The 72,089-nt window shown below is 44.2% G+C and overlaps 4 protein-coding genes across 4 annotated transcripts; 2 read left to right on the forward strand and 2 right to left on the reverse strand.

Annotated features, from left to right (window-relative positions):
- Nucleotides 1-22,013: 22,013 nt before the first annotated feature.
- chrm5a (cholinergic receptor, muscarinic 5a) lies at nucleotides 22,014-23,570 on the forward strand (the record flags this gene model as incomplete). Its single annotated transcript, XM_083632557.1, has 1 exon — nucleotides 22,014-23,570. The coding sequence occupies one exon, from the start codon at nucleotides 22,014-22,016 to the stop codon at nucleotides 23,568-23,570; it is 1,557 nt and encodes a 518-aa protein (XP_083488683.1).
- Nucleotides 23,571-25,290: 1,720 nt separating this feature from the next.
- On the reverse strand, nucleotides 25,291-27,003 carry LOC310773105 (fibrinogen-like protein 1-like protein; the record flags this gene model as incomplete). Its single annotated transcript, XM_083633022.1, has 3 exons — nucleotides 26,874-27,003; nucleotides 26,587-26,738; nucleotides 25,291-26,006 (listed from the first exon to the last, which is right to left on the reverse strand). The coding sequence occupies exons 2-3, from the start codon at nucleotides 26,729-26,731 to the stop codon at nucleotides 25,291-25,293; spliced, it is 861 nt and encodes a 286-aa protein (XP_083489148.1). The 5' UTR covers nucleotides 26,732-26,738; nucleotides 26,874-27,003.
- Nucleotides 27,004-27,750: 747 nt separating this feature from the next.
- LOC310772701 (KATNB1-like protein 1) lies at nucleotides 27,751-31,292 on the reverse strand. The gene is made up of 10 exons (XM_083632575.1): nucleotides 31,162-31,292; nucleotides 29,851-29,965; nucleotides 29,690-29,727; nucleotides 29,449-29,599; nucleotides 29,115-29,230; nucleotides 28,967-29,017; nucleotides 28,797-28,886; nucleotides 28,396-28,494; nucleotides 27,988-28,081; nucleotides 27,751-27,886 (listed from the first exon to the last, which is right to left on the reverse strand). The coding sequence occupies exons 2-10, from the start codon at nucleotides 29,956-29,958 to the stop codon at nucleotides 27,854-27,856; spliced, it is 780 nt and encodes a 259-aa protein (XP_083488701.1). The 5' UTR covers nucleotides 29,959-29,965; nucleotides 31,162-31,292; the 3' UTR covers nucleotides 27,751-27,853.
- acp7 (acid phosphatase 7, tartrate resistant (putative)) lies at nucleotides 30,777-50,748 on the forward strand. The gene is made up of 14 exons (XM_083632562.1): nucleotides 30,777-30,803; nucleotides 34,648-34,781; nucleotides 35,455-35,655; nucleotides 35,769-35,951; nucleotides 37,406-37,431; nucleotides 38,857-38,954; nucleotides 45,404-45,466; nucleotides 46,651-46,765; nucleotides 47,190-47,303; nucleotides 48,953-49,019; nucleotides 49,440-49,507; nucleotides 49,602-49,673; nucleotides 50,049-50,186; nucleotides 50,299-50,748. The coding sequence occupies exons 2-14, from the start codon at nucleotides 34,676-34,678 to the stop codon at nucleotides 50,362-50,364; spliced, it is 1,317 nt and encodes a 438-aa protein (XP_083488688.1). The 5' UTR covers nucleotides 30,777-30,803; nucleotides 34,648-34,675; the 3' UTR covers nucleotides 50,365-50,748.
- Nucleotides 50,749-72,089: the final 21,341 nt, after the last annotated feature.

Genomic DNA, 72,089 nt, shown 5'->3' on the forward strand with positions numbered 1-72,089 from the left:
TGCAGGGCGAGGTTTTCCTCTGTACACACACCAACACATGCAGGGCGAGGTTTTCCTCTATACGCACACCAACACATGCAGGGCGAGGTTTTCCTCTGTACACACACCAACACATGCAGGGCGAGGTTTTCCTCTGTACACACACCAACACATGCAGGGCGAGGTTTTCCTCTATACGCACACCAACACATGCTGGGCGAGGTTTTCCTCTGTATGCACACCAACACATGCAGGGCGAGGTTTTCCTCTGTACGCACACCAACACATGCAGGGCAAGGTTTTCCTCTATACGCACACCAACACATGCAGGGCAAGGTTTTCCTCTGTACGCACACCAACACATGCAGGGCAAGGTTTTCCTCTGTACACACACCAACACATGCAGGGCAAGGTTTTCCTCTATACGCACACCAACACATGCAGGGCAAGGTTTTCCTCTGTACACACACCAACACATGCAGGGCGAGGTTTTCCTCTATACGCACACCAACACATGCTGGGCGAGGTTTTCCTCTGTATGCACACCAACACATGCAGGGCGAGGTTTTCCTCTGTACGCACACCAACACATGCAGGGCAAGGTTTTCCTCTATACGCACACCAACACATGCAGGGCGAGGTTTTCCTCTGTACACACACCAACACATGCAGGGCGAGGTTTTCCTCTATACGCACACCAACACATGCTGGGCGAGGTTTTCCTCTGTATGCACACCAACACATGCAGGGCGAGGTTTTCCTCTGTACGCACACCAACACATGCAGGGCAAGGTTTTCCTCTATACGCACACCAACACATGCAGGGCAAGGTTTTCCTCTGTACACACACCAACACATGCAGGGCGAGGTTTTCCTCTGTACACACACCAACACATGCAGGGCAAGGTTTTCCTCTGTACACACACCAACACATGCAGGGCGAGGTTTTCCTCTGTACACACACCAACACATGCAGGGCAAGGTTTTCCTCTGTATGCACACCAACACATGCAGGGCGAGGTTTTCCTCTGTACGCACACCAACACATGCAGGGCGAGGTTTTCCTCTGTATGCACACCAACACATGCTGGGCGAGGTTTTCCTCTGTATGCACACCAACACATGCAGGGCGAGGTTTTCCTCTGTACGCACACCAACACATGCAGGGGCGAGGTTTTCCTCTGTATGCACACCAACACATGCAGGGCGAGGTTTTCCTCTGTATGCACACCAACACATGCAGGGGCGAGGTTTTCCTCTGTACGCACACCAACACATGCAGGGCGAGGTTTTCCTCTGTATGCACACCAACACATGCAGGGCGAGGTTTTCCTCTGTACACACACCAACACATGCAGGGCGAGGTTTTCCTCTATACGCACACCAACACATGCAGGGCGAGGTTTTCCTCTGTACACACACCAACACATGCAGGGCGAGGTTTTCCTCTGTACACACACCAACACATGCAGGGCGAGGTTTTCCTCTATACGCACACCAACACATGCTGGGCGAGGTTTTCCTCTGTATGCACACCAACACATGCAGGGCGAGGTTTTCCTCTGTACGCACACCAACACATGCAGGGCAAGGTTTTCCTCTATACGCACACCAACACATGCAGGGCAAGGTTTTCCTCTGTACGCACACCAACACATGCAGGGCAAGGTTTTCCTCTGTACACACACCAACACATGCAGGGCAAGGTTTTCCTCTATACGCACACCAACACATGCAGGGCAAGGTTTTCCTCTGTACACACACCAACACATGCAGGGCGAGGTTTTCCTCTATACGCACACCAACACATGCTGGGCGAGGTTTTCCTCTGTATGCACACCAACACATGCAGGGCGAGGTTTTCCTCTGTACGCACACCAACACATGCAGGGCAAGGTTTTCCTCTATACGCACACCAACACATGCAGGGCGAGGTTTTCCTCTGTACACACACCAACACATGCAGGGCAAGGTTTTCCTCTGTACACACACCAACACATGCAGGGCGAGGTTTTCCTCTGTACACACACCAACACATGCAGGGCAAGGTTTTCCTCTGTACACACACCAACACATGCAGGGCGAGGTTTTCCTCTGTACACACACCAACACATGCAGGGCAAGGTTTTCCTCTCTACACACACCAACACATGCAGGGCGAGGTTTTCCTCTGTACACACACCAACACATGCAGGGCAAGGTTTTCCTCTGTACACACACCAACACATGCAGGGCAAGGTTTTCCTCTGTACACACACCAACACATGCAGGGCAAGGTTTTCCTCTGTACACACACCAACACATGCAGGGCAAGGTTTTCCTCTATACGCACACCAACACATGCAGGGCAAGGTTTTCCTCTGTACACACACCAACACATGCAGGGCGAGGTTTTCCTCTATACGCACACCAACACATGCAGGGCGAGGTTTTCCTCTGTACACACACCAACACATGCAGGGCGAGGTTTTCCTCTGTATGCACACCAACACATGCAGGGCGAGGTTTTCCTCTGTACACACACCAACACATGCAGGGCGAGGTTTTCCTCTGTATGCACACCAACACATGCAGGGCGAGGTTTTCCTCTGTACACACACCAACACATGCAGGGCGAGGTTTTCCTCTGTACACACACCAACACATGCAGGGCGAGGTTTTCCTCTGTACGCACACCAACACATGCAGGGCGAGGTTTTCCTCTATACGCACACCAACACATGCTGGGCGAGGTTTTCCTCTGTATGCACACCAACACATGCAGGGCGAGGTTTTCCTCTGTACGCACACCAACACATGCAAGGCAAGGTTTTCCTCTATACGCACACCAACACATGCAGGGCAAGGTTTTCCTCTGTACGCACACCAACACATGCAGGGCAAGGTTTTCCTCTGTACACACACCAACACATGCAGGGCAAGGTTTTCCTCTATACGCACACCAACACATGCAGGGCAAGGTTTTCCTCTGTACACACACCAACACATGCAGGGCAAGGTTTTCCTCTATACGCACACCAACACATGCTGGGCGAGGTTTTCCTCTGTATGCACACCAACACATGCAGGGCGAGGTTTTCCTCTGTACGCACACCAACACATGCAGGGCAAGGTTTTCCTCTATACGCACACCAACACATGCAGGGCGAGGTTTTCCTCTGTACACACACCAACACATGCAGGGCAAGGTTTTCCTCTGTACGCACACCAACACATGCAGGGCAAGGTTTTCCTCTGTACACACACCAACACATGCAGGGCAAGGTTTTCCTCTGTACACACACCAACACATGCAGGGCGAGGTTTTCCTCTATACGCACACCAACACATGCTGGGCGAGGTTTTCCTCTGTATGCACACCAACACATGCAGGGCGAGGTTTTCCTCTGTACGCACACCAACACATGCAGGGCAAGGTTTTCCTCTATACGCACACCAACACATGCAGGGCGAGGTTTTCCTCTGTACACACACCAACACATGCAGGGCGAGGTTTTCCTCTGTATGCACACCAACACATGCAGGGCGAGGTTTTCCTCTGTACACACACCAACACATGCAGGGCGAGGTTTTCCTCTGTATGCACACCAACACATGCAGGGCGAGGTTTTCCTCTGTATGCACACCAACACATGCAGGGCGAGGTTTTCCTCTGTACACACACCAACACATGCAGGGCGAGGTTTTCCTCTATACGCACACCAACACATGCAGGGCAAGGTTTTCCTCTGTACACACACCAACACATGCAGGGCGAGGTTTTCCTCTGTACACACACCAACACATGCTGGGCGAGGTTTTCCTCTATACGCACACCAACACATGCAGGGCAAGGTTTTCCTCTGTACACACACCAACACATGCAGGGCGAGGTTTTCCTCTGTACACACACCAACACATGCAGGGCGAGGTTTTCCTCTGTATGCACACCAACACATGCAGGGCGAGGTTTTCCTCTGTATGCACACCAACACATGCAGGGCGAGGTTTTCCTCTGTACACACACCAACACATGCAGGGCAAGGTTTTCCTCTGTACACACACCAACACATGCAGGGTGAGGTTTTCCTCTGTACACACACCAACACATGCAGGGCGAGGTTTTCCTCTGTATGCACACCAACACATGCAGGGCGAGGTTTTCCTCTGTACACACACCAACACATGCAGGGCAAGGTTTTCCTCTGTACACACACCAACACATGCAGGGCAAGGTTTTCCTCTGTACGCACACCAACACATGCAGGGCAAGGTTTTCCTCTGTACACACACCAACACATGCAGGGCAAGGTTTTCCTCTGTACACACACCAACACATGCAGGGCGAGGTTTTCCTCTGTACACACACCAACACATGCTGGGCGAGGTTTTCCTCTGTACACACACCAACACATGCTGGGCGAGGTTTTCCTCTGTACGCACACCAACACATGCAGGGCAAGGTTTTCCTCTGTACACACACCAACACATGCAGGGCAAGGTTTTCCTCTGTACACACACCAACACATGCAGGGCAAGGTTTTCCTCTGTACGCACACCAACACATGCAGGGCAAGGTTTTCCTCTGTACACACACCAACACATGCAGGGCAAGGTTTTCCTCTGTACACACACCAACACATGCAGGGCGAGGTTTTCCTCTGTACGCACACCAACACATGCATGCATCACATACGCTGTCATTGGCCTTCACTGTCTGAGAATGTAAGGGGAAATGTCATTGGCCTTCACTGACTGAGAATGTAAGGGGAAATGTCATTGGCCTTCACTGTGTGAGAATGTAAGGGGAAATGTCATTGGCCTTCACTGTCTGAGAATGTAAGGGGAAATGTCAAAGGATACTAGTCATGTAGATGGCTTTTGCTGTTTTTGCAAATATATTTTGAAGGACTACCTGCACTGTATGAAATAATTTGTTTCATCCCTTCCATTTCAATTACCCTTTCAATTACCCCTCACTGATTGAATCCTTCAGACCCAGATAAAAATGGGTCCCAGAGGTGGTGCTTATACCTGTCACAACACACACCCATACAGAGGAACATGAATGCACATGTCAACCTGGGACCGGGCCAGACGAGGTCATTGTGCGATGACGACAAAGTGTCTGAGCAGTTGGGTGTTGGGTGTCCTTAAAGGAGTGGGTCCACAATAACAGCTCAATCAAAGCTGCTAGCACCTAATCCCTCCTGTCAAGGCAACATTAAAGTTGCATTGTGGAGCGGCCAGGCTCATGTGCCACCCAGCTCTGACTGGTACAGATAGTAGGTGTGCATGAAACTAGTTCCACACTCATTTGCTGTTGCTGGGTCTCAGTGTCAGTCTCGACTTTCACAATTCTAATTTGGGCAAGCAATTGTGTATTCATGGCACTAGACTTTCCATTAGCAAATCACACACACAGTCATCCAAAAATTTGCAAAATTTGTATAGCCAATAGGAAAAGTTTGTGAGTCTTTTTAAGAGCTCCAAACAAATGAGTGGTCGCTGCTCAGGGATGAGAGCGAGCTGCTCTGCAGGGGAACCGAACTTGTAAGTCCACTGAAACAGGGAGAGGTATTGGCTAATCATCAGTATATAAAGAAACAGGCAGAGGTATTGGCTAATCATCAGTATATAAAGAAACAGGGAGAGGTATTATAGCAGATAAGACATTTGTTGTACATCAAAGCCCAGAAGAGCAGAGGACATCAGAAGAGTCAATTCTATTAGCCAATATGGAGGATATGCCTGCCATCAGCTAGGTTGCAAAGGGCTCCAAAGCATATTCAATTCATTCCAATGTATTCTGCTGGACCATGCATCATTGCGATGATGGAGGTCTCTGATTGGCTAATAACAAAGCAATGATAGAATGTGAGGGCACCATCAGCCTATAAGGACAGTTGGTTTCACCTGGCAATTCTGGTAACGAAACTATAACATTACAAGCACAAAGACTTTCTGACTTCAGTATGGTTAGAGAGAAGTGATCGATCTGCTGCGTTATGGCAAAGAAAAGGGAATGGTTATTGCTCCATGTGGCAGACCTTTTCATCAGCATATGGGGACACAATTGGGTCAGGAGATAAGCAAGCCCCTGTGGACAGATGCAATTCATCTCTGGCTGTGTTGATGACCCCCCCCACACACACACACACACACACACACACACCTGTCTCTCTCAGTGGGGTGCAGTGATCATCACACACAGTGACCTAGCTGTGGGACAACAGCCATGCCTTTAGGATGCGAGGAGAGGAGCATGCCTGATGATAGTGTGCCTCAGTAGTTCCCTGATATCTGCCATCATCAGCTATCGTTATGGAGCCTCGTGGACATTGTTTTACAGAGGATGGTCCTACTCAACAAGATGTCTGCAGAGAAAAAAGCACTGCAGGATGCAGCATGTATTGGGAAAAATGTAAATCTTTGGCTTTTAATGTTAAAGGTCACAGGCTCCATTTAACCTCCATCCTTCCATGAGCATTACCCAATTCAATCACTGATCTATTTTCAATTTTCAATTGCAAATCCCATTAGCAAAGTTAATAATGCACAAGGTTGTCAATGTTATAATCAATATGGAACACTCACTTGCAGTGTGCGTGAATGCACAGCATGTTTAGTGTACAAGTACATATGTGTGTGTGTGTGTGTGTGTGTGTGTGTGTGTGTGTGTGTGTGTGTGTGTGTGTGTGTGTGTGTGCGTGTGCGTGCGTGCGTGCGCGTCCGTGTGTGTGTTCGTTTTTGTGTGTGGATGAATCTCCTAAAAATATGACTATGCTGTAAACTTTGTGCAGGTCAGCGATTCAACGATAATGATGAGCTAGGTGTCTGTGGGCTGGCCGGCTGCCTGGAAAAGGCATTAGATTAGCCTGTGAGGCGGGGTGGAGGGGATACAGCGCTCGATTGGGACAGATGTGGCAGGATTTTCATGAAAAGCATCAATCACGTCATAGGCCTATAGCCCTGACCTAGTAACAAAATAATCTCCGTCTGAATGATGTCTAATGGCCATTTGAAGTATATGGAGGGATTGTCATCGATCTCTATTGTCCACTAAGCAGCTTCCACTGTTCCACAGGGGAAAGAGCAGTGTGGCTGGAAAAGGCAAAACCACAATGCCACCAGTGCCACAATGGAATGGCACTGGAGGTCATTCCAACCATTTTGACCATGGCATCTATATATCATTCCACCTCCAGATAATGATATATCCCAGCCTGTTTGAAAGCAAATCAATTTTAGTGGCTGTTCCTCATTTAATTTGATGGGGATGTACATTTTAATTACTGCATATCTACAGCTTATATAGAGCATGGCGTGATGATCCTCTGGAGTGAATGAATGAATGCCAGATCCACAGCTCCAGTTTTGCCCCTTGACCCAGTTAGTGTGAGCCAATGTCATAAATCAGATGAGGGAAAACACAGCACTATACGCAGCAAGTAGCCTAATGCACTGGCAGGCAGCAACAGGACCTATCTACACTGTATCAGGCAGCAACAGGACCTATCTACACTGTATCAGGCAGCAATGGGACCTATCTACACTGTATCAGGCAGCAACAGGACCTATCTACACTGTATCAGGCAGCAACAGGACCTATCTACACTGTATCAGGCAGCAACAGGACCTATCTACACTGTATCAGGCAGCAACATGACCTATCTACACTGTATCAGGCAGCAACAGGACCTATCTACACTGTATCAGGCAGCAACAGGACCTATCTACACTATATCAGGCAGCAACAGGACCTATCTACACTGTATCAGGCAGCAACAGGACCTATCTACACTGTATCAGGCAGCAACATGACCTATCTACACTATATCAGGCAGCAATGGGACCTATCTACACTGTATCAGGCAGCAACAGGACCTATCTACACTGTATCAGGCAGCAACAGGACCTATCTACACTATATCAGGCAGCAACAGGACCTATCTACACTGTATCAGGCAGCAACATGACCTATCTACACTGTATCAGGCAGCAACATGACCTATCTACACTGTATCAGGCAGCAATGGGACCTATCTACACTGTATCAGGCAGCAATGGGACCTATCTACACTGTATCAGGCAGCAATGGGACCTATCTACACTGTATCAGGCAGCAACATGACCTATCTACACTGTATCAGGCAGCAACATGACCTATCTACACTGTATCAGGCAGCAACAGGACCTATCTACACTGTATCAGGCAGCAACAGGACCTATCTACACTGTATCAGGCAGCAACAGGACCTATCTACACTGTATCAGGCAGCAACATGACCTATCTACACTGTATCAGGCAGCAACATGACCTATCTACACTGTATCAGGCAGCAACATGACCTATCTACACTGTATCAGGCAGCAACAGGACCTATCTACACTGTATTAGGATATCTATTCTGTGATTAGATGGGTCAGATCAGCACCCATCATCTAGATTAAGACATTAAGGACTTGACACTGATAAAGCCCTGGCCTCAGCCCAGGACGATCGCCTATGCCACATAATAACACATAATTCCCCAATCAGCACACACACACACACACACACACACACACACACACACACACACACACACACACACACACACACACACACACACACACACACACACACACACACACACACACACACACACACACACACACACACACACACACACACACACACACACACACACACACACACACACACACACACACACACAGATAGAGGTCCCAGGGCAAAACGTCCATCGTTTCAGCAGTCTGCTTATCTGGCCCGGCCAGGTCAGGTCAGCGCTCCCTTGTGAACCCCCCCCCCCCCCCCCCGCCCCGCCCCGCCCCGCCCCCTGCCAGTAATAACCTGGCATGCTGTCTCTCCTTGCTGCTCTTTGAGGACAAAAGCTGTAATTAATGAGCCGTGTGACACATGCACTCCCTCACACACATCCACACCAATTTAGGATTGCACTAGGATGTCTTGAGTAACAACACACTGAGCGCACGCATACGCACGCAAGCACGCACGCACGCGCGCACACACACACACACACACACACACACACACACACACACACACACACACACACACACACACACACACACACACACACACACACACACACACACACACACACACACACACACACACACACACACACACACACACACACACTTCTCCCCTCTGCCCACACCTTCCAAACAAAGCCCGGGAGCCACCCCTCCACCAGCACCTCCACCTCTCTCTCCTCTCTCCTCCCTCCTCTCTCTCTCCCTCTCTCTCTCTCACACACACACTCTCTCTCTCTCTCTCTCTCACACTCTCTCTGTCTCCCTCTCTCACACACACTCTCTCTCTCTCTCTCTCTCTCTCTCACTCACTCTCTGAGCCAAGCTGCATGCTCACTGTCCTGAAACATGATGAACCATTCAGTCCTATGGGAGTTTGTCCTCCCAGCTAGCTGGCGTCAGCCACATCTGTGTCTGCCCGCCAGAGCGGATGCACCGGCAGCAGCAGTGGCAGCCGTAGCTGTCGTGGTGACTTCAGCTCAGGGACCGGGCAGCCTCTCCCTGACACTCCACTGACGCTCCAACTTGAGAGACTGACTCAGAGGCAGCTCCGCTCATAGCGGGAAGGGACAGTTACACCCATTGCTGGGCTTGCTTTGTCTCTTGCATGACCCTGCAACTTGAGGAGACTTTTCTCATCTGCTCACACCATGGCAGTTTTGGATGTGTGAGGTGACGCGGATGCTGCGCTCTGTGCCTCTGAGTGGGGATGACCAACAAAAGCCTCCTGGGGTCCCTCTTCCTCCTCCGCCTCCTCCTCCTCTTCCTCTGGACCCCTCTGGCATGCAAGGGTCAAGTCAGCAGGATTTCTCAGCCACCTCTCAATCCCCTCTCTGTCTTCTGATTGGGTTCCTCAGCGACACACTTGACCCCAAGGCTTCCCGGGCAAAACAAAGGGATTAAGCATGAACTTTGTTCTCACCAGGAGACATTGCCATTACACAGAGGACTGCAGGATCTGATCCAATTCAACTGCTCTTACACAGAGGACTGTGGGATCTGATCCAAATCAACTGTAAGTATGTTTTTTCCTTCTGTGCATGTGTCACAGTCTCTAGAGAACCATAAGTGATTCAATAGGCAGTTTTTTTTTATTAACACACGAAAGCATGACCTGGATATAAAGGGAAACAGCGTCATGCATGCACAAGTGCATGTCTGAGAGGTCTCAGCCAACACAGTCTCACAGAAAATTGTAAAATAGCTATGTTACAATTTCGGCTCGAAAATTGTAAAATGGTAACGTTCTGAGATCTTAGGGTTAGGGTAGGGGGAGGGTTGTCTCAGCATGTATTTTTAATGTTGCCATTTACCTTAATGCAACAGAGAGGATGTGCTCCCAGAAAGCAGAGGGGTGTGTGTGTGTGTGTGTGTGTGTGTGTGTGTGTGTGTGTGTGTGTGTGTGTGTGTGTGTGTGTGTGTGTGTGTGTGTGTGTGACAGCTTGCATGTGCAGTCTCGATCTCTACCGTTGAGCCTCAGTCTTGTCTGACACACACAAAAAAACATAAAACCTATTGATGATCACAGGGCCTCTAACTATAGTATCTGAACCAGCTATTCTGGAAACATAATTAACTAGAAAAGTGCACTCGGTGGAGTGCAGATCTCCGCCAGGACTGCGTTTTCCCCCAAGCTGACCCATAGACCATGTGTCATGGTCTGAATGCAATGTGTTAGTGAGTGTTGTCATACTGAGATGCTATTGTAAATCATAAATTGTTATTGTCTGATTTTATTGTAATGTTTTGTTTATGTCTGCATGATGGGTTTACTGTATGTGTTGTAACCAACGTATTTATGTGTTTTTGTCAAGTTTTTTATTGTGCGTTTGTGTTAGAATAATTGTTGTTTGGTTTTTTTGATTAGGGGATGCGGTTACGTGTAGAAGAGTGGGATTGCGGTCTCTCAAGGGCAGTCTGACTGAGTGTATGCCTGTGTATATGTTTTCATAACACTGGGCCAAATAATGGTCTGTATTTACAGTATGTATTACTAGTGCAGTGCCCGTTCCCCCCAAAGCACCCCCCGCACACGCACATACACTGCACTCCGTCAGGTCCACCTGAAGCGCACTCCCCAAGTCGATCCAACAAACGGTTCTCGAGATACGCGAAGGACAGACATAGTGAAAGTCCTGGAATTATTGTATAAAGAAGATACATATAGTGCAGTGCCCCTTCCCTCTTTCAACACCCCATGGGCGTCTCCCCCCCCCCCCCCCCCCCCATTGCACTCCCGTCAGGTCATCGTAAGTGCATTTTGAAGTGAATTGGACAAATGTTTCTCAAGATAAACTGCTTTTTGTGTTGGCACTAGGTGGCGCTGTGAATTAGCAGAAAATTCAGCGCACCGTTTGAAATTGATCAGACGAACGGTTGTCAAGATAAACCACTTTTTGCGTTTCCAGTAGGTGGCGCTGTGCCGAATTGTACGAAATTCGGCACTGCACTGTGTCGAGTTGCCATCAGCGCACTCCCCAAATGTGAAGTTGATCGGACAAACGGTTGTTGAGATAAGCATTTTTTGTTGCAAGTAGGTGGTGCTAAGGCAAATTGCAAGATGTTTTATTTGTTGCCAGTAGGTGGCGCTATGCCGGATTGCCTGGAATTCAGCTCCAAGCACTCCGTTCGGTCCTCCTAAGCGCACTCCCCGAGTTTGAAGTTGATCGGATGAGCGGTTCTCAAGATAAACCACTTTTTGTGTTGCCAGTAGGTGGCGCTATGCCGAATTGCACAAAAACAGGTCACTGTTCTCCGTCACGTACTCCTTAGTACACTCCTAAAGTGTGAAGTAGATCCGACCAACGGTTCTGGAGATTCGGGAGGAACACACAAAGAACACACACACTGTGTTGCCAGTAGGTGGCGCTATGCCGAATTGCACGAAAACAGGTCACTGTACTCCGTCACGTACTCCTTAGTACACTCCTAAAGTTTGAAGTAGATCCGACCAACGTTTCTCAAGATCCGGGAGGAACACACAAGGAACACACGCACGCATAGGAACACACGCACGTTGCCAGTAGGTGGCGCTATGCCGAATTGAACGAAAACAAGTCACTGTACTCCGTCACGTCCTTAGTACACTCCCAAAGTTTGAAGTAGATCCGACCAACGGTTCTCGAGATCCGGGAGGAACACACAAGGAACACACAGAACACACAGACACACAGACGCACACACAGACAGACAGACACTGACAAAAACACTATCTCCTGGCGGAGATAACAAAAACACTATCTCCTGGCGGAGATAATTACTCTGATATTCAAACACAATATGTAATTATTAATAGTTGTATGAAATGCTTCTGTAGCACTTGTTAAGCCTATTTGTTAGGCCACACTTCTCTCTTCTACTACACTTCTACTTTTCTACTCATCTACTATGTAATTTTGTGGTGTTTTCATGTGCCAACATGCGATTTCTTATTCTCTCATCATCCAATACAGTATGTAGTTTCATTACTGTTAACTAGAAATATTGCACATTTTGCGTGCACATTTCTAGCATGCTTCACACACTCCTACAGCTCGCACGCTTCTGACCTCCCCAATATGTCTGCCTAGCAATGTCTAAGTCAAACCTACACCCTTGATTCTAACCCTCTGTCCCCTCTACTCTTTCACTCCCTCTTTGCCCCCAAAATATATTTGAGTAGAGAAGCTGATAATGATCTAAGGTGTTTTTTTACAGAATTGTTTTGACATTTTTTTAATTAATTTGATATTTTACTGAATATTTAATTTTTTAAACAACCTAATTTCTTTCCTAAAAAAAACCCCCAATCGATATTGTTGTTGAAAGGCTTATGTGGCCGCCTCCCACTTCCTTTCTCTCTGCCTTTAATCAAATGAAAAGGACACAAAGGGGAAGGATTAAGCACTGGAGCATGATTTTAACGAGTCCATCCAGTCTCCCCAGACCTTGTAAGGTGTTCAATCAAATGCAGAAAAGCACAGAAAGTACTGTCGGATATTCTGGAATAACGCCACAAAACAGGAAAAGTCTTCTCAGCTTTGGGAAGATGATAATGTAACAGCTGTGACCTGATAGTAGAGCTGGTTACCAGTGGAGCCTTATGTAACACATAGCAACATTACTGTAAAGCTCTCTGTTTGTAGACCTGGTTTACCAGTGGAGCCTTATGTAACACACAGCAGCATTACTGTAAAGCTCTCTGTTTGTAGACCTGGTTTACCAGTGGAGCCTTATGTAACACATAGCAACATTACTGTAAAGCACTCTGTTTGTAGACCTGGTTTACCAGTGGAGCCTTATGTAACACACAGCAACATTACTGTAAAGCACTCTGTTTGTAGACCTGGTTTACCAGTGGAGCCTTATGTAACACACAGCAGCATTACTGTAAGCACTCTGTTTGTAGACCTGGTTTACCAGTGGAGCCTTATGTAACACACAGCAACATTACTGTAAAGCACTCTGTTTGTAGACCTGGTTTACCAGTGGAGCCTTATGTAACACACAGCAACATTACTGTAAAGCACTCTGTTTGTAGACCTGGTTTACCAGTGGAGCCTTATGTAACACACAGCAACATTACTGTAAAGCACTCTGTTTGTAGACCTGGTTTACCAGTGGAGCCTTATGTAACACACAGCAACATTACTGTAAAGCACTCTGTTTGTAGACCTGGTTTACCAGTGGAGCCTTATGTAACACACAGCAGCATTACTGTAAAGCACTCTGTTTGTAGACCTGGTTTACCAGTGGAGCCTTATGTAACACACAGCAACATTACTGTAAAGCTCTCTGTTTGTAGACCTGGTTTACCAGTGGAGCCTTATGTAACACACAGCAGCATTACTGCAAAGCTCTCTGTTTGCAAATTGCAAATGGTGGGGAGTTGTCATGCTGGGATGTTACATTTTTCACCTCCTTCTTGATGCACATATTTTCTTCTTTGATTTCCTATCAAACTTTCTTTTGGTTCTCTTTGACTTTTTTCCATGGCATCAGACCTGCTTTAATTTGGCTCAAAAGTCATACATCAATATGATAATATAGCAGAGGAAAAAGGTGAGCATGTTGGCTTGAGCATGAGCATGTAAGCCCTACTCGGCTAGACTTGAATGCGCATGGTGAACTCTTAGCGTTTATCCAATTTTATCAATCCAAATTTTTTTTAATTCTTAATTTTAACTTCTTAACTTAGTATTGGTTCTTACTATATTTGACTGCACTATGTTTTTAACTTTTGACCGTATTATGTTGTCTTGTCTGTCTCTGCATGTGCACAGTCTTGGAGTGGCTGCGGCCCTAATTTCACTGCTCATTGCTTCTGTGATGCTGTATGTGACAATAAAAACCTTGAACCTTGAACCTTGAACCTTGAACCTTGAGAGGGAGAGACCGAGAGAGCAGAGTATAGAGTATTTACAGAGCTTCTATGTGTGTGTATGAATGTAGGTGTGTGACTGTTTTTCCTCATGTCCATCTGTTATTTTAACTGTCCAGTATGCCGATACATTTGGTTTGCACACAAATGTGATAGCAAGATGGATATTATGTGTCCAGGAGCAGGCCATAAAATATCAGGTCATGATCATATTCATATAGAATATCAGGTAATGATCACATTCATCATTCCTCATCTGAATAGAGATGCAATTAAAGGGTTTGCCCTTGCTCTGAAATGACATTTGAATGTTAGGCATGATTGAATACGCTCAATAGAAATAGGAGAGAATCTACATCCTGCTGTTATTTTTGGTCATTAAATGTAACATCTAACTTAAACCTGACTTATACTCCATGCTAAAGCCTCCTTGATTTTAATTGGTGAAATATAAAAAATTGCCCGCTGAGAGATAAGATTAGGATAAGATTTAGAATTGCTACATTTAGAATTGCATGTTTAGTTGCAATTCTGAGACAACCTCCTGTAAACGTGAACATTCATAGTCCTCTTCCTTCCTCCTCCACTATGGAGCCCCAGGAGGATCAGAGCCTCTCTTAGGTCCTCCTCCTCCAGAAGGCCACTAGGAGTGTTAACCATGGGTCACTGGGCTGACCGCAGAATGCAGCACCATCCACTGTGCCAAAGAGCTCCGGGCTGATCTACACACTCGCCTCTCCTCTGTCTCTTCTCCTTCCTCTGTTGGGCTCTCTCTTCCTCTCTTCCTCTCACAAATGCCACACACACATGTTATATTCACTCTAACATTACCGCCGTGCAGAGCGGTGTGTGGTGCAGCCAAAGTAGAGTAGAAGAAGGTTAAGTAGGACTAGGAGGCCTAGTGAGGGAGATTGTGTGGAGCAACAGCAGAGGAGCCTTGATGGCCAGGTGCCAGAGGACCTGCAGGAAGACACCCTCCAGCCCAGACCAGGGCAACTAGCAGCCCGCGGGCCACATGCGCTGGAATTGCTTTTTTTTGCTTTTTTTTTTTACAGTGCACCTGAAAGCAACATGCAAGATACCCACTGAATAAGTGTCCAAATGTTCATGTCATTCTGGCCAATACTCCACTTCTGTTATAACATTTCAGTCTGGAATATGGAATATCTTTCAATAATCTTTATGACTAAAAGGCTAAAACTAATCTCATGTGTAAGAAATGACTGTTCTACATTGAAGTAGAAATTAAAATAATTAATTGTTGGTTTTGGATTTATTTAGCTTCAAGAGTGCATTTTTGTTCATGTGACCCTCAACAAGCTTTGAGAATCCCGGACCACTTACTGATACTTATGCTTAAATTAACCCACTCATATTCTGGTTTATTTCAAGAAAAACATTTTGGCTAGTGGAAATTCTAATTGGCTGGTAATTTTAAAATCTAGCAGCCGTATTGGCAGGTGGTCAAAAAAGTAAATTTCAAGCCCTGCAGGGACAGCAGGTGGTGACATAGGAGTGAGTGAGAAAAGGATCAAATATTGGTGGTTAAGACTGAATAATGACATCACAACTGTTAATTTAAAAAGTGTTATTCCTCTAAACCTGGCTTCAAATGCCCCAAATTTTTCATGTCCGTGCCGTTCGACCCCCAGCCCTCAGCAAAATCTGGCCCTCTAGCGAGGACATTTTTTTGTGGCCCTCTCTATCATCAAAGTTGCCCATCCCTGGGTTTACGGCATGACAATATTTGTTCGCCCCCCGGCAACAATCTGGGTTTCTCATGTGGCCCCCCATGAAAAATAATTGCCCACCCCTGCTCCAGTCTCTGCACTCAGTATGGACATTTATGCCCTGTCTTAACTGATTTGGCAATGCTAATGACTGGATTGATTGACCATATGTACAGTACACTGAGTGGTAACCCTTTATTTTAGGTCCCTAGCAATGTATGTAAACTATTTTTTAATTAGACATGAACACCAATGTAATTACACAGTAATTGCATTGGTGTTCATGTCTAATTCTAATACAGGTCTGGTACCATGTAACTACATAATGAACTACAGTTGAATAGACTCACTCAGTTTTACAGGTCCGGTACCATGTAACTATGAACTACAGTTGAATAGACTCACTCAATTTTACAGGTCCGGTACCATGTAACTACATATGAACTACAGTTGAATAGACTCACTCAATTTTACAGTTCCGGTACCATGTAACTATGAACTACAGTTGAATAGACTCACTCAATTTTACAGGTCCGGTACCATGTAACTACATATGAACTACAGTTGAATAGACTCACTCAATTTTACAGGTCCGGTACCATGTAACTATGAACTACAGTTGAATAGACTCACTCCACTTTACAGGTCCGGTACCATGTAACTACATATGAACTACAGTTAAATAGACTCACTCAATTTTACAGGTCCGGTACCATGTAACTACATATGAACTACAGTTGAATTGACTCACTCAATTTTACAGGTCCGGTACCATGTAACTATGAACTACAGTTGAATAGACTCACTCAATTTTACAGGTCCGGTAGCCTACCATGTAACTACATATGAACTACAGTTGAATAGACTCACTCAATTTTACAGGTCCGGTACCATGTAACTATGAACTACAGTTGAATAGACTCACTCCATTTTACAGGTCCGGTACCATGTAACTACATATGAACTACAGTTGAATAGACTCACTCAATTTTACAGGTCCGGTACCATGTAACTACATATGAACTACAGTTGAATTGACTCACTCAATTTTACAGGTCCGGTACCATGTAACTACATATGAACTACAATTGAATAGACTCACTCAATTTTACAGGTCCGGTACCATGTAACTAGATATGAACTACAGTTGAATTGACTCACTCAATTTTACAGGTCCGGTACCATGTTAACTACATATGAACTACAGTTGAATAGACTCACTCCACTTTACAGGTCCGGTACCATGTAACTACATATGAACTACAGTTGAATTGACTCACTCAATTTTACAGGTCCGGTACCATGTAACTACATATGAACTACAGTTGAATAGACTCACTCAATTTTACAGGTCCGGTACCATGTAACTATGAACTACAGTTGAATAGACTCACTCCATTTTACAGGTCCAGTACCATGTAACTACATATGAACTACAGTTGAATAGACTCACTCAATTTTACAGGTCCAGTACCATGTAACTACAAATGAACTACAGTTGAATAGACTCACTCAATTTTACAGGTCCGGTACCATGTAACTACATATGAACTACAGTTGAATTGACTCACTCAATTTTACAGGTCCGGTACCATGTTAACTACATATGAACTACAGTTGAATAGACTCACTCCACTTTACAGGTCCGGTACCATGTTAACTACATATGAACTACAGTTGAATTGACTCACTCAATTTTACAGGTCCGGTACCATGTAACTACATATGAACTACAGTTGAATAGACTCACTCCACTTTACAGGTCCGGTACCATGTTAACTACATATGAACTACAGTTGAATTGACTCACTCAATTTTACAGGTCCGGTAACATGTAACTGTGTAATTACATTGGTGTTCATGTCTAATTGCAAATAATACGTTGTTAGGGATCTGTAAAATAACAGCTTACCCACTGGGCTAACGTGACGTTTCAGAATACAGACAGATACTGGCAGGCTGTGTGTAATGACATTTGCTTGGCAACTTGGCAAGAGCGAGAAATGCATCCTCTTTGCACCACTCGGGGGCAGTTTGGCAGTGATTCATAGCAATGACACCCTGGTGTAATGTTCTTATTCACGTCCGCTATGGGACCGAGTCTCTGACGGAAACAGATCCAAAATCTCAGTCAGATATCTGAGTTGAGCATGGCGAGGAGGCCATGCAGCAAAGCATTCTGCAGCTGCATCTGTGTTTTCTAAAAAAGCATTTTAGTTTCGGACCAGATAGCATCATGTAGCTATTCCCCCATGTGCATCACATCTGCTGCTACACTGCATCTACAGTACAGGCCAAAAAACAGGCCGTAACTATAATCACTATTTATAGTGATGCAGAGTTCATGTTTACCCCACACTGAGCACACTGTGTGTGTGTGCACACTGTGTGTGTGTGTGTGTGTGTGTGTGTGTGTGTGTGCGCGCGTGCGCGTGTGTGTGTGCGTGCGTGTGTGGGTCTGTGTGTGTCTGCGCGTGTGTGTAAGCATCATGACAGTCATCAGTGAGTCAGGAATATCCTTTCTCAGACACTGTACCTGTCATCATTAATTCATTCCTTTCCTGGCAATGAACAATGACTGACAGTTCAGCCTATCCTCACGGTGGAAATGGGCCACATGTGAGCTCAATTCCTACTACAGTGTCAATAGAAAATGATAAGTGCAAAAAAGTTGGGAATTAGATTGTTGAAAAAAGTTGTAAAAGCCTCCGCTTTGCAAGCATATTCTCCCCCATCTGAGACCATGAGTGAAGAAGGAAACAGAAGTAATTTAGGAGAAACCAAGGTGCCATTTTACATCATCATCATCATCATCATCATCAAATTGGTCGCAAGGTTCTGCTAAAGCAAGCAGTCCATGGGTGAAAAAGAGAAGAAAATTAAGTTAGATTTGTGCGTACAATGACAGCACAGAGTGGACAGATAGGCCCATGCATACGACGCTTACCAGTGGAGTGACATGGGGCTTTGAGTGATGTGATATGAAATGCCATTCAGTAATAAGCTGAGGGCCAATCTGAGGGCTGGAGGAGACCCCCCGCTGAGACTGGAATGTTATTTGCGTGGGCCTCAGGCTGCTGCGGGCACTCCTGCTATGGCACTGCCAAAAGAATACCAATGAGTAGAGACGTTATTCCCAAAGTACAAGTTAGGGATGAGGTCAAAAAACATTGCATAGTGGGTTGGAGAGAGACAGAGAGAGAGAGAGAGCGAGCGAGAGAGAGAGAGAGAGAGTCCCTATAGGTGTTGAGAGCTCTCCAGTTGAGTAGGCTACAGCCAGAGGTGACTGGAATGGCTGCATTGTAGCTGGATATAAATACATTTATGTAAATGCACCAAGAGGACCCAAATTATCTCCTTTACATCAGACAGTTCAGGACAATAAGCCGCCGTGCACATGTATCAAACAGTGTGGGTATGCAATGGGTTCAGGTAAAATGAGGTCATTGGGTAAAACTCGACACTATAGATCAGTGGTTCTCAAACAAAAAAAATCATGCCCCCCCCCAACAAAATGGTGACGAAATGGGCAAAGTGTAACTCTATTGGAATAACATCAAGAACATGAACATTGCTTTCACCTTTCAGTAATTTATGTTGTGCAAATGAAAAAGCAACTTCCACTTTATCAAACCACTTTTTTTTTTATGTAAATAAACTTGAAACTTGACATTTGTCACTAATTGCTCCATCAGTCTGTGTGCTTTTTCAAAAATAGAGAAACATCAAATAAAATGTGCAATCACTTTGTTGGAACAATTTGTGGAAAAAATAATATACTAATATAATAGGGTAGCGGGGAAGCGCGGCAGCGGCACAGCGACTCACACGAACACAATCCACCCTATTAGGGCGACAGCGTCCCACACGAACACAAGCCATCAACTGAGCATGCAAACACCACCGACTGATGATGTCATACCCACTGATGATGTCATGCCCCACAATCGTTGAGTGGTGGTCAGAGTGATGACGTCATCATCATCATCATTGTTGGATTGAAAACATGAGAATTTAAATCAGACCAAAATCTCATTGTTATTTTACACTACAAGTATAGGCACTACACTAATAATAATAATAAACAAGTGCAAATTCACTATGCAAGGCATAGTGAATTTGAAGTGGCTGCAAGTCACTGTATTAGTGGCTGCAATGAGGCTGTTTTGCACGGCACATATTTTCAAAACGGGGTTGCAGGCTCGATACTACCTGTTAAATTCCACTGGGCTCATTTCATAATCAATAAGCTATCATTGCATACACATAGTTATTGGTATTAGTTATTAATCATAAATGCAAATCACATAGACAAATGGAAGACAGATGCCATACTCAGGCACATTAGCAGCTTCTTTCTATCTCACACTGTGACCTGCCACAGTGCCCTGTACAGGGCTCAGAGTTGCCTTCAAAACGTGTATCAAGACAGATGTAATCTGACAGATACACATAGTTGTTGGTATTTATAATTGCATACACATAGGTCAATGCTGCATAACACACAGACAAGAACATTTGCAGACTATATGACTCCTGCAGTTTTCTCCCCCTCTCTGACCTTGCTCGGCTCCAGCCCTCCATCATAACCAAAACATGCTGTGTTCCTCCCGCCTATAAGATGTTTGAGCAACTGTTAAATCCTTACTGTGCTCCTGTACCTCTGATCTGTTACCTGTAATCATGTAAGCTTTCCAAGAAGGAGCCGGTCTATTTGCAATTCTCTTTGCAAATATGTGGCAATCCTTAGCAGACTACGGAAATTGTAAATTTAATCACAGTTACTACTGAATCACAGTTATGGGATAGAACATATTGCAGTTTTAACAGAAAGAATAAGATGTACTTTCTAATTTTACTTTCTAACATGAAATTATTTAAGTGCTTATCATAGAAAGATCAGTTATATGCTGCTTTGTATGTTCAATGAGTCAATGAAATAATATAACAAATTATGCATTTTAGCAGGGTTCAAGTGCCATTTCCCCCCCAAATAAATCAATATTCTTAGGTCAATTTGCAATTATTTTTGCAAATATGTGTAATGGCTGAATACATTTATGTGAGACAACTTCCTGACTCCTTGTCTTTATTATGATTTTGGAGTTTGATTGGTGGTTGAGAAATTAGTTGGCATTGAGTTTGAAATCTAGGCACAGATTTGTGCGTTTTCCCATCTTTGAAGCCAAAGCCTGGCATAGAGTGCATCTGTCATGATGCACTCTCCCGAAATTGCCCAGTTGAATGTGCCATCTGATCTCCCGTAGAGTGTACTTAGAGTTAGGTCACGATGATTGCCTTTCACTAACTTAGTGCATTCATCCATCTGTCATTAAAGATTTAAGTTTCTTCTAGCAATATTTCCTGTGCAATTTGAGGGAAAAAGGTGTTGTCATATTTGACTGACAGAGAGAGCACAGAAATTATAGTAATCTCAGTAATGGTCTAATTGGTGAACTGTTAGAAGGCAGCAACTTAATCATATTTTTATTAATAGATACACTGACCCCTTAAGAAATTAAAGCAATGTCCTCAATAGTAACTTTATGTATAATTCATTGAGATCAGATTTTTGCATGAGGTGAATGCTTGCAACTTTTACTGCTTCAGTGGTTTTACATTGAGGTAGGGCAATTTAAAAACATGAGATGAAGGCTGCATTATCACCCTCAAACCAGAGTGAAGTGTGAGCCTTGATACCGAAGTTGTACTGTCTCTGATTTTTACTGAAATGATGTCATCTAGTGGCTATTGAGGGAACTTTTTTTTGCTCAGGCATGCCTTGAGGTTACTTGTAAAGATGAAGAGTATGACGTTTTCTTTCTTTTCTTTCCAGGAAATCTTACTCAAAATGACAAACCCAAACACCGCTTTCTTGGCTATATGACAATAAACACACGACCATGGAAGGAGTGAACTCCACTGTAAATACCAGTACGTCGGATACCCACCTGGTCACACACAGTCTATGGGAGGTGATCACCATTGCCACTGTGTCGGCCATAGTCAGCCTCATTACCATTGTTGGGAATGTTCTGGTCATGCTGTCCTTCAAAGTCAACAGCCAGCTAAAGACAGTGAACAATTATTACCTGCTGAGTCTGGCAGCAGCAGACCTCATCATAGGTGTGTTCTCTATGAATCTGTATACCTCTTATATACTCATGGGCTACTGGGCCTTAGGAAACCTTGCCTGTGACCTGTGGTTGGCCGTGGACTACGTAGCCAGTAACGCCTCGGTCATGAACCTCCTGGTGATCAGTTTTGACAGATATTTCTCCATCACCAGGCCCCTGACCTACAGAGCCAAACGGACACCCAAACGGGCTGGGGTCATGATAGGTTTGGCCTGGCTGGTGTCACTTGTTCTGTGGGCCCCACCAATCCTCTGCTGGCAGTACTTTGTAGGGAAAAGAACCGTCCCCGAGAGGCAATGCCAGATCCAGTTTTTCTCTGAGCCTGTGATAACCTTTGGGACAGCCATTGCCGCATTTTATATCCCCGTATCAGTCATGACAATCCTATACTGTCGGATCTACAAGGAGACAGAGAAGAGGACCAAAGACTTGGCGGAGCTCCGGGGGATTAACTATCCCACAGACCCTGGGGTCACCCAGGCACAAAAGACCTGTTTTAACTGTAAACTAAGATCGGCTTCACATGACAGGAACCAAGCCTCCTGGTCCTCCTCCAGTAGAAGCAATGCTGCCAAGTCAGCAGCCACCACCAATGACGAGTGGTCCAAAGCTGACCAGCTGACCACCTTCAACAGTTACGCCTCCTCAGAGGATGAAGAGCGGCCCGTGTCTCCGGGGGGCTTACAGCCCTCCTTCAGGAACCAGGCTTGTGAGACCAGCAAGACTGCGGTCACGGTGGGCAGCGAAAATGAGCAACTCAGCAGCTATGAAGACGATAGCTTCTTCCCCACACAACCCAAAAGCAACTCGCAGAAGAGCAAGAAGTGTGTGTCCTACAAGTTCAAACCTATGGCCAAAGACACTGATGCTGAGCAGCAGAGCAAAAACGGAGACACCAAAATGGCACGATCTGCGTTCTCCTCGGCTGAGTCCATGAGCGTTCCATCCACCTCTAAGTCTATGGACGTGACGCTGAAGAACCAGATCACCAAGAGGAAAAGGATGGTGCTGATTAAGGAGAGGAAGGCAGCTCAGACTCTCAGCGCAATCTTGCTGGCCTTCATCTTAACATGGACGCCTTATAACATCATGGTGCTAATCTCCACCTTCTGCTCAGACTGCATCCCCCTCTCCCTCTGGCATCTGGGCTACTGGCTGTGCTATGTCAACAGCACCGTCAACCCCATGTGCTACGCCCTTTGCAACAAGACTTTTCAGAAGACCTTCCGCATGCTGCTACTCTGCCAGTGGAAGAAGAAGAGGATTGAGGAGAAACTCTACTGGTATGGACAAAACCCTGTGGTCAGCACCAAACTGACATGAACCATTTTCTCAAAGTAAGACGGTGTATGATGATGGCTACAAATTAGATATTTGTATTGATGACCTTGGGTTTTGTAACATGAATATATATTAGGTATCACAAGTACAAACATTAAAAAGGTTGTATAATATGAATACAGTAGTAGTGTTCCTTAATCAATGGGCCTACTGTATGTTGATTATTGTTAAAACTATAAAAAGGGGAGATCATCATGAAATTGTTCCAATAATCATTGACACTGGTTCAAAAGAATTAGAAACATACCAATGTCGCTGTGCCCCCCACACCCCCCAAGTTGATAGCCTGATATCAGACTGAATTGTCAACTCGTTTCCATCCAGCCAAACTCAACTTTGTGGAGTGGGCGGATTCAAAGGTCTGGCCCCAGTTGTAAGTTGATGCTCTTATGCACAAAATAAATGTCATAGAACATTTATACACATACTTGTAAGTATTGTACTTGTATTGAAGATGCACATTTTGGTAGTGGGAGATCATCATGAAATCGTCCCAATATAATTATAGACACTGTATATTGGTTCAAAAATATATATGTATAAAGAAAAAGGCCCATACCAAACCTCCAAAAGTTGATGCTCTTCTGCACAAAACATTATAGAATAATGTCACACAGATAATTTTATACTCTAAGTATTGTGTTTGTATTGAAGATGCACATTTTGGTATTGCTATTTTAATTTAAAGGGCTAATAAGTGTTGTCCTGATGTCAGAATCTGCTTGCCAAGTCAAGATTGTAACTGATTATAATCAAAGCCTTTTCACATGTGCCATTGTCATTTATCAGATAGCTTCAGCTTCATTCTTTTTACATTAAACTTTAGCAAATGTTTTGTCGACCAACACGCCTGAGAAAATAGAAGTGAGTAACAACCACATACATCACATTACAGGAATGAATAATAAATTACCTTAAATTCTACTGGTCGATAGTGCAAATACAAAAAAAGTATAATCTGATAGTATTTTCATTTTAATTAGGTCACAAAGTTGCTAAACCACACCAGTGTTTGCATACATAATGAGTGGGAGAGGAGGGTTTTCAGAGCACACATTCTCTATTTGTTACAATCTGTTTATTACTCTACATCCTCAGGATATTTTTTTTTACTTTGAGCATTGAATTACAATATTTATTTCCCCTGGATTAGCTGAATCAATATCTCGTGATATATTCATGTGTATTTCTTGCACATTTGCAAAGTGCTGTAGCAAAAATGTCGTTTGTGAAATATTCCATTCAAAATTCACTATATATTGGACAGTACCCAGAAAAGATGTTTTACATGTGTAATAAACTATGATGTAATGAAACACTTTTTGTTTGTAACTGTGATAAACCAGAAATCTGCACTTGCAATTTGGGAAATGAAGGAGATACTTTAGCTGTACGATATCATGTATGATGAGAGAGAAAAAAATATAAAAAGTGAGAGGTAACACTGCAATTTTATATTTCCAAAGTTTGTGATGAATCAAATGATTCTTGTTTTCTTTACAGTATTTTGTGATCATGTCCTTGCATTTCTGAATAAAATGTATTGAAGTGAATGTAAGCATTAGGAGTAAACTTAATATTATTACTTTACACCAGGAATAAGCAACCATGGGCAGGAGATTTCCCTGATTAGTTCCTTCTCTCTGGTGGTATGGTTGTATAAAGTATCACAAATCCTTCTTCAGTCCTGAACATGCTGTCCTCACAGCTCAGCTGGAGAGTGCAAGAATGAATCTTTCTTGCACTCTCCAGTGTGAATCAGTTTGACTGTGTCCGAAGGTCTCACCATCATCCAGGCGTACTTGCACAGGTGCTCCTTGTTGCAGTCTTTTTGCCAGTAAATGACATTCCTGCGATTGAGGTTGGCGCCAGCGCAGGCATCATACCACCAGCCCCCTCCTGCCACCCCCTGGAACTCCAGCTTGGCACAGTTCTGGAAGTAGTTGTCATTGTCTCGGTCTTTAGTGGTGAATTTCTGGTTGTCGTGCAGGTAGTTCTCCGTGTCCTGGGTGAGGGCGTCTACGGCCGTGCCCTGAAACAACCCCAGTCTCAGCCTGTATGCTGATCCTTCATTCTCCACCAGGAACGGGTCGTACTCGCCCAGCTTGGTGATGGCATCTCTGTCCACTAGTTTCACACCCAGCGTATAGTGCCCAGGGCCCCGGGTGAGCTGATGCAGGTATTCGTTCCCTAGCCAGTGATCACCGGTGAGGAGCCCGAAGCCTTGCCTGTACTCAGCCCAGGTCCGGTCAAAGTTCACGCTGCTGTTGACAGTGATGTGCTGCACCACGGTCCAGCCTCCCTCTTGCATAGCGCAGTAGGCCAAAATGGGGGAGTCACCTGGCTGGATCAGGTACACCCCATCTCTGGCCTGGCCAGCAGAAGTCATCAGCATTTCATGGCAATCCCTAGGCAGCACTGTTGGGTAAATTAACACACATCAACCATAACTCCGGATGCAGTGATGAAGGACAACTGTATATTCAATTAAGTTCAATTAGGGCATCATTTATTTTAATAAACATCATGGTTTCCCCTTGCTTGTAAATAATTAGTTAATAACCATAATAGTGCTTCCAACAGTTTATCAATGTATCCTATAAGCAGTCAAATATTGAGGTTTTGCCAAGAAATTACAACAGTTTGTTTGACAAAGTGTGTCACTGTGATAAATCACCCTATGGACATAACACTTATCATAAATTGGTCAGTAAGCAGTTTGGGTCCACAGCATGGAATTTGACCCACAACCCCCAGGAGAATCCAAACATAATGACATCAGTGATAAAGTGACATCATCTGTGATAAGGACATACAACAGTTCAACACAATCACAAGGGCTTTCTCCATTTTATTTGAGTATGGAACATACGTTATTCAAATTTAATTTAATTAATTTAAAGCATTAAAACATAGTACAATTTGTGCACAAGTACAATACATATAGAACAATTATTTTCTGAGACAAGAAAGTGAAAGTCTACTAATGCAAAGATACCTCTCATTCCATGATTGAGGACCAATTTATGTTCTTCTGGTGGCAGGAGATTGAGGTTCTCAGCTTGGAGATGATCAGTGTGAACTCCCATCAGACTAAGCAACAATGGGAGCATTGCTAGCAGCCAACATCTTTGACACCTCATCCTTTACCTTCCATTGTAACCAACATTACTTAGTTATTGACACAGTATCAACTTCATATTGAACTGGATGATTAACAAAGGTCAAAATTGTATTGAAAATGCAAAAAAAGAGAAGCTAATCAATGCATCTTGATACACTCACCTTCAGTGGAGCCACCTGTATGAGATGACGCAGTATAGAAAATTTCTCTGCAGCTGAATCTTCTCCCACACTCCCACCACACTGAGTGCACAGACTGAAAAGCACTAGAAAGCAAACAAGTCCAGATTGAGTCCACACGGGCTACAACCCAGTTACAGCTGGACTTCAGCCTCAGGTTCATATCACAATGTGAGACACCAAACCTCAGCTTATCTGTGACAAGCGAGATTGTAATCCCATATCTCTCCTTTATTGGAAGACCTTCATGAGTGGATGAGGCTGAAGTCCAGCTGCGAATGAGCCGGAGAGGCCTGAACGGGAACTGCTCCTCCGTGAACTGTGAAATACTGCTGGTGATCTGTTAGCCTCGTTTGTTTTCTAGCTCTTATTGTTTCATGGAGTTGGAAGTACAGTGTGTATCACTGGCAGCTCCACAGAAGGTGTGCACAATCAATTTGCATTGCAAAAACATAAAAGTACGTCACTGTTGTCTCTTTCCACAGACAAGGGCTAAACAACCTTTGTTTTGGTTTAACTGATATTGAGTACAGTACCAATCGAGGGCAGCCTTTGCAATCTTACTTTACATTCACAAATGCCTCAGACTTCATCATTTAGCTGACGATAATTACAACACTGGCAGCTTTGGTTGAAGAGACAATCATTAATTTTCATACTTAAATTCATATTGCACAATCTCAATACGTAATGAGTTGCCAGCTGCTCTGGCAATTGTAAACATATCCTTCACATGCACTGAATGATGTTAAACATATCCTTCACATGCACTGAATGATGTTAAACATATCCTTCACATGCACTGAATGATGTTGCAATGAAAACAATTAGCAGCACAGACATCAACTCAGAAACAACATGGAAACAACAGCAGCTCCTTTTGAAGAGTCCACCATTTGAAACTTTTGGACTTTCTGAAGTGGCTCCCAGGGGGAACTGCATTATCTGGCACTTCATCGCCATCAGGTGAGCTGTGACAGGAAGAAATCAATGGCCTGGGGAAGAAGAATCATGATGAAATTAACACTGATGTCTTTATGTGATCAAATTAAAAGCAAATAATGACATTATTAATGCTCTAATACAGCATACACACCTTTGCATTGTCCCCTGCAGTTCCTGGAATAGACCTCAAAAAAGGTTCCTGGCACCACAATTCTAATAACTGCTGATTGAAGACTTGGAAATTTCTGTAAACAAAGTTAAATAAAAAGGGTACAACAATGTTTGTGCATGTTCAACTATGCAATGGGTGAGGGGTAGTCCTATGTGGGTGTGGGGGTTGGGGAATCACAGGGGGTTAAGTGTGATTACTGTATGTTAATAGAGTGATTGTAAAAAGTGATTACAGTATTCTTAATTGTTTATTAGCTTTTATTTTAGCATTTTATTATGTTGTTAATTTCTGCTATCTTGTTTATTGTGTTTAAAGGTTTTTAGCTGCATGGGCAATTTCACTTGGATTTCACTTCTTACAGCTCAAAGTAAACATGTCAACACTTACTTATCCAGTGTAGTTTGTCCACTATAGCCACTTGCTCTAAGCTCCTCCCCCCAGTTTTTCAAAATGGAATTGATCCACTTTAAACCAACTATAAGATACCTGTGATAATAAAAAAGACAACCTTTATTTGTATTTTTGGAAATATTGTAGCATACATTTTGGTTTGGTTTATTTGGCATTCAAGGCAATTACAATACATAATACATCAAACATTAAATAAATCATACAAAAAAACAAAAAACAAAAAAACAGATGAATGCCTGGATAGCCCATTAAGCTGGGAAAGTCCTGCTTATTTCCGATGGGGTCCAGTGGGGTATACATCTGTATATTCTGTTTAGTTCTGTAATAATTATGCTGCATAGTATTAAGAAGATGATTCATTGCAATGGGATACTCACTCCTCATATGGATTTGTGAGGACTTTCTTGACTAAAGGGAAGAGGTCAACGCAGCAGCCAATGGTAATGCTGGGAGAGTCTTCAGTAATGCTGTGTAGTGGAAATGAGCAACTTTTACTCCACTTGTAGTTAATGTGACTCCAACTCTTTCAAAAATGTAAGTCACTCACCTTTTAGTTATCAGTGGAAGAAAATCAACAAACACACCAGTGTCTTGGATTCTGTGGAAATAAAGTGATGTCATGAGATTTTTGAAATTTGAGTACACAGACCGAATGTCAAACGGCTGAAGTCAGTTGAAAACCATCGGCTAGGTACCTCAGGAAGTACGTCAACAATTCCCCAACATTTCTTTGCCATAACGTTAAAGCCACTTTCAGTCTCAGATTTCTTCCAAAGAGCACGTTGGTCATTGTGCTGTGATCCCTCGCGAGCTGGAAAGCATTGTTGGGGTGAGATACTTTTACATGCATATTAGTGCCACACAAATCATAACACAGCCACCACACAAAGACCAAACATTGACCTCTGTGAGTGCCAAGCAGTCCGTGTGTGGAGAACTGGTTCTACCAGTCTTGTGATTATTATTGACATTTGGTGGGAACTCCCAAGGGTCCATATCGAATGTCTCCTGTTGCACGTTCTGGGTCACCTCATTCTCATTGTTGGCCATATCGTAAGTCTTCCCAGACCCAGGCTGCTTCTTCCGAGCCACAGCCACCATCGGGTGATGAGTCTTCCTCTTAGATGACACTACCCGCTTCAATCTGCCAGGGTTGTTGCCAGACCGACCAACTGGGGATCTGGGTAGAAAGAAATCACACAAGCATGCCTACATACTGTTTTGGAAATACTTATAATGCAACTATAAAATCTGACCTACTGTAACCTACCTCTTTTTGTTGAACTCCTCCTTTTTACCATAATGCACCTGCAGATCAGAAAATAATCATCAGTTATAAAAATGCAGTGAACATGATGAAGAGTAACAATTATTTGTAGCAAAGGAGTTCCAGCACAGTGATATGTCTGTGTATTTAATGCCACAGCTCACCTGCATTGTGTTTCTCCCATGAGAATAACTCACTTTGTACTGGACCATATCCTGTTGCAAGGCATCTTCATGATTTTGATACTCTCCCTCCTCACTGTTAGAGTCCATAACAGAACTAGAAAAAAGAAATATAACCCAATTTAATAATAATATATACCCAATTTCAATCAATTCATAGCAAATTACTTATGGATAAATTACTCATATGGTTTGGAGACACCCCGAAAGAAAATGTATAGCGCACACACACACACACACACACACACACTCACACTTTCTCACTTTCACACAATTTATCTCATCACACACGCATACGCACGCATACGCACGCACGCACGCACGCACGCACGCACGCACGCACGCACGCACACACACACACACACACACACACACACACACACACACACACACACACACACACACACACACACACGTCTATGGCACCCACGCACACCATTCAGGGTCAACATGCTGATATTAAGAATGAATAGCACTAACATAATATTTTTTGCATTTACAATCATCATCCACAGCTTTATGCATTCTATGATATCATTTAAAGTGGCATTGATGTTAAGGCAGTCTCCCAAGCAGACATTATGGAGTTGGGACTGTCTCTTTGGCAGACTGGTTGGTTAGCGTGTCCGACCTTGAGAGATGAGACAAGGCTGATGATGACCCGGGTTCGATTCCCCCTATGCATCTTCAAAGGGGAGGTAGTGTATAAGTATATATATGTAACTAACTACTACTTCAACCCGGGTTAAGTATAAGAGTGCACGCTGGCCATTGGGATTGTCCCTTTAAAAAGGTTTTCAAAACTACAGCGCTAAACTAAGAAAAACACAATTACCCACAATGCATGTGACCATTTTGTTCTTTAGTACAATGACGTAATCAGGAACTACTCTCGAGCCAAACCCATGGCAAAACCATGGGCCAAACCAGAAAATGTGAGTATTTTCCATTTCCATCATATCGCTTTCCATGACGTGAGCTATTCACGTAAAAAGAAAATCGCGTTTGGTTGTGGAGGACCCTCGCGCCCCTTAATGCCTGCCTGTCGTTCTGTCAGTGATGCTCAGAGATTATGAAGTTTTCTAGTTAGTTCTGCATTAGCACACTTCCCCCCTGCACAATTAGCTAAATGAATAACAAGACGTAATGCAACGTCAAAACCAAGCTCGCGCTGGTGCTACAGCAGGTTATATCCGGAATTGTCTCAATAAGAAGCATGACAGCAACTCAAAAAACACATCTTCGACAAAGAAACATTTATCCGCGGCGGCGGCGGCATTCAAAACGACTCACCTTGCTTGGTCTCCTCTCCTATCCAGAGGTGAGTAGAGACAGTTAAAATGCCTTAAAACGCGTTGATACGAGTGGATGACGACCGATTAGTCAGTCAAACAGCCCATTGATGATACCACACACAGACAAACATCCCATTCATGTAGCCTACATGAGTGTATTGTGCACCCTCTAGTGACCGTTAAGATGCTGCTGGTGCAAACATTCAAATCCAAACACCTCCTCAGAGCAATGGTGTATAGAGACCAGTACTTTTCCAAACTAATTTAGTACACATTTATAGGCCCATGGATCCCGACCCACATCTGAGAATTTTCTTATTGTGTTAGATATGATTTTGTCCAGAATTCCATCACTGTGTTCAGGGGCATCATGCAAGCCAAAATTCTGAGCGGGCGACATTCCGCACAAGAGTAACCGCTTTAGGCTCTCCTTCCTCCCAACTTCAATTGCACTTCTTAACACTTTGAGTGCCACGGCCCTTGGGCAAAAGGTGCTGTACTGTGCCACATAGGCCGCAATGCATTTTAAAACAGTCATATAATTTCTTTAATAATTACTATGTAAACACTGAACACGCACAAATAACGATGAGACTCTCTTCTATCACCTGCAAAAAAAAGTTTATTGATCCCATTTTCCGTTCTTTAGTTATGAGCCGGAGAAGATAGCTTGATTAGACCAAAAACAGCCATTTTTTTCTAGAAACCTGAGATATTCAGCCTTTTGTGAAAGGAAGCATTTCAAGCACATCATTGACTCATTGCTAATATTTTCTGATGTAATGACACCTCAAAAATAATTTCCTTCAATAAAAGAGTGAAAACAAAGGAATTTTGTTTGGCCAAATAATACTTTTTAGCTGCAACCAGCAGCGCTGGCCCCTGCGTGCGCAGACCCTACACCTTCATGCTGGTCTTGATTTACCGCTGGTGGGCATCAGATAGCCTATTCTAGCTTGTTTGCTCTCTGTGCATCGAGCCTGCTGCAGTGCCTGGGTCTGTTGTATGCTGTAGTGTCCTGCGTGCCCCACCTCCCCCCCCCTCCTCCTCCCCCCCCCCCCCCCCCCCCGTTGTGGGAGGAGTGTCTCTCTGCTCTGCTCGGCTCTGCTGTGAGTGCGTTTGCTCTGCGTGTGCTCAGCACTGAAAAGTCCGCTAAATCCAGCTTTTTTACAGCCGCGTTCCAGTTGAGAATAATAATAACTCCACGGCTGATCATGCGAATGGGCTGTGCAGCGGACACGGAGGTGCTCAATTGTGACAGCAGATTGGCTGCTGCAGGGGCACAGCTAACGTTATACTTCAATGAAGCAGCTGCATACGGACGGATGCGATGCGATTTCCTTTTCCCCAACGACTTCTTCTGTGTGTTTTACTCCACTTTCTCTCATCTGGAGTGCGCTGTCGCCACCTAAGGGTTCTGTAAAATAGGTTAGACACATTCAATAGCTCTCATATTGTAAGAGGCGATGTAAGAAGCATAGATCGACACCCCCCCGTCAAAAAAACAATTTCGAGTTATTGACGCCATTTGGCGTCGCTGGCAGCCTACGGTAAATTTCTAATGACGCCATATGGCGTCGCTGGCACTCAATGTGTTAACAAACAACCAGCCCTACCTCACGGTTGTAGTATGATCCCATAGGATGATAGGTGGAGGTTCTCTAGGAAAGGAGGTATTGTAGCTTACGCTCTTTGTTAAGCTCTTGCTATGCTTATTTATTGCACTTTTATTTGACTGATTTTATATTTTAGGACTTTTATTCTTTTATTTTTTATTATCTTAAATTTTACCTCTGAAGTTTGGTTGAGGTTTTTCTTCCTTTTACTATTCTACCTCATAGAGGTAACAATGTTTGAAATCTCTTCACAGTGTATGTACAGTACACTTTTTGCACAACCCTCGGCACATGTGATGCTGACTGAGGGATTTTCAGTATTTTTACTTTGCTTAGTTATTTTGTTATCTTGAAAAAGTCTGAGTTAAACAAATAGTGCAATGGGGCTTTGCAACTATTATGTCTCGGTGTACACTTCCTCTGTTGAAATTAGTGCAACTATGGATGGAGTGTCTCTATGTTCTTTGTTGTTGACTGTTTGTATGTGGTCTGTTTGTTAAGCCTGGATGTGGCTATATGCACTTTTTATATAAACTCCCATTTATATACTGATGATAATGATGATTAGCTTAGTCACTCACTTCTACACTGCTGCCACTTTGCTTGAAATAGCTAAATATTGCGTCACCCAAAATGTTATTCACATAAAAAGACTATATCCACAATGCAAATTATTTTAAAGAACTGCATCTTGACCTGGAGACATGAAATGGAATTAAGTGTTTTTGCTAACTACAGTATAACAACAACAAAAACTAACAGCTCACTGCCATAACAGCTCTGGCTAACATTACAATGCTAACTTTAGCTACATGGTAGGTACAAGCAGCCAACTAACTTGCTATGCAAAGTTGCAAACTATGCCTATAATAACTAACATTTCGTTTTCACATGTTTGAAAAGGGGATTGATGCTCTACTACTGACCGCCATGATTTCTTCTTCTTTTTTCCAAAAATCAATGGGCATGACGCTTCTCACTGTGTTGTATTTACGTAACGTTAGAGAGATAACAGTTAAACTACGGCCAAAATAGTATTTTCTTCCACATGGTCCAATTGTAACTTCTTGTAAATGAAGTAATAATGGTTACATTTACACTCCATCAATTTGCTGTGGACCCCCCCTGAAGGACCACTGGTGGTCCAGATCCCATGTTGAGGACCACTGGCCTACACCAGTGGTTTTCAATCATGTGCTTTGTTTTAAATGAATAAAAAAGTAGCATCATTTCACTGATTAGCACATGTTCAAGCAGAGAGGCGGTTAATGAATCCGGCAAGTCAACGGCCGTCATCTTTTGATTGGAATGACGACCTGCAGCTTAGGCCTCGATGGCACAAATGTCTGGCTCAGGCAGTGTCTGTAGTATCCTGGTCAGTGGGACATGATAACTATATATATTTCAGCTTACCAAAGCACTTTTAATATGAGGCAAGCTGTGGCCTGCTGGCTGATCTCTGTTCTACTTGATGACACTTGCTCTAACACAGCGCTTCTTTGCTGAATGCACAATGAAAACATCAGCTGCTTTTATTGACACATCATCCCTTTCCATGCTGCTCTTGCTGACTGGGCTGTTTTGTCTTTGCTGTTATTCTGGTTGGCTCAGTTACATTTCCTCATTAGAGAGTCAGGGGGCAGTGGCCGTTGTGTCACCTGGCACTGAGGTTGTCAGACAGCTTATTGGAAGACTTAACATCATCTAAAAGTGGCAAAGTCCTCTGATCCACTGTTTCATGAAGTCAATATCATGTGATGTTTGATACGAGAGCTTTTAAAATCAGGTGATTGTTGTAAGAGAAGTGTTGTTGCTTTTATTGCTGCTGGTTTAATTGTCTGTGTCTGTGCGACTACTTCCCTCTCCAGAATTGTTCTCCTGCAGTCCAGTGTGAACATGCCTCTGTTTGCTGTCTATGCCATCTTAAGCCTGGCACCTGTACTGGTGCTCGGTGTTCCTCCTATTTGGATCCAGCCAGAGCAGGTCCACCTCGCCTATCCAGGTAGGTGTTTCATCTGTTTCCATCAGACTCTATCCAGGTAGGTGTTTAATCTGTTTCCATCAGACTCTTGTGTCTTTATTTAAGGAAACTATGTTCCATTTTCCAGTATTATCTAGGTCATACAGTTTACAGATTTACAAATTCAATAACAAGTAAAAGTGTTGATATATATTTAGAAATTGGTACCTCTCTGTTACTCTTCTGTATACTGGTGTTCTGCAACAGGTATGGACTGTAAATATATAGTCGGTGATACACTATATAACCTAGATTCTCATTTGAATACAAAATGATCATTTTCAATACCTCAGTAATCTTTGTATCAATTCAATGAGCTGTGCTATTCATATACTGTAGGCAGGTAGGTGACTGAATAGCCCAGAGAGGTCTTAACTGAAAGGTCTCAGGTTCAATCCCAGCAGCAAAAGAATTGTCAAGTCAGAGTCAGTCTACTATACAAATTCAGATGTAAACTAATCTCAAGTCACTTTTATGGTAGAGGCCAATGCTCTTCAATGGTGATGTCTCGCCAAAGGTGAGGTGAAACCCACTGCTCTTAGTCTCTTGGCTTGTTGTTGTCTCTTGGCTTCCGTGTGTACATCAGTAAGTGAATGCAGTAGTCATGTGGGGTCAGTCTACATCACTTTCTGAATAGTAGGTCTTTTCTTCCCAGGAGTCCCAGGCTCCATGCAGGTGACCTGGACCACCTTGGATCAGACGGAGAGCAAGGTGGAGTATGGCCTGCAGGGGGGGCGTCTCTTTGACATGACTGCCAAAGGCGCCGCCACTCTGTTTGTGGACTCGGGAGAGGAGAAGAGGGAGATGTACATCCACAGAGTCACTCTCACAGACCTCAAACCTGCTTCCTCTTATGGTGGGCGGGGCTTTGATGTGTTTGTTTTCTCTCTCTCATAATCCAGACTTGTTATAATGGCTCACCATACAGACCAGTGTTACAGTGACTTTCCTCTCCTGTGTCAATTGTAGTGTACCATTGTGGCAGCGATGATGGCTGGAGCGATGTGTTCTCCTTCACGGCTCTGAATGACAGCACTAGTTTCAGCCCCAGGTTTGCTCTCTACGGCGACATGGGCAACGAGAACCCTCAGTCTCTGGCCCGCCTGCAGAAGGAGACTCAGATCGGCATGTACGACGCCATCCTACACATAGGTATGTGGCTGGCCACACTGAGGGAAATATGAAACATTGGCTACGTTTACATGATGACTTTTAATTCAGAATTAAAACTTCCGAATGAAATCATTCGGAAGTAAAGTTTTTCCCTGCGAGTTTACATGTAAAATCTTAATTCCGAAAAGGTGGATACATGAAAGAAACTCTTTAATCGGATGTTTTTGAGTCATCGTAAGGTTTGGGGCTGGGAAGGCTTCTGATTGGATAAACGTAAACAGGATGTTAACGTCATTACGTTTACCGGAAGTAAACACTCAGCAGAGTTCTCAGCTACCGGTGCGAGCGACGAGCTAGAAACAACAGCAACAACATGGAAGAAAACGTTATCACCGCACTTTTCTGTTTCATTTTGATCGTTTGTGTTAAGCAGCAGCACGACAGTAATATGCTACTGCTTATTCTGCGTCTGCTGAGGAGGAGAAGGGAGGCAGTAGAAAACCGAAGAAGGGAGTCCAGTGCTTTGTCGAACGATGGCTACCGGTTAGCGCAACGCCTGCTGTACCTCAGTCCATTGCCTTTTCCCACTCGCAAGGCCAGACAGGGAGCGAGCATGCGCAGAAAGACCGGAATGAACTTAATTCCTAAAAAGTGTGTACATGAACGGAAAATGGTTTCATTCGGAATAAAAAACGGAATCAACCGGCCACTTACATCGGATTGAATTTTCATTCGGATTGGCCATTTTCATTCGGATTTAAGTTTTTTCAGATGTTTACATGATAACTTTTAATAGGATTGAACGTTAATTCCGAATGAAAAGGGGAATAAATGGTCCATGTAAACGTAGCCATTGTGACTGTACCGTGGAAGCAGTTAAACCACTACGCTGACGTGTTGGCCCATTGGTCGCTTCACGTAATATGTGACGAGCGGATTGGCCCCCAAATCGTCTCTGTGTCTCCAGTAGATGACTCCATTGTGCACATGCTAATGTTGTAGTATACAGTATGTTAAGTAATCATAGGCAACTAGCATTATTCAAGTATGAAGATAGACAATTTTGGTAATGCAAAATTGGAATTGATTTGTATTCGATCTTCATCATTAGTGAAGTTCATCGAATCAACAGTGCAGAAAACTGTCAGGTTAAGGCTGGATATATACTTGCATCTAATTACGCGTGCGCTCGCATTGGAGCAAACGCGTAGTGTTAATTTCTGAGGACGTGCACAACCAAGGCTCCAAACAGATGCAGGATATGGAAGGCAGCCATCATATAAAAGCAGGTATATCTCAAAATCAAATTCAGCCTAGAGACGGTGTGTTTTAAAAGCCATAAATGTCAGCATCTAACAAAGTAATCAACCCTATCAAATCCACACAGATTTGTTATTGTCTTTCTGTAAAAGACTTACATACTGCACTTTTAATATACAGTATAATAATTGTAAACTATGATATTTTGATGATTATGGTTTTGTGTTTTACAGGGGACTTTGCCTATGATATGCATGAGGTATTTTTCTTTTCTCTCTCTCCCAATATCATGAACTCTCATCAAGTTGTTGACCAGTTAAGACTGAGTCTGAACTGGGGAGTCATTGAAAGCAAATTCTGTCATCAAATTCTCATCCACTTAAAGCCATCCAGATATTCCCTTCATTCCACAATGACAGATGAGATTAAGCCAGAGCACCTTTCTCCACTGTCCCCTTCCCCAGGCTCCCCAATATTTATGATCAGCACATGGAAAGGCCCTCAGCTATGGTTAAAACACACAGCTTATGATTAGCATTACTGTGAAATGCCATAAGCCTGTGGTGAAAGACTAGACTTATGGTCATGTCACCCAAGTATTTCATGAATAAAATAGGGGAATTTAATTAAAACCCTAAATTCTATGTCCCAATAACATATTTCCTCTTTTGAAAACATCCCAGCTGCCATCTTTGATATTCTAAGAACATAACCTTGTGTTGGATGAAAAAACAGCCAATATCATTTCCCCTGAAATGAGTTTTTAAATTACTGAGTTCCTGCCTCATTCATGCTTTTTCTCAAAAATGCTAGATGCAATCAGCAGACGACTGTGAAAATTAATCGCTATAATTCATACTGTGTTTTTAGTTGGAATGTCCAAGTACATCCTGCGGCTTCACTGATATTATAAATAGAAAACCAGAAAAAAGGAATCCTGTCTGAAAGGTCATTACTGGCTGTGGCAGCTGAAGCCATATGTCGGGGCAGGCATGGACCGCAGTGTGTTTTTAAAAGCTCTGTAGCCAGCATTAGGATATCTAAGAAATAATCGCTTCTGGTTTCTATGAGGTTTATTTGGTATGTCTATGGTGCATTCCTGAAACTGTCTGGAAAACTGACTTACTGATTCTTACACAACAAATTTGGCTGAATATCAGCGAATGGAGAAAAATGACACATTCATAGAGAGCCAAAGACACTCCCCCTTCCGGGTTAGGCATATGAACCAAGGGATTTCATCCTCCATTCTTTTTTCCATAGACATTTCATAGAATGCTTATAAAAAATAGTTTTACTTGGTCAAACCAAGCGATTCCAGATTAGAATCATTTCACTCAGACCAAAGCAAAAAAAACAAAAACAGATAAAAAAAATTTCCAACGTTTTGTTTTTAAGGTGTTGTTCCGAGTGAATGTTATATAGTCTCCTCTAATTCTAAATATACTGTAGCTGAATCGCATGGTTTCACAAAGTAAAATGATTTTTATACGCATTTTACGCAATGTATATGGAAAAAAGAATGTCGGACAAAATCCCTTGGTTCATATGCCTAACCTGGAAGGGGACGTGACTTTGGCTCACTATTCCTGTCAGAGTTAAACAGAAACCCTATGTAACGGTATTACAGCATCTGTGGCATGTTTTAATTACAGACTGATGATGTTAAATGATACTGTTCCAGGATAACGGCAGGATCGGAGATGAGTTCATGAGGCAGATCGAGTCCATAGCAGCCTATGTGCCCTACATGACCTGTCCAGGGAACCATGAATCTGCATAGTAGGTGGAACTCTCTCCCTCTCTTCTATCTTTGTTTTATCCTGTGTGTGTATCCATAAATGAGCTCACGTTCTGCACGGACAAACACACGTGCTGCACACATTCAGCGCAGTTCCTTAAAGGTGACCGTGTGATGAACAGTTCATACGCAGTGAGTCAACATGGAAGCGATCAGTCTGTCTTCTGCTCCCTATTAGCTAATGTTCTCCTCTTCGTTTACATTTTGCGCCACATTCCGCACAGGTCACATATGATCAGTGGCAGTATTATTATTAACAGGCTTTGGGCAAAGACAGCGGTACATGCTGTACTTCATATTGGTGAGAGAGATTTGCCAGACGCCGCCCCTGACAAGATACAATTCACAATCGGCTACTGTAAATGTGAAGTGTGTGTGTGTGTGTGCGCGTGTGTGTGTGCGCGTGCCTGCGTGCGTGCGTGCGTGCCTGCGTGCATGCGTGTGAGGGGAGGGGGGTGTGAAGCTGAGGAAAAACAACCTTTCTGGTCGACCACAGTTTTTCCACTGTAGAAAACACTTTGGTCTGTCGAAAGCTATTCACTATACCATTGGAACAGATGGGAGCTATTTCGGTCTCTAAAGGCTGGAGCGGCGTCAGGAACCACCAACATCTAAACAAGTCGACGCTCTCCAAAACAAACATTTAGCGGACTGGGAATGATCAGCTCCCTATCTGTTTTTCAGGGCGTGGTTGTGGGAACTCTGTCTGTCTGCACTTTTGAGTCCTCATTGCCAAACTCCTTCTTAAGTTCACGGCCTTGGACATTTTCTTTCTCATTGAGCGGATTGATTGAGGCAAGTCACACAGCTTGGAATCGGATGGTGGAGTATTATTGACTGTTAGAAAGGTTGGCCACCCTGGGGGGCTATCCTGGGCCTCATCACCGATGCCATCACAGTGGAAACCGCAGCATCAAACGATGACATCACAATGGGACCTATGACATCATGTGATGTTTCCGACCGATGATGTCATAACCAACCAGACTGCAATATGACATCAGACGTGACATCATCATTAGACGTGACATCATCAGCCACTATAAGGGAAGCCCTCGCAAGGGACGACTCACGTTCTTCATCTAGTCAAGTCAAGTCAAGTCAAGTTTATTTATATAGCCCTAATTCACAAGCATGTCTCAGAGGGCTTCACAGAAAGTATGTCTAGCTGATTCTAGCTAACACACAGTAACAAGAATATACAGAATAAAGATAACATTTGAACATTTGAAGAAAGCAGGAGAGTGGAGGAGGGAGGGAGAGGGAGGAGAGGGGGGAGGTGGGGAGAAAATAGGAAATGTGGAGAGGTGGGAGGGCGCAGGGGAAGGAGAGCAGTGGGAATGTGAGAGAGGGGAGAGGACAGAGAGGAGGAGAGAAACAGAGAAGGAGAGGTGGAAGGGTACAGGGGAGGTAGAGTAGAGGTAGGGTCTAGGGTGGAGGGAGGGAGGGAGGAGAGGGGGGAGGTGGGGGGGAAAAAGGAAATGTGGAGGAGGAGAGAACAGGGGAGGAGAGATGAGGGTGCAGGGGAGGGAGAGCCAGGGTAGGGGTAGGGTCTAGGGTTGGGGGAGGGGAGGGAGTAGGATACGGGCCCGGATTAGGGCGAGGGTGGGGAGAAATGGGAAATGTGGAGGAGGAGAGAACAGAGAAGGAGAGGGTGCAGGGGAGGCAGAGCAGGGGGAATGTGAGAGGGAGGAGAGGGCAGAGAGGAGGAGAGAACAGAGAAGGAGAGGTGGGAGGGCGCAGGGGAAGGAGAGCAGTGGGAATGTGAGAGAGGGGAGAGGACAGAGAGGAGGAGAGAACAGAGAAGGAGAGATGGGAGGGTACAGGGGAGGTAGAGTAGAGGTAGGGTCTAGGGTGGAGGGAGGGAGTAGGATACGGGCCCGGATTAGGGCGAGGGTGGGGAGAAAATGGGAAATGTGGAGGAGGAGAGAACAGAGAAGGAGAGGTGGGAGGGTGCAGGGGAAGGAGAGCAGGGGGAATGTGAGAGAGGGGGGAGGACAGAGAGTAGAGGTGCAGGGGAAGGAGAGCAGGGGGAATGTGAGAGAAGGGAGAGCAGGAAGTGGCAGGGATTCAGGAAAATAGGGGAGAAGAGGAGAAGGAGCAGAGGGGGGGGAGAATGAGGAGAGAGCAGGAGAAGGGAGGGGGGGGCGGTGGGATGTGGGGGAGGAAAGAGCATGGAAAGAGAGGAGAACAAGAAGGGGGAAGAAGGGAAGAAGCGGGGAAAGGGGGAAAGAGAGGGGGGGGGGAGAAGATCAGACAACTGACTACTCTAAGCATTAACCAGAGCTAACTGGGACATAGTATCTAGCTAATCTACAGCCTAATCTGGCCTATCCTACCCTGCTCTAGTCTGATTTTAGCCTGAACACTAACAGGTCAGCCTTAGGCTGTAGCTAATCTATCGCCTATCTAACTATGTCATGACCACAGAGTCCCATACAGAGTGATGAATCTGGAGACGAGGTATATAGAGTGATACCCCAGGCCCATGTCTAGGCCATGACGAGACAACGGAGGTGCTCAAAGACCAGACCATTCAGGTCATGAGCAGGCGAGGTGGCGGGACCTCCTTCATGTTCTAACGAACATGCCTGAAACAATGCACGCGACCAATGACGAACCAATCTCATTCCTACCAGAGGAGATGGTTGGTTCTCTGAACCTACTTGCGGGTAGTCCGCAAACCCCCGAGCGAGACCTGCTCCGACTCCAAGAGCCCGACCAGAACTCTCTAACATTGACACTCATGAAAATTGCATCACTGTCCCTGAACCCTAGGTTTGTTTTACTGACCCCCCTCCCCCAGATGCATACACTACGCCTTCTTGTTAGTCAGATATTTCAGTTTCAGAGTCAATTTACAGCTTCTGTCGCTGGTATTTTGAGCAAGGTTTCCAACCCAATGAAATACCTCAGACATGCTATATCCTCAGGATAAGCAACTATCCTAAATTCCAATCCCATCTGCTAGACTTAATGTAGTTGTGTGTTTGGAGGATATGAAACTGTCTGATCCCACACCCTACTATTTGCAGGCCCCTGGTATCCTCAGACAGTCCTTGCCTGGCCTTAATTAAGGAGCTGCTAACAGTAGTCTGTTTTTCTTGGCCGTGCATCCCGACATCAGAACCTGATATCAATAACCAGCTCCCTACAGTACATTACATAACCAGTCAAATAAATCCAGCTCCTCTCTGCCTCTCCTATAGGCTACCCAGCTCCTCTCTGCCTCTCCTATAGGCTACCCACATTTGTGTTTTGCTCTGTGGTACTGCTAAGAATCCCAGTCTCCCAGCAGCTGACCTCTGCTTGTGCTCACTCTCTCTTTCTGTATGTATGTCTCTGTCTGTCTGTCTGTCTGTCTGTCTGTCTGTCTCTCTCTCTCTCTCTCTCTCTCTCTCTCTCTCTCTCTGTTTTTTTCCTGTATGTCTAGCTCTCTCTGTATCTCTCTCTCTCTATCTGTATCTCTCTCTCTTTCTTTCCCTTTCCAACCTCAAAACCTAATGGGTAAATGGCAATTGAAACGCTGCCTGACCACAAAAGCAGTCAGTCAGCATTCCAGCAGGATGAGAGCAGCAGCTCCACATAAGATGCTAAGGCCCCAATCAAGACGGTCTTTGTTCTCCCCAGGCACAATGTATGTATGTATGGCTCATCGGGTCCGCCGAGGGAATGGGAAGTCACATTTCAAACAATGGCCTGTGATGGGATTGGTGATATGCTTCCTGTAGGCTACACGGTTTCCTTTAATTTCTCTAACTGCCTGGATTAAGTAGCTATCATGTGGACTCGAAGCTCATCAGTTGATGAAAGGGCGGATTTGATGAAGAGGCGAAGTCTTGTTGGGTCGGTTTAGCAGTCAGTTTCGTCCGCATTGAATTTGACATCCCCAAAGCTTTGGAACATCCACCAGATTTGTATCTCGACCTTATTTTTATGGAAAAGCAAACACACATGGAAAGGAGCACGCTTGGGGTTACAGAGAATGACTCACATGTTATGTTACGCTCCCATAATGCAGATTAGTAATGAAACAAATAAGATTATCATATTTGGAGTCAATCAGATTTTCCGCTGCCGAGCTGAGAAAAAAATATTTTTAGGCTGCTGTTGACTTTATTTCAACAGTCTAATCTTCTCCCTAAGGGCATGCCGGATTATATCACTCATGTTTGGCTTCCTATTTCCTAAAGAGTGTTTTATTTTACTAAATATAAAAATATGTTTGATGGAGGCCCTGGGGTCACGTGTCCAACGGTGTCACCAGGTAATCTTATGTCTGCTCGTTCCCTTCCTAACCACAAGATGGCAGTGTGAACCCAGGAACCTATGCCTGTTCCTTCAGTGCCAGAACCTGTGGCTCTGTAGTTGAGAACTGGAGGATTTCTCACTCTATGACTCTATTTTAGCTTTGTGTGAATTGTGGGATTAAGTTATATTATGATATATTATAAATTATAATAATTCCATGTGATGTGTTGTTGTCGTTAATGACAGCATGATATTAGTTTCAAATTGATTAATTAAAATGACAAAAATATATTTGATTTAATTATGGAAATTTAAATAATTTATAGGGTTGAGGATTAGGATGAGATGGAATTATATCTGATGTAGGGCTGACCCGAATGCTTTGAAGCTGCCATGGTAATCGATGTCCAAATCAGTATTCAAATGCGGGTTTTCTTACATTTATTTTTAAATAGTAATCCAACATTATTTGTTATGCATCAACATTAATTAGTATTACTTATTGACAAGGTCATTTAACCTTAGTGATAGTTTTGTGCCTCACAGCTGTCATCTAACTTTACTTCTCAGCACTGAAGTTTGACCATGCATACTGTATGAGCAAATTTGTTTTTATTGGCTATGGCTGTGTCATTTTTTTCGATGTGATTATTGCACATTTTGTAGCCGTTTTCATTTCAAGTCCTCATCCCGCTGAAGCTTCCAATATATTAGAATACTTCATGAAGCTTCAAAGCCCAAAAATGGTATTCGGGGACAGACCTAATAATCTGATGTGCGTATAGAATATTAGATTATTAGATACTATAAATTATTAGGCTATAGGAAAATGCTTAAGATGGACATAAAGAGAAGCTGGGCTCAGCACCATTCGCATTAATTTTGCAAAGGCAGTTGGTTGAATGATCACCTGTGGCCAATTCTACTGGCCTTGGTGATTACTGGTGACCTTTCACTTTAGACTTCTTCAGCAGTACTAAAGGTCTCTCTATGACCCTCCCTTCCTCAGCCTCTTCTGGGCCTTTTGACCTCTGACACAATTGTTCTTTCGTTACCCCTAACCCTACATTAACCCTACATTAACCCTGGCTGTCACGAGGCCTTCAGGGCCAGCATCATTGCAGGGATCTGGACGTTTCCATCCCTGCCTAGCTGCTGTGCACCCCTTTTCTCATAAGATAGGAAAGCAATCATCCCCATCTCTTAGCTGTGTTAATGGGCCGGAGAGAAGATTGGCTACCGCTTTTATATGCTGAAATGAAAAGAGAAAAAAAAGAAACAGACTTCTGGATTGGTGTGAGGGAGAGCTTTCCTAGAAAGAAAGAAAAATACCTTTTGTGTGTTGGGTGTCAACAGAGGTCACACCAATTGCACTATTTGGACATTGGCACATCAATGGGTCAATGAAGATAGTGGTGCTCTGGTCTGGGGTCTTTGGGTTAGGATACATTGTCTTGTCTTACAGGAAAAATCTGTAAGTGCAATAATGTGTTGGTGTGGAAAGCAGTGATGAAGGTGGTGGCAGATTGATTCATTACAGCAAGCATCCTGTTATACCTGGGGAAGCAGCCACTGATAGCCTGGCTCTAGCAGGGTAGTCTCGCAGTGCCAGCCGTAGATGATGTCTACACTGTATGTCCTCCGTCGCAGGAAGCTTGCTGACGTCGATGGTGGGTCTGACTACGTGAGACTAGTAGCAGGGTAACTCGTGCATAGTTTCTCTGAATATCTGAAGACTGGCTGCATTCAATGCAATTTTGAAGATGTCACCACCACAGTATGATAGCCACCTACAGTATATCCCATGATCTACTACCTACCCTGGTCAATCAATCAATCAATCCATTTTTATTTAAAGTGCAAAATCACCATGAAGCATGGTCCCAGTAGACTTTACACTTGGTCAGTTCAAATGAAAACTGAAGAGGGACACATAACAAAACAATGGCACCAAAATTAGACAGTAATTTTACGAATGGCAGGTTGTATTTTACAACCAAGCTGCCGGATTATATTCAATGTATTCTGAATGGATTGCAGTCTCGGCTGCAATCTAGTGAAGGCACCACAAAATGATAGAGAACAGAGGTTTGTGTTGCTCAATGGTATTTTTCAAGGAATGTAGATTGCACAGTCAGTCCACCAGCTTTCACTTTCTCTCGGTTGTGTTTGTTCACAGCAACTTCTCCAACTACAGAAATCGCTTCAGCATGCCAGGCCAGACTGAGAGTCTATGGTACAGGTAAGAGAAAAATATTGGCTCATTAATATTACATGATCGCTCTCTCTCTCTTTCTCTCTCTCTCATATATATATATATATATATATATACTCTATATATATATATATATATATACATATATACATATATACACACAGTATATATTTTGCGACATTTGTTTAAAATAATTATCAAATCAAATTAACAGAAACAGAAATGCACAATAAGACCAGTAATTGCATATGATATAACAAAATATTACATTATTTGAGTTATTTGGAAGTTGTTATAATCCCGATGAAGTGTTGAGCTTGGGTTGGTGAAAGAATCACAAACACTTTTTGTCAGTGGAAGAATACTCCACATCAAAGGTGGATGCTAAAGTCGCACACAGCGCTAGGAAAGAACTGCCTTGTTTTCCAGGGGCCCCATATAAAGTATCATGTGAAAGTTTACCATACCTCCTATATTTAAGTAGCCATTAATGAGCTGAAAGTGGCAGCCCAGACAAATTGGCAGCAGAGGAGAGTAGAGCCCCCCTGTATTAGTTTAGGTTGCCTCTCCTATCTGAGGGACACAGGGACTCTACACAAAGGAGCTATACATCTAACTGGTTGACTCATAGCCGGCCACAGGCCTCATTCTCTCAGGCGGTAAGATAATACCCTGCTAGACCACAGGCCTGCTGCCCACTCTTCAGTGCCGGGCCTGGACCCAGACAGGCCTGCTGGCTGTGAGCCCTTCAGTGCTGGGCCTGGACCCAGACAGGCCTGCTGGCTGTGAGCCCTTCCATCACGTGCACGGGTAGTAGGAACAGGGGGAGGCAGAGGCAGGGGATGAAGAAAAACGTTATGTACACACTCTGAGCCTGTTATAAAACTGCCAGCGTCCCATGTCTAGCCACATCTAGTCAAAAGTACACCTATACACTACACATCTGCTGACCGAAATGATCGAGACACGCAAGTGTGCGTTAATGCAATAAAGTAAGTGAATCATTTGATCTGGCATTGTAATCAAAAGCAAATTAACATGCCAATAAAAGAAAAAGCTGCATGGACTTTGCACAGCGGTGATTTACGAGGGTATTTTTCACACTCCTCTGGAAGGAAAAATGGGGCCTGTGCTTGCTTATCGGTTGACTTTACGCATGCTTCCTCTAGTGGGTGGAGGCTGTGTATCACTTTAACGATGTGTATCCACAGCTGGAACCTGGGGCCAGCCCACATCGTCTCCCTCTCCACCGAGCTTTACTTCTTCCTCGACTTTGGCCAGGACCTCATCTTCAAGCAGTATGAGTGGCTGAAGAAAGACCTGGAGGTTAGTGACCACATAGTGACCACATAGTGACCACATCGTGACCACATCGCTTCAATCTGCTGTTTTTGGCTAAGTGTGCCCCTTTTCACTCTCATGGATATGCAACACACACACACACACACACACACACACACACACACACACACATTCACAACCTCACACTTTCTCACTCTTCCCACTTTCACACAATATCAAGTGCTCTATCACCTCTCCAAATAATTTAATTATCTCATCACACACGCATGCACACACACACACACACACACACACACACACACACACACACACACACACACACACACACACACACACACACACACACACACGAGTTTCCTGTTCTATTCCAAAACAACTGGCTGTACCTTGTCTCCCTACCTCAACCTTGCAGACATTTACATGCATCTTCTGTCCCCTCCTGTCCTAGGAGGCGAACAAGCCAGAGAATCGAGCAGTGCGTCCGTGGATCATCACCATGGGACACCGACCCATGTACTGCTCTAATGACGACCAGGACGACTGCACCAAGTTTGATTCCTATGTACGTCCATCAGAGAGGAGAGGAGAGCATCATACCATTAGGGAAAAGATGACGTGATCAGTCGCTGGTTTACAGTACATTGTTGATCTTAGATTGCTCTCCAGAAGGTAACAAAGCATGTTGCTGCACGTATTCTAGGGCGAATGAGGACAGGTGCAGCCAGTGCCATATACTATAGGGTACGCTGTATGAAACTCACAGGCAGATAGGCAGATGTAGAGGGAGTATACGAAGCCCAGAAAGTCAAGAGAAGCTCTAAGTCTGGCTGTGTAAAACAACACTGACGCCTGTTTAATCCTGAAGTGCAGACATTTCTGTTGGGATGGCTTAACTGCACTCAAGATAGGAGACATTTTACTGCAAAGCCTAATTATGATCTTTCACGTAAACACCGCTATTTACCCAACACCTTATTATTTACATTGGGCAAGCAGGAAAACCTATATCATTATGTTTACACATTGGGTAAATCACCCGCTAAACCACACATGGGCAAAATACGGCCCACGATGGAATTGAAAAAAAAAAAGAAAAAAAAGTACACTGCACCTGAACTCAACATGCAAGATACCCGCTGAATAAGTGTCCAAATGTCATTCTGGCCAATACTCCACTTCTGTTATAACATTTCAGTCTGGAATATGGAATATCTTTCAATAATCTTTATGACTAAAAGGCTAAAAGTGATCTCATGTGTAAGAAATGACTGTTCTACATTGAAGTAGACATTTAAATAATTAACTTGTTGGTTTTGGATTTATTTAGCTTCATCCCAGGCCACTTACTGATACTTATGCTTAAATTAACCCACTCATATTCTGGTTTATTTCAAGAAAAACATTTCGGCTAGTGGAAATTCTAATTGGCTGGTAACTTTAAAATCTAGCAGCCATATTATGGCAGGTGGTCAAAAAAGTTAATTTCAAGCCCTGCAGGGAGAGCAGGTGGTAACATAGGAGTGAGTGAGAAAAGGATAAAATATTGGTGGTTAAGACTGTATAATGACATCACAACTGTAATTTAAAATGAGTTATTCCTCTAAACCTGGCTTCAAATGCCCCAAATGTTTCGTGCTGGCGCCGTTCGGCCCTCAGCAAAATCTGGTAGTGAGGAAATTCTTTTGTGGCCCTCTCTATCATCGAAGTTGCCCATCCATGGGTTACGGCATGACAATATTTGTTCGGCCCCCGTCAACAATCTGGGTTTCTCATGTGGCCCCCCATGAAAAATAGTTGCCCACCCCTGCTCCCTAACCCTAACCCTGCGCTAAACACTCCAGGTTGACTTTGCTGTGTCTTGGTGGATGTGAACAGCATGTCTGCATTGTTCAAGGCTTTATTGTATTACTTAAAGGCCTTTGCAGGATTTGTTTTCTGCTGCACTGCGACACTTTAATTGCCGCTGGTAGCGGAGCTGTCACGCCTGTGGCAAGTTGGCCTGTCCGCATCGCAAACCTTAAGCACGTTGATCTGGTTACGCTGTTATAATCACTGCAATTTGGACCAAATAGTTTCCATTTGGACCTATTGCTCTCAGAGCTTGGCATCTCTGCTGAGTGAGGCTGGCATGGGTATGATGGGGCTCCACCAGGTAGTGTTTCAGATGTTCATGCCAGGTCACGCTGTCTCTCACTCTCTGTTTTATGTCAGGTCCGACTGGGACGGAACGATACCAAACCGCCAGCCCCCGGTCTGGAGGATCTATTCTACCAGCACGGTACGCTCCCAGCTGCTTTGACTAGCGCCTGTGTGCAGCTAATGGGTGTTTAGAATCACCATTTTGCACGCTCAGACAGACTAATGAAGACAACCCAAACAAATCCTATATTAAAAAAGCAGGCCGTTGGTCTGGCAGACATCCCAACCGTCCTTATCCAAATGTTTTTCCTCTATTACATTTCTCCAGACTTGTTTGTTGCTCTGAATGGTTTAGCTGGTGGTGAAAGCTTTTGGTTGCACTCCTCTTAAGATTTCGTTGATGGCTGGGGAAATCAAATGGGCTGAGGATGTGAGGAACTTTGTCAAGAGAATACAACAAAATGGGCTTCATTGTTGGTCCTTGAGCTCTGTTGTCGGTTATTTTTGCTATTCTCTGCACACATGGGAGGTTGCCACCTATCATGAAATGTCTTTACAGGAGTGGACTTGATGCTGTGGGCACATGAGCACACGTATGAGAGGCTTTGGCCCATCTACGGGGACAAGGTCAGTTCCTACCTTCTTCTTCTAAATTCAGGACATTTTAATATCTTCCAGTCTGTGGATCAGTGAAAGAGACTGTCTGTCCTTTTCTCTCTAGGTGTACAACGGTAGTACTCAGCAGCCTTATGTGAACCCTAAAGCGCCAGTGCACATTATCACAGGCTCCGCTGTAAGTACACTCACATCAGTGTGTTCACGCATTGTAGGTTTCCACATAGATCAATTCATGAATTGACCGCAGCATCCTCAAAAACAATGTTATGCATTATACACAGTCCTCTCTGTGCAGCAGCTGTTGTGCCCCTTGATTATAGTAGCAGCTGTTCTGTTGGTTAAGTGTTTTCTGATGGCAGTCAACAGCGCGAGGCATGCTTCGTCATCCCACCGCAGATGGATTAGTCACTGGCGTGCCAAAGTGCGGCCAGGCACACACCGAGGCAGAGCCACAGTTGTAAATGTCACACGGGACCCAAGAGAGGCACGCGGCTCACCGCTAACGGCGTACAGGGACTATATCGCTTAATCTCTGATTCTTCCACTCCAGGGCTGCAGAGAGAAGCACGACCCGTTCAACCCCAACCCCAGAGAGTGGAGTGCTTTCCGCAGCAGTGACTACGGCTACACCCGCATGCAAGTGGCCAACTCCACCCATATTTACCTGGAACAGGTCTCTGACGACCAGGTGAGCACACACGTACAAAAGCACCCTGTTACCTCGATGAAAGAATGTATTTACAGGTCAAAGGCGAGTGTCGTTGTGCGAGTAAGAAAGGAGGCTTTTCTGTGTGTTTCAGTTTGGCAAGGTGGTTGACAGCATCTGGGTAGTGAAGGAAAAACACGGTGTGTCTGCCTGGTTCTGAAGACTGCTACAGCAGGAGGAGTTAACCCTTAAATCAATCCACCAGACAAAATCAACATATCCACTCAGAAATGCACTTTAAATCCCAATCACTCTGCACTTTATCTGCTGCTGTTAGACCAATTATCGACCTGTTATGGTATTCCAGACCATGCCCACTCTGATTTACCTGACTGTAAGATCGCCACAATTGTGTAATATTAAGGTTTTGATATTTGAAGGACCCCAGTGGAAATAAGCAGGCTTCTAGTTTGTAACTTTAAGCTGCTTTACTGGGCTATCCTTGGATCATTTTACTTTTGATTTACATATTGTGTACTTTTTTTTACTACTGTATTGTAAATTTGTAATGGTTTTTATGCATTCTTGATCCGAAATAAACCAAACCAAACATATGATGATCAGACAATTGTGTATTTGTGTGTAATTGTTTAGTACTATTCTCTGAAGCAGTGTTGTAGTTGAGTCACTATACCTCTAGCCCGAGTTGAGTCTCAAATCCCCAGTGTTCGAATCCGAGTCCAAGACCGAGTCATCAAAGAAGAGTCTGAGTCGACTCCCCATTACCTGAGCCTGAGTCCAAGTCCAGAGATACTGAACATGTGCCTGAATCCACGTGTAGGTGGAACACACGTGCCTGCCCTTGCACAGAAATGTAATAACGTCACCTATTAATATAGCTATCTATATCTTATGCCAGTGGTTCCCAAACTAGGGTACACGTACCTCTAGGCATACGTGGAGTACATGGCGTACTTGATAGAAAGGGGAAAATGGAAAAATATAAGAATGAATCATGAAATTAAATGAAACATTAAAATCAATCTGCTCAGTCAGGAGACACTAATTGCAACTCTTTCATGCCATTTCTTCTTCAAAACATGGGTTATCATTGCATCATTATGCTATGTTTGTCTGGTAAAGGTAGTCTTTATCAATTAACAAGTCTGAGTCCTCGTCAAACTTACGAGAATGAATGCATGAATGCTCGAGTCCAAGTCCGACTCATCAATGCTCATGTCCAAGTCGTACCCAAGTCTGAGTCCTGCTACAACACTGCTCTGGACTAATGTGAATATAGATGATGTACAGTTGTAGACAATTACATATCTGTGCAATTTGCTTGTAAAATGATCTCCTAAACAGTATTCTGTAAACAAGGCATCCAAGTTTGCAATAAGTCTCAATAAATCCTGATTTTTCTATGCATCTATCTGCTGGGTTGTTCCCCTAGAAGTGTCACTGTAGCAGCAAGGTATCTCAGAGAAAAGAAGAGCTCCTGTCACTGTAAACGTACCCCAGGTCACCTCCATACCGCCTGAGTAACGGACAGTCAGGTCACCTCCATACCGCCTGAGTAACGGACAGTCGGTGAGCACCAAGTCTCAGGGTATCAACATTCAGAGCACATTTTCCACGGTGAAAACCTGGAAATACACTTAGACAGATCAGGTCTCTTTCATATCGCTCTATCAAAATAACAGATTCCTCATTGGAAAATCCTATCAGGACACATAAACCTCAGTCCACTTGTCTATCTTCACAGCTGTCAGGACCTGAGACAAAAAAGGCAGATGGAGGCCCAGGCCGACACAAAGGACTGTTAGGTAACTCGGGGACGCTTGTGGTTTGGGCATATGTGGTCTCACGCCATGACTCACACCGCTATGGTGCTATTAATTCCTAATAGCAGCATGCTGCCTCTGATGACTACTGGCAGACCAGCAGTGTGGTTTCTCCCTGTGTTTTTGTCTCTGTTCTCAGTTGTCAAACTGGCATTTTACGCCAAACTCCAATCATCACTGCATAATCCCCTTGACACAAACGCAGGAAACATATACAGAGACAGTGATTCCATAACAATCCACTTATGAGTTAACATACAGTGTGTTATTTGGCGGACACCTTTACCCAAAGCGCCATGTTATATGTTAAGCATTTTTCAGGATTTTTTAAAAATAGGATAATAATTATACGCTCGCTATAATGATTTATTCGCCAAGTCGATGGAGAAAAAGCACAGAGACTGAGTATCACAGCAGTTTACGCACTCAAAATGCGCCGCGGCTTGTTCACTAAAGGAGGCCGAGGATGCTTGTCCAGAATGTAGTCAGGCATCAGTAGCATGTCTGTGAGTCGAGCCAAGAAATGCACTCCGATGTGGACATCCCACGGTGAGCAAGACACACAGCCTTACAGCCATCACAGACATCACACAGCACACGCTCTCTGTGTGCCTACCTACTGTTAACTGCCACTCACACACAGCACATGCTCTCGGTGTGCCTACCTACTGTTAACTGCCACTCACACACAGCCGTATTATTGTAAAAGTGCCGTTGCTGAGAAGGCCCTGTACCGCTGAGTTCCTAACCTCTTGACCCGCCTCAGTATATTGTAGTAACCCCATCGAGTGAGAGGCACAAGGAAGAGGTGGAGTGCAGACCGCAGAGGCCAGTAGGGGGCTGGAGAGGAAGGCATGTGCTGCCAGACCGTGACCTAGATTGAATCATTTTATGTGTTTACAGTAGTTAGTTACCACATTTATAATCCAATAAAGCTTGGCTGTTTTTCCATTCAGTCATGTATGTATGAATGTACATAAATATGTATTTATGCATGTATGTACAGTATGAGGCAGATGGTCACATACAATATCTCAACTCAAAACACGTGATCTGGCTTTAAACAGAAACATTTCTTGTCCTAAGGAATGATCATGTGTCACATGGCGTACACGTTTCTTCGTCATTTGGTTCATGTGATTTCCGAAAAAGACGGAAAAAAATATTGATCGCAATCCAGGAAAAAAAGAGCAGGGAGAAAATAACATGTCACTTCAGATGGCTTGCCTGTTGCTGAAATATGATGTGCTTATTACTGTCTACGGTAGAGACACAGCAGGTCTGTGGTACTGTGGTTAGAGGGCCTTTGTTGACAGAAATTGTTTCATGTCTTCGACAGGCCGGCGGGTTTTCTAACACGTTCTTGCCTCCTCCATGTTAGCCAATCCATTTCTCAAAACCAAGGGGCTCTGCCACTTCAGAGGGCAGCTTTGTTTGCATGTTTCGATAAAACTCACTTTGAAAAATGTCTTCGCACTTTCAGAATCAGAGGAGATTGATAATGATCCTTTGAAATGCCCCAGTTTTCTTGGCCTCTCCCTGATAGTGTAGACAGGTTAGTTAGTTGTGACCTGTGGTGTAAGAGGTCAGGGAGATCTGTTGCCTTCTCAGACACACTGCTGCTCCCAGTTGAGAAAGTGGCTGTTGGAGTTGTCTCGACTGTCTGGAATTCACCTCGTTAGTCCTCATCGGGTTAGCTCTGCGCTGGAAGCAGGTCGGGCTCTGACTTGTGATGATTTATAGAAGTGTGATCTGCTGTCTTGTCTGACTACTTACTAACCTTCCTGAGACCTTGATATGACTGTATCGTCTCCCCACTTCAGTTAACTCCACCGTGACAGACTCATCTGTAATGACACATCTATAGACATATCCTCTTCCCAGGCTTATGGCTTAGTAAACCCAAAAAGTGATGAGCCTTCTTAAGACCGCATGTGCAATTGTGAAGCTTTGAAGACTCCGTGTAAGACCACTCAGAGTTCTCTTCAGTAAGACTGTGGCTTACCCACATTATTTATCTATTTTCAAGAGTCTCTCGTGGCTCTAGCACTCAACAACAAATTCCCTCAGGAGACAGGAGAGGGATTCTGTGTGGTATTTCTCTCCACAGGAGATCAAGGGGCGACGCTTGATCACGGGGGGAAGCTGCGGAGACTCGGGACATGTGTAATGAATTCAAGGCCTCAGATGCTGGATCTCGGGGAGATTTCATCAATCCAGAAGCTCAGTGTTCTTCCAGAACCAAAGCACCACTGTTGAGCAGCCTCAGACCACCACCAAGACAAATAGCTGAGTGCAGGCTGCCCAGGCACATCTCTCCACATTCTTGCCATAATTTCCTCCCCTTAATATCAACAGCACAGCGACTTACAGGACTTCAGAATGAGGCATCGCGTGTGGGCTTTGAGCACACTAAATCGCCACAGTAAATCTGAGGCAAACACGGCGGCTGCCACTTGTGTTTTTACACTCGTGCGAAGTGTGTGTGGAAAATAAAAGACACATTTTCCCCCGTGAGAAAAATGTACACCGAACTGGACTAGACTGGGAAGGTATTATTTGTGGAGATACAGTATGGGAGGCAGGCAGCCTGGGTCAAAATAACAGAGCTGAAAGCGCAGCCTAAGAAGCTTCACTGATGGGCCGCGGTGGGGGGAGTCAATCAGCACGTGTCCCGTCTCCCCCAACACACAGGGGTGCAAATCACATCAGTGTAACAGGGAAGACACATGTCCACTTTCAGCTTTGATTGATTGCCTTAAACATATGTAAGCTGTTATCATTAGAAAGAGCCAATGTAACAGACACTGTTCAGGGATAGAGTTACCTTGTGGGAGTGTCAGTGCACTGAATCCTACAGTTGGCCTCCACTGTTATTAGCTTCAACTGGAAATAATGTAAAGGTCCAATCTGTATAGAGGTATAGAATATAACACTGACCTTGACTCCGCCCTCTTCTCCCAATTATGATGTACTAGTATGTATGATTATTTACAGATGGAAACGTTTCCATGCAGTTCTGACCACAGGAACAGGCAACTCCCAATGCAAAAACTGAGCTTGTGGGCATCTGTGGCACTGCTCATGCAATCATCCATCCTGCTCAGTGATGCAGCAATTAATCAGGGAGACATTAAAGCAATAGCTGGATTTGAGCCATGCAACAGGGACCATTAAGTTAGTACAGGGCCCATTATCATCTGCGTCACGCAATTTAACAGTGAACAGGATGCTCCCCAAATTCGCTGTCTCCTCCTCTTTTTCCGATCCTCTCATTTATACCTCATCAATATTCCCCACAGAGCAGAAGGTCTTCAGGATACTTTGGTCATGCTGTTCTCACACAGAAGAGCTTGGTGTTGAACCTACGGCAAGCCGACCTGAGACTCCTCTCAGTCTGCAGGAAGTGATGCTCTGTGCCAGGGGGCACGCACGCACACACACACACACACACACACACGCACACACACACACACACACACACACACACAGGGGGCACAGATTCAACTCATTCACTTTGGGCCGCGACACTTGAGGGGCATTGTGAGCTGAACGACAACAGGGCCATGCTACCAAACAGGTTGCTGTTGGCACTGGCAGGCAGCACTGGGGCATGTCTCTGGGTAAAAGAAGTCCGTGTTTTGGTCTGTTAACTCTCATTGAGCAGCCTGCCTTCTTTGAAGGAACGTGAGTTGTCTAAGCCTGATCTGCATGTCTCCCAACACATAGGATGAGGTTGGACTTCTCAGAAGTTCTTCTCACCAGTGACTGGCTACGAAGAAAGGCTGCTTATGCAGGGATGAGCAAGATCATGTAGTCTCACAAGCGGCTGACTTGATTAATTTACTTGATTTTTGTCTCATAGCAACTGTCTTTTGTCATGGTCTGGTTTCATATCACCTGGTACATACTTTGCTGTCACAGCATCTACACATTTGAGAGGAAAAGGCGATCACACCTATAATACTACATACTGAAATTCTGGAATATATGTTATTTACATGTTGATATTGTTTTGCATCATAGATAAAGACAACTGCTGCTCAAGACATTCATCCTTACCGCTAAGCCAGTATGCCCAGACACAAGGATCCAATTCATTGAAGGGCATCCTCTTGGGGCTCTGGCATGCCTGCGGTGGGGACGTGGGTGAGACGAACGGCATGGCAGGGCTGCCTCTTCTCACAGGTTGGCACTGCTAAGCAAGGCTTTCACAGAATGCAGCATGCCACCGCACAATGCCAGGCTTGTTATGCCTATCCTCTGTCCTGAATCTCATTCATGCCAGGCAGTCTCTCTGTCTCCTTTAACTTTGGATGCTGTTATGTTCTCACACTTGGCTCCAAACATTAGGGAGACCTTTCACTGGCCGAACAGCATAATGTGCTTGTTGATCTGTGTCTGCTGTCAGATCTGCGTTACTGTAGAGCACAGGGTTACGCTGAGGTGAATGGTCCACCTTTGTGGTTTCAGATACAAGCCACCATTCGATATATGAGCTCTTGCAATAGAAAGGTCAGTAGGGGGGCTTACATGGCCAGAGAGCTGCAGGAGTGGTAACACAAGACGTCCTGCAAGTCTCTGATTTGAAAGCCATTTAGATAGGAATGAGGCGATAAACAGCCATAATGGATGTCATACTTTAAACTCTTTAAAATGCTACAGAGTGAGTCTGAGAGTCTGTGACCTCTCAGGCACGTGTAGAGACCATACATCATACTCCTCACATTAGGAAACAAACAGAGTGGTGGAGACCACAAGCCCTGTGAGCATTTTAAACAACTGCCTGCTGCCTCTGTTTGACACGACACACACCTAGTGGTAAGAAAGCCCAGTGGTGTCCAAAGGAAACCGTTTAGCTCTGCAAGAGTGTTATGACAAGGGCATAACCTGATTCCAGACATTCTGCCATATTTCAACACCTTATTTCCCACAGGGAAATTGATGAGGGATCTGTCTTTAGTGTCTCCAGTGGTATCCACCATGCCACTGATGGATCTTTCGGCGCTCAGCAAAATGACAGCATGTGGGGGGGGGGGAGCAGTTATCGCTGCTCCTATCCTGTTTCCCCTGAGGTAGGAGTCTGGCACATGAGACATCTCCCCTCCACTGACTGGCAGGGCAGCCATGAGCACTCACGATGACCTCAAACACTCAGGAGTGCTCTGTATGACCCCTTGGTTCTGTCTGACACACTGTTCAAATGGGGGGGGGGTGGGGGGGGGGGGTGGAAGCGTATGTGTTAGGGGAGGGATGCGTCTATCATTAGTATCATTCAATTCATGAAAACACACAGTCGCACATGTGCAGCTGCACTCACCCTGACATCTACTGGACTGTGTAGTATCCCACAAGCCCTGCCACTCTCCCAAAAATGAGCACTTGCGCCTATGCCCCAACCTCACTGGCCCTACTGGCGATACTTGTAATTGAGTGAATGGAAAGGAATGAGAGGCAGCATTGAAAGCTGTCTCCGTCCTCAAAGCCACATCTCGGGCTGTAAAGGTAATCATCTTCTGGGGGGAAGGTATCCGCTGTTGTTTTTGAAAAGCGTGTGATCAGTCTAGGCTGTCTCCCTGACAGTAAGGTGGTTTCTGAATGTTTACGGAGAGCTCCAGAGGAATGGGCAGCGTAGGTCTCCAGTGTATCTTGAACCAGCCTGTTGCACGGTGACTGACTGAGTCGCTGGCTCGCTGCAAAACACAGATGTCTCAAATCAATAGAAAGTATTCAGACAATCTGTCCAACAACAGCAGGCGGTTTTGTCGTTAGTGCACCTTGATGTCCTTGGCCTTGTGACATGCTAGAGCTGGACTCAGACACACAGGTATGTCCCCTGTCTAGACCCATGCAGCTACCTTACATCTGTCTATATCTAGACCATCTGGATGAGTCTTGCAAGGACTTTTCAAGGCCCTAATTTAAGTGCCATCCATGGATCGAAGCCCTCTATGCATAATAGGTCTTTCTGTGGGTTAGTAACAGCATACGACACTGCACTGTTATTCTTCAAGAATCCTCAAAAAACAATATAAACCACACACTGGCAGTAAATGACACTCTTCGTTGATGATAGCAGGTGTTTGCAGTTTTGCGCCCGTTTCTCACAAGCAGCCAAAAAGGCGAACAAAAACATGGCTCAGAGTGTTTGTTCTACCTTACAATGAGCATGTTTGTCTAACCATTAAATGGACCAAGGCATGAATGTGGTCAGACTGACTGTCAGGGAGCTGGTGTTGTGTGGCCACTGGCTGCCGGAGGAGCTTGTTTAAACAGACCCAGACTGAAAGACTTAATGACCATGCTGACAGCAGTCATACGAGATGTTGTATCTAGTGAGGCTGGTGTGCTGTGGCTGAGAAGGAGAGCGCCCCAAAGCAGCAGAGAGAATGGGAGGGATGTTGTGGTTGCCCTCTCCTTATGTCCGCTCCGGGGAGAGGAGATCCTGCCTTAAACCTAACTTCACTATTTGCTCTACCACCAAACCTAAACCAACAGTAGGCTGTAGGATCTACAGTGCTGAAGCAGCCTGAACTATTTTTCTTGCCACCTCAAACCTGTTCTGCCATTTGCTCCGATGTCATCTCAATTAAACATGAGCGTGAGGATAGAGAACAGTGCAGAGCTAAAAACAGGTTTGTGTTTTTGTAAGGTAGTGGTGAGTTTGGATTGCATCCTAAATATCATGATTTATGTTTTGGAATAGTATTTGCTGATTTGATTGCTTCTCCTTACCCATGAGCTATTTACACGTGCTTGACACGTGCTGACCAACAGAGCTTTAGGATTTTGTACATACATGCAGAGAAAGCAGTAATGGGGACCGCAGTGTGGTTACATAGAATTTGATTTTTGATTTTTTTTATTAATTCATGCTTGCAGTGAAGCCAGGGCCCCACTGAAAAGCTGCAGAACTTTACAATTTACACAACAACAATTACTAAATATAAAAGATAGGCTACATACAAATAGAAGCAACTTCTGGACATTTTCATCAGATAATCTCTAGAACTGAATGCCCCTTTTCTGAAATAGTTTGACAGTTGATATTTTGTGAAGTAAAATCTGAAATATTAATGACATTTCTAAAGAATGCATTAAGCAGTGAGATAATCTCATTACTGGCCCGATATGACCCGTTCTGCAGAGGTTTTGCCCCGTGACCCTCTGGGTAACTTATCTCCGGGCCCGGCATTTCCCAGGCTTTTCTATGCAGAGGAGACAACATGGTGATCAGAGCGCCAGGAATGTCCTCAGGTCTTTGGGACTCCTTATCTGATGGAGACTAGGTCTGGTGCTACATTTTGATCATCCTAACTTGGACCAGGCCAAAGCAAAGAAGAACATCTGGATATCAAAAGCATTGAAGATTCACGGCTCTGACTCAGCAAACTTTGTGATTCTACCTCATTATACATTCAGAAAACTGAACATTATTACGGTATTCCACAAGATATTTTCTCATTTCTATCGAGTATTAAAAGACCTTCGCCGTGTAGATTGTGGGTGTGATTCCTCAAAATCTGTATTTGCATGATTGAATGTGTTGGAAACATTATGCTAAGAAAATGCGGGCCTTGAGCATGTTTGAATTGCATCCTCACATAATGATTACGGCCCCAGTTCAAAAGTTAAGTGTCTACTAACAAGCAATGAATGTGATTTATAATGTTTGTGTTGGTGAATTTATGGGGACATTCTTTTGGACTTGACTCCACATTTGGAAAACAGTAAAATAAACCAAGTTAATGAACCACTTATCTTCTTATTTTCTATCAATAAATAAGGATCGTGTCTATGGGTGGTGCACATAATTGATCATAAATCTATTTCGTCATTGCCATCATTCTGTGTGAGGATGAAGGTTACAGTATGTAAAGAAAAACTATTTTGTGCTGATGCCACCTGCGCTAAACTGCACTCGATTGCTCCATGTTCAACTTTCTGGTGATACTCGAATAGTTGTTGCTTATTGTCATGATCATCTATTAACATTCAGAATAAAAAGCCCCAAAAATTACATTTTTGCCAGAAATTGAAAACAACAAAGCACCCGTTTAGCTTTAAATTAATGCCATTTTTGCCTGACCTTTAACCTTTCGTAGTGTCCTTAGTACTGATCATAAGAAAAATCCATCATGAATTTGGTATTTCCAGGCAACTGGCCGAGTTTGAAACAGCTGTGACCACATTAGCTGCTGCAAATCATAAAATCTTACGACAGACATGCTTATAGGCTACTGCAGGGAGTAAATAAAACAATCAGTGACAACATGACTGGAGCAAAGGTACTGAGGGAGAAAGAGGCAGAACAAACGGGACGGAGCAAACGGAGAAAACCTTGAGTCCGCAGAATAAAAGCAAACTTCTGTTGGTGATTCCAGACTTCCCAGTCTGCATAACGATGGCTATCCTCCACATTGCGGCCTATAAGAAAGATTAAATACTTTTGGAGAGGGATGCAGGCCATCCTTCCTGCTGTGCTTAGCACAATCGCCTTCAAAAGAAAGTCAGAGAGGTTACTGTGATGAAACCGCTCTGCTATGTTTGTGGAAATCTGTTTCGCTTTATCTGGAAGTGGGTCAATGAACCTCAGCAGTCTGCGATGATGAGTTTTGAGGCTCGCTTCAATAAGATTGCCTTCCAAAGCTTCATATGAAAAGTGTCATAAAATAAAAGACCGTCTTCAGATGTCTTTAGTTCTGAGCATCTGGCTATTGTGCAGAAAGGGACAAGTTGAATCAGCTGTCTTTTAGCAACAGAGATGCATCATATGGAATGCACATGAAGGGTTGGTCGCTGGACCCGGCAAGCTGTAGACTTCATCTCAGTTGAAATGGATATAACAATATTTCTGAGCGAGGAGACTTTGACAGAACACCGACCTTGAGGTGTAAACAGTGTCATGTCAGTGTCATGTCTGTTCCTCTAACACAGACCTCTTCTTTCCCCTCGGCGTCCAAACGTAGCTTTGTCTGTTTGGGCCTGAAGCTGGCACACACACACACACACACACACACACATGGGCTCAGCTTTGAGTTTAGCGTAAAGGTGAGATATTCCTCTTGTGTTTGGTTTAGTACTTCCTGTCTCTGCTCTGAGAGTCCACATGATCTCTCTCCTCTGCGGTATGTAAACTGTCCTGGACCGAACTCCTCCTCTACAATATCTTATTCTCTCTTCTGGTCAGGGCAGATTAAAGAGGAAAACAAAATAGCCGACACCCAACAGCTTCAGGACGGGAAGTACTGCAAGATGAAAGCATCTAATATACAGTGATAAATGGCCCTTCTTTGAACCTAACATGATAAATATCGTCCAGTACATTATTGCAAAAAATAAAGAAAACAATTCCAGCAAAAGATGACCAGAATACAAAATGAAATATAACCTGCTTAAAAGTATAACTGATCATATCAATCTTTTACTTTTTATTTAGTAAGGAATACACACAAATATTCCCTAATCAAAGATCATGCCGAAGCATTATGCAACCATAACCAAAAGATGACCTTCTGTGTGTGTGTGTGTGTGTGTGTGTGTGTGTGTGTGTGTGCGTGTGCGTGTGCGTGCGTGCGTGCGTGCGTGCGTCTGTCTGTCTGTCTGTCTGTCTCTCTGTCTGTCTGTCTGTCTGTGTGTGTGTCTCTTTTGACTGTGTGAGTGTGTGTGGGCTCATCAGTGCACACTCTTGTCAAGTATACACATAACATGTGGAGTGGCTTTCCAGTCATGGCTGAGAATTCCAGCCATTTCCACACGGCTGTGGCGGATCCAAACACCAGTCAGTCGGGCCGGGCCTGCAGGGGCATGATGCACTCCTCTGCGCTATGTGACTCAAAGCCCTGCTGGTTCTTCCCTGCCCCCCCCTCCTCACTCACTCACTGTCCTCTGCGGAGTTCTGGCTGCCATCTGACCCGCGTCCAGCTTGGATGGCGCTCTCCCCGCTGGTCAGCTGTGGGATTGTATACTGCGTGTCCACATAGTAACGGTCTACATGGACGTACAACACAGAGGTCTACGGCATTAAAAAACGACAAACAGATGGCAGTAGAAATGTGATGATCTGTCGTTTACAAGAAGGGATTGGTCGCGTTCCCTTTTTTGAGATTTGAATTCCATTTTATTCCCCTAATCAACATTCGAGTGCATCGCCTAAATCATTCTGATAAAGGCACAATGCTGGTGACAACCAACACATGCAGATTGTTGTCTTTGGAGTGAAGTGAAAAATTTACTCTTTCATGAGGTGGCAGTAAAAAAAGAAAAGCTCGGTGAAATTCCTTCAAATTGGTCCAACATAAAAAAAGACAAATATTACCAAGTCCAGCTAAATATCACATAAGAGCGAACCCAAACGGGCGGCTTCGCTGCCGGGTGTTAAAGAGGACCAGATGATGGGGCCAAGGTGTTTTCGGCTGTGGGGTTTCCGATTGCCATATTTCCTCAGAAGATGGGAAGAGAGGAGCAGAGCTGCAGATGTTTGGGCTTGCTCTGCTGCCCCGAGGTCTCATACTATGTGTTAGTCTGGATGCTAACTGATACTGATTAAGACCGTCTCCACAGCACAGCCTTTGTCAATCTCTTTATTTACTGATCTCGCAGGCTTTAGCCACAGCTGCATATTTAAAATGGGGTGTGTGGTGACATGAGAACAGGGTGAGAGAAGGCCGAGATGAAACAACCTCAGAATCCTGATTCTGATGTTTCGAGAGTTCATAATCCGCCAATTTCTCCCCTGAGGATGCTGCAGAAAAAGCCTTCCCGTTTCTTTCCTCATGAGCCTCGAACTCATTTCCTCACTTGCTCGTGCTGCACTAAATAGAATATAAAACTATAATGAAAACACTGAACTCAAATGAGAGGGATGGGAACACTCGTCTGGCCGGGGTACAGAAGCATGGTCTCATAACAGCCTGGGAGCCAGAGCAGCATGGGTGAGTCGGGGAGGGGCCCGACTTGCTCTATCCCACAAGGACCAGAAAAGTCCCTTAAATATTAGCAAGAGCCCACATCAGGCTAGTATTTATAAAGCCAAGCGGCATCCAACAAAAATACCTTCATTATCAGTAACTGTTGCTAATAGCGAGCTCAACACAATCAACCCTCCAAAGTCACAAATTACACTAGTTAAGTGATCATTATGTGTTAATGGACTAGCATGATTCCATTTGAGAATAATCAGCATTCACTTAGAGCATGGCAGAACTTAGAATTTTAGCTGTAATAGACCCAAACGTCTTTGTTGTTAAATCCATGCTGTGGTCAGATTGTTGTTTCATGCTGTCGCTGATTAAGTAGCTTTTAGAACAACTTGTCCTGGAGTTTTTAATGTGAGTAAGGCCTTGCCTGGATCCACCCTCACCCCAAAATCTGCTGATGGAAATGGAATGGCTTCTGGCACGAGTCGGTAACCCTGATAATCAAAGATTGGTGTGTAGCCTTGGTGTAATGTGGGTTCTGTCTGAAAAATGTTCAAGCAACATCATTTAGTATTTCGCGTTTGATTAATTGCTACGCTCAGTAGCATAAACATTCACACAGTAAATTGACTTTTGACAAAGAACATGGCGGGGCTTCCACTTTAGCAGAATATACTTCTACTTGAGTGAAGGGTTCACTTGCTACAGGTTAAAAAGTGAAAAGCCTTCTGTTATAAGACACCACTTCTCAGTCAGAGAGGAGTGATCTGTTGAACCAAACTGTGCCCAGTCCTCAAAGTTAATTTTTTGGATCAATGATGAGTGTCTGTGCTTCAGGCAATATGGCTCAGCATTGAGCTGAAAAACAATGGCGCCCTGTATTCTGATACTAAAACATCTGCAACATGCCTAAGTCAATAAAGTGAGATCTTTGTCAAGAAATGTGCAGACTCACAGTAGCTCCGAGCAACAATTAATTACAATGTAGCTATTTGAACTGTCGCTCTCCACAAACCAAGACACATTCCTTTGCTTTATTCTCATAAAGTGACTGAGGCCTGACGAGGCGGAGAGATACCGAAAGGAGAAACAGTTTCACCTGGAAAGCAAAACAAGGAAGGATGGAGTCTCCAAATTTTCACGCCTTATTTTCCACGAGGTCCCGTGGATAAACAACAGCAGAACCGAACCGTCTGTCACTGTTTCACCGACCGATCCAACTCTCATCTCCCCACCATGCCCAGCCAAAATAGAAGGGACAGGAGGAGATTCCAGAGCTCCTCAAATAAGCAGCACGCAGCGTGACACCAGCCCTCTCACACAGAGAGGAAAGGGAAGGAAGATGAGATGGAGCAAGACACAGAGATGGCTGTCCGTTCAGCCAGTGGAATGGGAAAACTAAACACCTCGGTTTAAACATTCAATAATGGAAGCCACTCATCCGTAAACAACAGCTCTGAAAAAGGGAGACCTCACACTGTTTTATTATGCATTTTTTATGATTCATTGTAGGCCTATTCAGTAAAACGTAATATAGGCCTATATATAAAAAAAAGAACAAGTATTCGCTCTGAGCTCCAACTGAGGATAATGTGCCAAAATGAGATGTCCAGTCACAGAGCACAGCTGCCTTGGGGCAGCACTAGTTTCATTCATGGGATGATACTGTATAGCGAAATTCAATATAACAATGTGACAACATATTTATTGGTTACATTTTATTCTGCTGTAACCACAAATGAGATAGCTTGACCATCACAGTTTACATTACATCCAAATTATATCGGTCTAACTATATCCTTATTATAAAATGAGCATGTGGGCAATGTTGTTTGTCTGTTTCCATTTTTGCCGACCACAGCTATGCCGTTTTACGTGCGATAGGGCTGAAACTTTCAGGGGGTGTAGAGCACCCGTGTGGGGGACCTGACGGAGCCAGATTTTTTAATTCGGGCAGATGGGCAGATTAATTGCCCTAAGGCTGAGGCTATAGTTCAGTGATGATGTCTTCAGTGATGATGTCTTCAGTGATGATGTCATCAGTGATGATGTCATTAGTGATGTCATCAGTCTGAGGCTATATAAGTGATGGGAGTATAAGAATCGGGGAGGAATCAGACGGAGATGATGCCTTCCACCGCTGGGCTGCCGGAGTTTTGTCCGGGTGACCTAACGGAGCCAGATTTTTTTATTCGGTGATTGCCCTAATTACCTAATGATGTGATGTCATCAGTGATGATGTCATCCTTCCTGGCTGAGGCTCGGCGAGCTGCAGGGCGTGCGAGCCTGATGACATCATCAGTGATGTCATAAATCCCACTGATGACATCATCAGTGATGTCAAATTCACTCACACACACACAAAGTCACGAGAGAGACTGAGGGAGAGGGGGAGAGAGGAGAGGGAGGGAGAGACGGAGAGAGAGGGGGAGCCATTGTGCGCGTGGCCACGCCAATAGGTAAGGCCACACAGCAGCCAAGCTGCGGGCAAGGCCGAGCTGCGAAGTAGTATAGTATGGGCAAGTGGGCAATCTCTGTCTGTTCTCTGTTTAAATTTTTGTCACACTGATGATGTCATAAGAGCAAATTCATCTTATGACATCACTGATGATCTGATGATGACATCAATGATGATGTCATAGGCACTGATGATGTCATAGGCATTGTTACATCAGTGATGTCATAAATCATCTTATATAAGTGAGTGACATCACTGAATAGGGCAGGCGAGGCCACACAGCAGATGAGTTGCGGGCGAGGCCGAGCTGCGTATGCGAGCTGCAGGGCGGGCGGGCCTAGGAATCGAGCGCGCGAGATGCCTAGTTATTAATATTTGCACTTTGTAATGGCATTTTTACATTGTACAGTATTTACATTGTAGCAAGCAAGGTAATTCTGGATTCTGTGTCGTCATTAAACCTTTATTTATTACATTGTGTCCTGGTTGTATTGTATTGAGAATGCCATGTCACGGATTGAATCGTGTCGTGAGATATTGTCCCACCCCTAATCAATAATGGTCTCTCCATCTACATGAACATCTGGATTGAATGTCACAATCTAACAAAACTGCCCTCCCATCCCCATGCCTATTACAGATGTGAGTGAAGTAGATGAGTAGCTGATGAGAAATAAACTCATTGTAAAATGTCACATGGAGGTCGTCAAAGAGTCATTCAGGCGTTCTCCTCTTAAGAGGGTGTGTTATTTTAACCACCTGCCCTGCTGCTATAAGGCCTGTTTCCAGCTGATGTAGGTGGCCTCTGAAAGAAAAACAGCACTGATCTCAGTGATGTACACCGTCAACAGCAGCCAGAGGGACAGCGCACACTCTCCATAGGAGACCGTATTCTCAGGCCAACTGAATGCCGCATTGTGCTTTCCCAAATGTGCAGGGTGCCAGGTTTGTTTGAGCGAAAAGCAGAGTATACGGAGTGGGCATGTCAATTAATTACAGATTGATCTAATGATCAAATTTATGGTCATGGACTTTTTATTTGCCAGCAGCAGCTATGTATGTCCATACAAGGACAAAGAGGAAGTGATGTCGTCAGAGTGTAGCGATTCGGCCGCGGGTCTCCTGTGGAATCCTGGGAGAACTTGGGGGATGACGGAGAGCAGCTGCTGACTCAGTGACTCATTTGTACCTCAGCAGGGAGAAGCAGAGAAGGGGAGAAGGAAACGGCAGAGAAGCAGCTCTCACCCAGACAAAGAACAGACGCGGCCGCTCCAGCAGAGCCAGCAGCCAAGACGACACTTCACTAAACAATGTCTGACCGCTGTAATCAGCTTGGACTGTCCTTTCCTCCTGGCACCAGGCCTGAGCGTTTTGCAATGCCATTATTTGGTTGATAAATACGATGTGGCGAACAAGTCATCTGAAAACTATTCAACTTTGGGATAATTTTAATGATGAGTGTACTAAAACAGACAGACAGTTCAAACTTGGTAGAAAGGGTTGTGTGTGTTGACTGACCCTTTGCACTGGTGGCTAAAAATGTCAGCAGCCTCTCTCTCTCTCTCTCTGTCACACACACACACACACACACACACACACACACACACACACACACACACACACACACACACACAATTCAATTCCATTTCGAAGGATTCCAACCTAGAGTTTTTGACTTCACAGTTCTTATTATGTGTTGCCTTTGAAGACAAATCCAATTGATAACTTGTCTTGGATCTTTCATGAGTTTTCTGTACTTGGTCCAGTGAGCGATCCAGTGCTTACACACATCTGGTGGATCCAGTGCTTACATACATCTCTTGGTGGATCCAGTGCTTACATACATCTCCTGGTGGATCCAGTGCTTACAAAAGTGGAAAAAGGAGCTTACTGGTAACTTTTTTGCGAGAAATTTTATCCAGAAGTGTTGGTACACAGGTAACCTCAGGTTTACATACAATGTACAACTTCATACACAATAAGAGACACGGGCAGCAAAACGCTTACACACATCCAGTGCTTACACACATCTCCTGGTGGATCCAGTGCTTACACACATCTCCTGGTGGATCCAGTGCTTACATACATCTCCTGGTGGATCCAGTGCACATATCTCCTGGTGGATCCAGTGCTTACACACATCTCCTGGTGGATCCAGTGCACATATCTCCTGGTGGATCCAGTGCTTACACACATCTCCTGGTGGATCCAGTGCTTACACACATCTCCTGGTGGATCCAGTGCTTACACACATCTCCAGGTGGATCCAGTGCTTACACACATCTCCTGGTGGATCCAGTGCTTACACACATCTCCTGGTGGATCCAGTGCTTACACACATCTCCTGGTGGATCCAGTGCACATATCTCCTGGTGGATCCAGTGCTTACACACATCTCCTGGTGGATCCAGTGCACATATCTCCTGGTGGATCCAGTGCTTACACACATCTCCTGGTGGATCCAGTGCTTACACACATCTCCTGGTGGATCCAGTGCTTACACACATCTCCTGGTGGATCCAGTGCTTACACACATCTCCTGGTGGATCCAGTGCTTACACACATCTCCTGGTGGATCCAGTGCTTACACACATCTCCAGGTGGATCCAGTGCTTACACACATCTCCTGGTGGATCCAGTGCTTACACACATCTCCTGGTGGATCCAGTGCTTACACACATCTCCTGGTGGATTCAGTGCTTACACACATCTCCTGGTGGATCCAGTGCTTACACACATCTCCTGGTGGATCCAGTGCTTACACACATCTCCTGGTGGATCCAGTGCTTACACACATCTCCTGGTGGATCCAGTGCTTACACACATCTCCTGGTGGATTCAGCTCTTTCCACTACTTGGGGGAGTTCATTTAAAAAACACGCATGACCTAATCACCATCCGACAATGCACTGAAATCTCCCCAAGGCTCAGCAAACACCTCTCTCTCTCCCCACTGTGAATAACATTGAACCCTGACAGAGATCCATCAATATGTTCAGTGAGCAAAACTCTCATGACATCAGCTGATGACTGTCCTGGGAAGATAAACACACTGGCTCAGAAACACAAATGATCAGCCAGCCTTCACACACGATGACCGCCCACTCAAACACAGTTGCATCCAAACAGGCAAAACAAAAACAACTAGAGACGTCGTGTGATGGATCACATCACAGCTGCGTCACTGCTGCTTAAAACAAATGTAGGCCAGGGACGTAAAGTGTGTGTGTGTGTGGGGGGGGGGGGGGGGGGGGGGGGGGGGGCCGGGCCCCTTGCTCTGATCACACCCATTTTCAATCTGTGCCTTCATTTTGATGTCAACTACACACCTGTAAAGTTTTGTGACTGCATCTAGCACGGTTTTGACGCCATCACGTTCGCAAAATCTGTCCACAGACATACAGACAAAACCCTAGCAAAGAACGCAAAACCGCTTCTGTGGTAGTTCCCACTACTATAGGTGTCTCTAGGACCACATTTTGCCATGACACACACACACACACACACACAGACTCACGATGTCAAAACAATAGCAGCCACATGCTGTGGCAGCAGAGACACAGCGTATAACATGCAGTGTAGATGAGAACATAGAGAGGAGGAATTTGGGAAATGGAGGTCATCAATTTTTTCCAGATACATACCGTTTCTGCCTGGGTGTGTGTCGTCACCAGATTAAGAATATGGGAAGCCCCGCGATGATAGTTGCCTTATATGGCAGCCAGTGTCCTCAAACTGTGCCCTGCTTCAATAGGGACAACCTCAGCCAGTGTCCTCAAACTGTGCCCTGCTTCAATAGGGACAACCTCAGCCAGTGTCCTCAAACTGTGCCCTGCTTCAATAGGGACAACCTCAGCCAGTGTCCTCAAACTGTGCCCTGCTTCAATAGGGACAACCTCAGCCAGTGTCCTCAAACTGTGCCCTGCTTCAATAGAGACAACCTCAGGCAGCAGACTTCAATGACATACTGTAACAGGCTTGGTGATGGAGAAGTCTGCATGCTAAAGCGCCGGCCTGAACCTTGAACCATGCAGGATTTATTAATGGAGGTGGTGGAATGTCTGGTATGGCTGGTAGTACCAGCAGCATCCATAACAAGAACAATCTGCTGTTTGTTTAACAAGCCACTATTGTTGGGCCTGGTGAATTATTAAGCCTTCTGTAACTGATTCAAACAAAACGAGAGAGACATGCTTTAATGAACACGTGTAACTGTGAGTTTTGACACTGATAGCATTAGAAATGTGACCGCGGAGGTCAAATAGCAGTGGAGTTTCACATCATACTTCTCGAAACAGTGGAACAAAGCTTTTCCACTCGGCTTGTTGAGTCTGAAGAAGCCCTTTGTGTCTGTGATTACTGATTGGTTTACAGAAATCGGCATGAGTCAGAGGATTTCAGAAAATGAGCGTCAGGTTTACACGTCAGGTTTTCCTCGGATTTTGGCACAAGGGATAGTAACATCTTGTCCTGTGTATTAATTAATTAATAAAAATGCGGTCGGTCAAAACATATTTTTTTGTAGAGGCTAGCCTACTTGTCAGTGCTTGGCAGCTGATTGATACACATGTTTTGGAACACGATGTTGAGAGTGATACTGTGACTTGTCATTTTATGATACATGATACCAATCGACGATGACGTTGATTCCAAAAAAAGAGACAGGACCAGAAATAGTTGTGAGTTTATTGCAAAATGCCAGCAGGTTTTATAGAAACACTCACAGTTTAATAACAGAGAGAATAATGTGTGAAACTAAATAATTTTTCCCTGTGCAATTGTTTAAGACACATTGTCATCTGTGACTAGTTAGCCATATAAGAACATATCCAAATAAGGTAGTGCAGCTTACTTACTGTAATACTATGTGATCTTTGGCAATCTGTGTTGATAGGCATGGATAAACAGCGGTTGCTATGCAGTGAGGAAAACTCATTGAAAAAGGATGTAGTATTTTGTTTGGGCAAATATACAATCAGATAATCTAGTTTTTCATAAGCTTGTTACAACACATTCAGCTACAGTAGTTTTCCAGGAAACATCTGATTTACAACAGTCAAACACTGGGATGAAAGTCAACGTCTAAGATATTTGTAGTAAGATACAGTGCTCAGTAGGAACTAAACTTTGAATAAGACCATAAATTGAATAACAGCAATCAGACCAAGATACTTCCACGACTACAATCTCATTATGGATATTCTCTGGAGATTATAGTTACATCACAGATTACTGACTAATTACTATGACTTTAAGAAGTGGAAAAAATGACACAGAATTTGAAAGAGCAGAATGCACAGCACAACAACAGCGAGCAAGTGAAAACAGCACAAACTGGGCATATGAAGCACCTTACATGTACCTTTGAAATTAGTATATAAATAATTTAGCATCTAGATTAGAGGGACAAAAGCTCTTTGTAGGTAGGTCCAAGAAAAGAAAGGGTTGAAGACACTAGAGGAGGGTGAGACTTGTAAACTGGTTTATTTGTTGTGCACTTTTTTATTTGAGATCTCATACCAGCACCAAAAATGCTAAGGATCTTGAAGCACACAACAAAACAAAACAAAACAAAACAAAACAAAACAAAACAAAACAATGTTATTTGTGACAGACAACTTTCAGTGATCTACCCTCATTAAAGTTTCGGAGGAACATATTTCTGTCAACACTGGACATGCAATATGAAATATATTGACATCACAGTTAAGCTTTGATGTCAAAGACAACTGTCAGATTGTGTCCCCCGCCATGGATGCCAATCAGTAGAAACAGGTTTCATCTTTTTATTAGATGAGTGAGTCACTCCTTGGCAATTTGCCAAGGGAAGTTTAAATCTTTAATGAGGGAAAGTGAGGCTGGCCTTTTGTCATTATTTTATTGATTACTGGAACTGCTTTTCTTAGTCCAGCAGCTTACTGTACTAAAACCTCTGTGTAGAGCAGGGGTGCCCAAATTCTTTCCCATGAAGGGCCAAAACTCAATCTGGGTGGAGGGCCGAGGGCCAAAAATAAACGTTGTGGAATTACATTAAAATGTATTGTGTTTTATAGAAAATTAACATTCTAAATCTAAAATAACATTTCAATATAATAATCTACTTTTTATCTGTTTGGTAATTGTAATAATTTGCAATTGGTTATATATATTTAAAAAGACATCTGCATTTGTGGGGAGCTTAAACATTTAATCAGTAAACACCCAGTTAAAAACAGTTGTATTTTCTACCTTTGTAATCAAGAGAAATTTGACTTAATTCACAACTTGAAAAATCCTCAAGGTACTTTGAAAATCAGCTTTATTGTCCATCTTTTGTAAACAATTTGCCATGACAATTTGCAGGGATGCAATCTCAGGAGTGAACACAGTATCCGCAGCCACATTCAGACACTGTTTCACAAAGTCACCACATGAAAAAGCTCGTCCACCCTTTGCAATCAGTGCAGATATCTGATAACTTGCCCGAGTTGCATTCTGGATAAAAAATCCCCCAAATCCGTGGTGGGCCAAAACAAACAGAGCGCGGGCCAAACCTGGCCCGCGGGCCCCAAATTGGTCAGCACTGGTGTAGAGGATCATCAAGAGTTCACAGCTGTTCTTCACCGTGAGGGTTAGGATGATTATTATATTTTCCTCTACTCATCTTGATATAATATATAATAAGAATACAAAGTGTCTGTGTGTGAGTGAGCAGAAATTTGTTCGGCCACAACTTTTGCACAAT

The sequence above is a fragment of the Poromitra crassiceps genome (assembly GCF_964638095.1).
Source record: "Poromitra crassiceps genome assembly, chromosome: 3".
NCBI classification, from domain to species: domain Eukaryota; kingdom Metazoa; phylum Chordata; class Actinopteri; order Beryciformes; family Melamphaidae; genus Poromitra; species Poromitra crassiceps.

What these genes read in the sequence shown, in the direction of transcription:
- LOC310772701 (XM_083632575.1), bottom strand. Translation starts at nt 29,958, where the DNA reads ATGGACTCTAACAGTGAGGAGGGAGAGTATCAAAATCATGAAGATGCC. An exon ending in TGGCCAACAATGAGAATGAG is followed by an intron (nt 29,231 to 29,448) that starts GTGACCCAGAAC and finishes AATGCTTTCCAG; the next exon opens with CTCGCGAGGGATCACAGCAC. An exon ending in CTCACAAATCCATATGAGGA is followed by an intron (nt 28,495 to 28,796) that starts GTGAGTATCCCA and finishes TTATTATCACAG; the next exon opens with GTATCTTATAGTTGGTTTAA.
- acp7 (XM_083632562.1), top strand. Translation starts at nt 34,676, where the DNA reads ATGCCTCTGTTTGCTGTCTATGCCATCTTAAGCCTGGCACCTGTACTG. An exon ending in CAAACCTGCTTCCTCTTATG is followed by an intron (nt 35,656 to 35,768) that starts GTGGGCGGGGCT and finishes TGTCAATTGTAG; the next exon opens with TGTACCATTGTGGCAGCGAT. An exon ending in TTGCCTATGATATGCATGAG is followed by an intron (nt 37,432 to 38,856) that starts GTATTTTTCTTT and finishes ATACTGTTCCAG; the next exon opens with GATAACGGCAGGATCGGAGA.